The sequence below is a fragment of the Lissotriton helveticus genome, chromosome 2_2, assembly GCF_964261635.1.
Source record: "Lissotriton helveticus chromosome 2_2, aLisHel1.1, whole genome shotgun sequence".
NCBI classification, from domain to species: domain Eukaryota; kingdom Metazoa; phylum Chordata; class Amphibia; order Caudata; family Salamandridae; genus Lissotriton; species Lissotriton helveticus.
In genome coordinates, this window is record NC_136060.1 from 23,466,654 (window position 1) to 23,538,742 (window position 72,089).

The window sequence follows — 72,089 nt, forward strand, 5'->3', positions numbered from 1 at the left end:
GACACACTACCTTCCAACTAGAATAGGCTGTAGAGTTCCCCCCCCCCCTTCTTTAGAAACAGCTACCTTTCATTGTGTTAATATTTATTCTTGGGAGCATTGGTGCTGGACCATGTCTCTTTCTTGATAACCGCTACTCGTACCTCCATCTTGATATTGTGCGCCCTTGTACTACCCCACAACAACCCCATGTGTATGTTTCTATAAACAAAAGGAATGGCTACCTGTTTGATTCTTCTTTTTGACTGAACTTAAATTGTAACTCTCACTGGAATGTGGGTGCAACCTATAAATATGAATCATAGATGAAATAGTGTAATCCTGTTTTAGCAGAGAGCCATAGGTTTTATAAACACAGGTATGCATACAAACACTCATCTTCTGTTATGAATTAGCAGTGAGTAGAACTAGACCAAATGATCATATATAAAATATCTTAACCAAAGATTGGAGAACGAGACTGACCAAGGTATATGAACAAAAAAAAAAACTAAATGCAAAACTAAACAAAAAATTTGCAGGCTATATTTGTTTTCCTTAACTACAGGAAATACACTTAATATGCTGTTGCTATTTTATAGCTTATTAGACAATGCAAAAAGAAGAAGCAAATCTCTAAAGTCACTGGGACAGATCAGTACTATTCATAAATGAGAGAATCAAACCATTACAACAACACTTTACTGCTCATGCAATGCACTGATTCTTTAAAGTTGTTTTGATTTCTTTGTTTTTCTAAATGGAGGAGACCAAATTGCAGAAGACTGAAACCCCGACGTGGAGGACAAAAATCCAAAGCACAAGAAAGCCACCGCACCAGCCCGTCACAGGAACGCCGAAGCCAGCGTGCACCTGGCCCCAAGAGTACAAGGTAAGTGACACGTGTTGCATGGTGCGAGTTGCACAATGCAAACGGGCAATATTTCTAGTGTTGCTACGGCATAGAAGAAACCCGCCACACACACTGCCGTTGGTTTCATATGGAGGTCACGCCACAGAGTTCCTTTATTTATCACCTCCATCCCTACGTCATGGATCGTGGCAATCGGGACTCAATTCAAGAAGGGCTGCACATGAAACACCTCTGCCGAGGAAGTGGAAATGGGCTAAACCACTTCCTCCAACATAACATCCCTCCTTTACCAACATTAAAATCCATAACTGAGAGGATAAGAAAATGAAGCAACAAAACAAAAAAACAGAAAAGAATATGAGAGAGAGTGTGTGAGAGAGAGAGAGAGAAAGAGAGAGAGAGAGAGAGAGAGAGAGAGAGAGAGAGAGAGAGAGAGAGAGAGAGAGAGAGAGAGAGAGAAAACATAACCTACACCACCTGGGAGAATGTGGATCATTTTCCTTTTCTTCAGGACAATTCGAAATTTTTCAATCGAGAGGATCTCGCTGGATGGGGTTGGAGATGGTATCTTTCAGTCCCTTGACGTCTGACATAATTTCTCATCTGGTCCAAAGTATCAGACACTGGTGATGTGCTGGGATCAGAGGGGCCAGGTGAATGCCTCTCAGTGAGACAGCTTCTCTCACCCCAGAGAGCGAAGGTACCGCCCTTGGTGGCGTTGATAGAACAGGTCGAGCAGACAGCAGCATTTAGTCTTCTTTAGGCTCTTTAACTTCCGATAGCGCATCAGCATCGATCAAGGGATGATACACAGGAGTTTGGTACCGCTTGAAAAAAGAAACATTCCTAGTGATGGTCTATCCAGCTCATTGGTCTGTGATTATGGTTTCTTTCACGGTTTGCACTTTCCATGGACTGAGCTCAAAAGGAAGCACCATTTTTCCTCTGGAGTGTTTATTTTTTATAAAACCTGGTCACTGCACTTAATGGAACTCTGTTTGGCTCTGCAAGTTCGGAACATGTGCTCATTTCTTGATCAACGCTTCTGTAACTTGTCCGCGGTCTTTTCCTGCAATCCTGATGCACTTTTCATGTGAGGAATGACATCACCCATGGTGCAATTCATGCACAGAGAGCCCGGACTGACCTGAGTTGTGGAATAGAGAGTCAGCCGATACTCCCTCAAAAAGGCATAGAGAGCACAGTCCACATTCTGTCCATTGGCCAAAGCAATTCTGAGCACCTTATTAAGTGTGTGCATGAATCGCTCCGCCTCTCCATTGGCTTGAAGCCACCATGGTGTAATATTCCGGTGGTGAACACCTCAGGATTTTAGGTACTCTGTTACCTTGTGACTAGAGAAGGGAGGACCATTGTTGGTGCGCAGTTCCTTGAGGATTCCATGATGAGTGGCCATAATTCTTTCAAAACTAGGTATGGTCTGATTGGCGGTGGTAGATTCCATTATCTCAACCTCTGAAGATTTTAAAAAGTCATCAATGTCCACCAACATGTGTCGGACAACTGGGAGACTACCAAAATCTGCACTGGCTCTCTGCCAAGGGAACAGCGGGATGTCTTCAGTGATGATAGGTGCCGGCGGATCCGCTGGCCTATTAGCTTGACATAGGGAGCGCTGAGGAACCGCCTGCTCTACTAGGGTATACAGGCTGGGAACCATAACTTGCACCTCAATCAAGACTTTGTCTTGACAACCTCTTGAAGGGCAAGATCAACGACTCGCTGTTGCAACACCCCTGGAACCACCAGACGTGACTCTTTCTGGAGACAACCCTCAGGGGAGACAGCAAGTTCATACAAACATTTAGCAAGGAGGCTTATGTCAGCCTGGCGCCCTCTGTGTGATATGAGACTTTCTCAAGCAGGTTATGCCACTTCCCAGACTGTACAGCTGAGATGCCCAACTGGAGGCACTCATCCATGGCAGTTGCTTCGATGATCTCTTTGAGCAAGATAGGGAGTCGCCAGGAGCATTCAACAACTAACCAAACATATTCCTCTACTTCTTCTGCATCAAGCTTCTTGCTCTTTGTAGCAAGACAGGACTGTCTCAATAGATAGGCTGCATGATTTTGGGTCCCTGGACAGAAAACCACTGAAAAATTATATTACTGTAATTGGAGGATCCATTTTTTGATTTGAGGTGGAGGCTTGGATTATGACCCCAAAAATAGCGAGATGAGAGCTTTATGGTCCGTGTGGACCACGAATGGTTGATCGTAAAGATATAGATGAAAATGTCAGCACCACAATGCACCGCAATGGCTTCCTTTTCAATGTGGGAGTAACGTTGCTCCGTCTCTGTCAGTGAACGGTTGGCGTGTACCACTGGAGCTCCCTCCCCACTACACTGCTTCTGAGACAACATCGGCCAGTAGGGCGGGCATCAAGACAGTTTGGATTGCTACGCAGGATCGAAATAAATCAAAGTAGTGTCCGCCGACAATGCCAGTTTGGTGTCTCAGAAAGCTTTCTCCTGGTCAGGCCCCCAGTTTCAATTGGTGTTGGTTTTGGTTAACTCCTTGAGGGGGGCGATAAGGTCAGTGAGATTTTGAATGAAAAAATAAGTCACCATCCCAAGAAAGCTTCTCACTCTAGACTTGGGAAGCAGACGAGGTAAGAGGCAGGGTACATCTCATCCTTGTCGCCAGTTGTTGCCTGGTGCGGGTTGCACAACACAGACAGGCAATATTTCTAGTGTCACAACGCCATAGAAGAAACACGCCACACAAACTGCTGTTGATTTCATACTGAGGTCACGCCTCAGAGTTCCTTTATTTATCACCTCCGTCCCTACGTCACAAGTCGTGGCAATCCGGACTCAATTCAAGAAGGGTTGGACATGAAACACCCCTGCACAGGAAGTGGAAATGGGCTAAACTATTTACTCCAACATAACAACACGGACACAAAAGAGCTGCACGCAAACACTAGAACGCAAAGTGCTCCTATTTTCTACATGTTGCTCCGCTGTGACTATAACTTGCAGCAGAGATGGCCCAGAAGTGACAGGCATGCATGGTACAACAGTTTAGCTGTTGCACCATGCTTATTTATGTAGCATCTGCTGTTTCTTCTAGGGGGACTCTTATAAAGAGGTCATGTTATATTGTAGGTAGGCAGTTCTTGCAAATGCATGTGCATACAGCATTGCAAGCCTGTGTGAAACATTTTTTTCTTTAAAAAGTGATTGATAAACTGATATCTTTCTCATTGTATACTGTATTTGTTCTGTAGAGAAATGTAAACACTGGCTAATGAACAAAAAGGTTGAGATCAATGCATGGCAAACCATTTTATAGCAAATGTGCTTATTTTTTCATTCATATGTTAAGAATAGCCTGTAGGAAAATATGTTTAAGCCCTCTGAAGCAGGTAAATGAAAGAAATGGGAATTGCAATCATTATTAACAACAAATGCAAATTTTGTGTATAAAATTAAAACTGCTGATGCATGCAGTTCTTGAAGTAGAATCACTGTCACAATTGGAGTGCACAACAGGGATTCCCAACTTCTTTTAAGGTACTGCACAGCAAAATCTGTAGTAGTTCACTACATTTGAGCAACATCCAGTAAGTAGGAACACTTACTGTGTTTCTGTATTTGATTCCTGTACTCAAGTAACCTCTGCCCAGCAATTCTAAATGTGATAGTTAAAAACCAGGAAACAGACTGTTATGGATGTGCAATCCTATCAAACTGGAAATACAATTTCTAAATAACAGCCAAAATCAACACTGATTACCTATTGTAGAGCTAATGGGTGTGGCAGTCCTGAACTCCTTTCGTAAAGTGTTTTTTTCTTCAGTGGTATTTTAATGGGAAATTTGCATTTACATACATCATGCATTTGTTGTGGCCCAAAGGTGTGGCAGGGTATACTCAGACATGAGTCCCTTGCTCACTGCTCCATCAGGATTCAAGCAAGCCGGGCCGACGAGGCTGAAATGCCAGAAACCGGTCCCCGGTAGCTTGTCTCCTTTCTGGTGAAGAATTGGCTTGGTAGTTTGGTCTGCCCTGTTCCCATGATGCACTGGGCCAGGGACAGACTAATTTGCATATAGCCAGGTTCTGAGCTGGGATGGGGCAGTGAGCTAAATAACGGTGATGGATCAAGCCCTGATCTTTGGACTGGGTAAGAGTGGTCTGCTTAATTCAGACACTCTGTTCATCACCATCCCCTTTTCTGAATCGTTTTTGGCCACTATAGGTGTGGCAGGCTATACTCAGACATGAGTCCCTTGCTCACTGCTCCATCAGGATTCAAGCAAGCCGGGCCGACGAGGCTGAAATGCCAGAAACCGGTCCCCGGTAGCTTGTCTCCTTTCTGGTGAAGAATTGGCTTGGTAGTTTGGTCTGCCCTGTTCCCATGATGCACTGGGCCAGGGACAGACTAATTTGCATATAGCCAGGTTCTGAGCTGGGATGGGGCAGTGAGCTAAATAACGGTGATGGATCAAGCCCTGATCTTTGGACTGGGTAAGAGTGGTCTGCTTAATTCAGACACTCTGTTCATCACCACCCCCTTTTCTGAATAGTTTTTGGCCACTATAGGTGTGGCAGGGTATACTCAGACATGAGTCCCTTGCTCACTGCTCCATCAGGATTCAAGCAAGCCGGGCCGACGAGGCTGAAATGCCAGAAACCGGTCCCCGGTAGCTTGTCTCCTTTCTGGTGAAGAATTGGCTTGGTAGTTTGGTCTGCCCTGTTCCCATGATGCACTGGGCCAGGGACAGACTAATTTGCATATAGCCAGGTTCTGAGCTGGGATGGGGCAGTGAGCTAAATAACGGTGATGGATCAAGCCCTGATCTTTGGACTGGGTAAGAGTGGTCTGCTTAATTCAGACACTCTGTTCATCACCACCCCTTTTCTGAATCGTTTTTGGCCACTATAGGTGTGGCAGGGTATACTCAGACATGAGTCCCTTGCTCACTGCTCCATCAGGATTCAAGCAAGCCGGGCCGACGAGGCTGAAATGCCAGAAACCGGTCCCCGGTAGCTTGTCTCCTTTCTGGTGAAGAATTGGCTTGGTAGTTTGGTCTGCCCTGTTCCCATGATGCACTGGGCCAGGGACAGACTAATTTGCATATAGCCAGGTTCTGAGCTGGGATGGGGCAGTGAGCTAAATAACGGTGATGGATCAAGCCCTGATCTTTGGACTGGGTAAGAGTGGTCTGCTTAATTCAGACACTCTGTTCATCACCACCCCCTTTTCTGAATCGTGGCCCAAATGCCAGCCATCCTGTTATGCTATTCTAATAACAAGAATGAATCTGGGCCAGGATAACTTTAATGCATGGAAGTGGAAAACTATGGAAATAACATAAACATACAAGGCAAGATTCACATATGGTTTTTTGCTATTCACAAACTAAGTCCATATGTTTACGAGTAGTATCTTTATGGCACAGTCTCTACACTCAGTGTGAAGTCTCCACTCTCAAGGCGTGGCACTCTGCACAGATTAGATAGGACAGGCGGAGGTGAAAGACTTGGCCCTGATTCAGAAAGTACATTTTATAGAACAACAAAAAGTATTACGAAATATCAATCACAAATTATCTGCAGTCTTAAGCCTTCACCTGTCCTATAATTTTATGTGTGCAACTCAGTTAGGAAACTGCAGAGTGTGGCCACAAGTATACTTTGGAGTCCTACTAGGAATCAATGTTTTGCTTGTTGTGGTGCTGTGGTGGCGGGCTTCCTACATGTGCCCAGTTATTGTATCCTACTGGACGAGAAGACGGAGGATGCCCTGCTTTCCTGGGGGGCAATGATACAAGCATTGCTGGAGCCCCCTGAGGGCGATCAGCCTGAAACTGGTTGATCAAGTAAGACAGGATGGTAGAGCTGCTATGGGGGAAGGATGCATGTACACCTGAGAAAGAGTGACCACCCACGTCAAGAAATTGTAGCAGACGAACTGGAGACAGAATTGAGGCGAACCCTCACTGTGAGACCAGATAAGTGATTAGAAGCTGAGGGGGTAGGGAATGGAAGGGCGGATAAGTGTTGAATACACTGTTTCTACCAGCTCTGCTTATTTTGGTTGTTGATCATAATACTTTTAGGTTTTCTTGTGGAGCAAGCAACTCCAAGGGTAAATGAAGATGCATCCCTGGTTTGTGCGGCTCAACGATGACGCATCGCCTATGAATCCTGCAAAGTACACTCAGCTTTATGGGGGACCAGATAGCCAGCTGAGCAATGCAGCGCATGATCACATATGGAGGGTCACTGCAAGGTGCTGCAGTGCAGTGGGAATATACAACTGGCGCGGCATAATGTGCAGTAAAACCTGCAATGCTGGGCCTAAATAAAGGCCCAGGACATTATGGGTGTGACCTCCCAGCACCATAGATAGAGCCCCCACATGACCCCACTCTACCATAGGGTCCTACAAACTGCCTAGCCAATCCTCCATGCTTAGCAGGAAGAGTTTGATCAGCAGAGAGATGGTAAGTACATGTACTTTTTTATTTGTCATATATTTTGACGTTAGTGGTGAGAGAGATGTCCTGTCATGTGTTGCTTGTGACCTTTAACAAATCTGAGTCCTAGATGCAAACTTTATAAGGTCTATTTCAGTTTTCTAAACTTATTTTCAAGGAATTCTGGGACCTCTAGTTCTCATTTCACAAATGGTTATAATTGGATTACAAGTGCATATCTTAATTTAAAAAAACTGGGAGTGGCATAACTGGTGACACAAGGACCTTTGAAAAGTTATTGCTATGCTGAGTTATTGTCTTGAAAATGTGTGCTAGCGTGACAGTTTATGATGTTACTATATTCTAGCTAGCATGCATTTTGTTTGTATTGTTTCTTTTAACTACTATTTGTTGTTTGAAACATAGTCAAGGATGACATTGTGTAACTTTACCTTACTTCATATAATTAGTACATATCCAAAGTGTAGTAAATTCACACATTTTCAGAAGAATGTCATTTAAGTTATTGTTCAAAATATATATATAGCAGTACTAAATAAGAACCAGGGGCCTCATTTATGAGGCCTTGCGTCAGTTTTGCGCTTCCGATGCGTCACTTTTTGTGGCGCATCGGCGGCGGAAAACATGCCTCCTGTTGCGCACTATTTACAAAGTGACGCATCTAAGCAGATGCGTCACTTTGTAAACCCCTGCGCTACATTATACCTGCTCCTGGTATAATGTATGCAGGTTGGGCGTTCCCCCGCAAAAAGCCTCGTAATAGTGACGCAGTGAAATCTATGAGATGTCACTGCGGCACTTTTAGGACGCTGTTGCGTCAAAATCTTGCGCCTGCCTCACAGCAGGCGTAAGACTACCGCAAGCCCTTTCACATGGGGCTTTCCCCATGTGAAAGGAAACATTGCTGGAGTTGCGTCACTTTTGTGACACACTCCAGCAATGCGTCACTTTTGCGCCATACAGATACGTCAGAAATACTGACGTATCTGTAACTCATTGCGACATGATGCGTCATATTATAAATATGACGCATCAATCATGTCGCAAGGAGTGCGCACTGAGAAGTGACGCATCACTGCTTTCACGCAGCGATGCGTCATTTCTCATAAATGAGGCCCTAGGCTTTCCAGTGTGCTGCATAAACAAAGCTTTATTGTAAGGGAAACAGTGGCTTTACACGAGTAAAAACCTGAAATTCCATGGAGTCATTTCTTTTTTTCAATCTGCCCCTGATAGCCCACACCCCTCCTGTGAGCCTCAATCCGTTCCATCTGTGTCTGTTCTTGTGGCTGAACTCAAGGGGGTGATGACTGCCTTAGACGCGGCTAAAACAGTGATCTTTTTGGACATCCAGGACTTGATGGGAAAGGTCTGGATGCTCCGGCAGACGCTATCTGGCCAACTTGAAACTTTTACTGCTGCCATCACCACCTTGACTGCAGATATGCTGTCTATGTCGGCCCCCAAATCCACCCAACATACTGTTGTCCTTCTCCAAGTTTGTCTGACCTCACTGTTTTCTCTGCTACCCCTGGTATTGTCTCTTCCCATGGGGTGTCTGGTCCTGCACCGGCCAGACCAATTTTGTCCGCATTGGAGGAGGATGTGAACTTTTTAAGAAATCTGAGAGTAAAGGTTGCCAGTGACTTTGTCCCCCAAACCCAGACCTTGGTTACCAAACAACCTGCAGCTAGGGGGCTGATTTTATTTTTTCATTTGACTCTGTACCCTTATGTTTGGACTACGTTTTGACTTTGGACTATCAGACCCTTTATATATAGACTTGACACCTGATGCTTCCAGACTTGTATTTGATTAAGTTGTCCAACCACCGCCAACTTCTCTTTCCCATTCTGCCTAAAGACTTTGGGGCTGATTATGATGGCAGAGGGATCACCACCGCCAGCCGTGCGGTGGCGGTCCCGCCGCCATATGAATGCCCATTTCCCCCGCCACATCAGGATGGCAGGGAGAATCGTTCCTCAAGTTGGAGGGGCGCAAAGAGCGCCTGCCACGTTTCCGCCACAGGCAATCGTTGCAATTGGCTGGTGGAGCGGTTCAGCCTGGGGATATGGTGGCGGTGCCTAGTAGGCACCGCCCGCCCAATCAAAATGCTAGCGTCAGCCAGCCTTTCCATGGTGGTGGAACGGGCCGTTACGGGCCCCCTCTGAGGTGTGGGTCAGTTGTGCACTGGGAGGGTACCACAATTCCATGCACACGCTGGCAGGCACTGCACAACAGGGAAATGCACAACATGGCCATTTAACATTAACGGTGCAATGCTAAATTGCCAGATGCGACCGCCGCGGTGGCAGTCGCATTGTAATTAGGGATCCCGCTACAATGGCGGGTGGACTCAAGTCCACCCGCCATCGGAATCGGCCCCTAAATTTGAGTTTGTTGTAACTCTTTTTGATATAGAAATTATTTTTAATTATATCATACTACTTAAAAAATATAATTTTTGAAAAAAACTTCTGTTCTTTATTCTGCATAATGTTTTTTGCATTCAATGTGGTTACATGTAAAAGTGTTGGTAGTTAGCATATGCTTTCAATATAATGGCTTGTAATGCAAATTGTCTCACTGTACTAAATGTGGTACTCAAGAAAAATGATATTAAAAGATATGTACTACCCACCAGAGAAAAGATTACACAAACCACCCAAGTCAACACAGGTCAGAGGTCGTGAATAGTGCACATGCCTTCTATTTCTGCACAATGGTGAGTATCAAAACAGATTTGATAGGCCTCTCTTTTTATGTACCAAGTTCTTTGCCCCAAATTCCGAGTCTTCTCAGTCATAAACTTAGGGCCCTATTCTGTGTTTGGCGGTCCTTCAGCGGATGGTGAAATGCGCTATACACTGTAGGGCCATCAAACCTGTGTTGTGACTGCCCACCAGATCAGGCTGTCTTTCAGGCTCAGAGAAGAGCCTAACAGGCAAACTATTGCTCTCAGAGCACCACCTGCACTTTTCTGTAGGGTGTGGCATACATCCCACACCATGCAGGAACTGGAGGTGCGAATCGAGGTGGGCGTTACATGTGCCTAACATGCACTCCCAGGCCCAAACTCACAAGGGCCTATTAGGGCCCCCTTTGTTGCCTCTCGTCCACCCTTTTCATAGCAGTCTCACCACCATGAAAAAGGGCGTTGAGGCAAATCGTAAAATGCTCGTTGGTGCCAGCATATTTCAGCTTCAGACCGCTGCGAGACTCCTGCGGCATCCTTAATCTGCGGTGATCACAGCGGTCCTGTTGCAGTCCGACCACCTCACTTGTAATACTGTAGGCAGGCCCGCAGTGTGGCAGTGGTTGGACCGCGGGTTGGGCAGTCCTATGGACCGCAGAACTCATAAAAGGGCCCTTAATATTAACTCATAGTTTGTGATATCAAACAAAATAGAAACGTTCACAAAAGTGCAGACTTACCTTTGTGAATCAAGTCCATTTACAATATTTATGGGGAATGCCTACTACAACTTCGCAAATGTAGGAGTGAAGATCTTCTTTGTGAGTGTGTGCACATTCTGGGAGGTTGGCAATGTATGTGTGGCAGCTGCCTTTGCTAATGACTGCGCTGGTGGCGCTGATGCCTGTGCAGGTGGGGTTTCGGTGCCTGTACGGGGAAGGTGACAGTGTGTGTACAGGTAGGAGTGGCAGTGACTGTACAGGCAGGGGTGCTGGCGCCTGTTCAACTGGAGGTACCAGAGGCAGCACAGGTGGGGAATCTGGTGGCTGTACAAGTGGAGATGCAGGAGTCTGTACAGGTGGAGCAGGTACCCCTATACAGGTGGATCAGGAGACTGTGCAGGTGGGGCAGATGTCTGTACAAGATGGGGGTGCTGGTATCTCTACAGCTGGACCAGGTGCCTGTAGTGGTGGGGTGGTGCTGGTGGCTGTACAGGTGGTGTGCCAAAGGCTGTACAGCTAGGGGTGCCATTGCCTGTGCAGGTGAGGGTGCCAGAGGCTGCACAAGTAGGGGTGCAAGTGGCTGTGCAGATGGAGCAGGTGTCTATACAGTTAAAGGGTGTTTGCATAACATATTCAATCAAACATAACTTGATATAAAAATTTTCTATCAAGATTAAAGGGATCTCAAAAATATAATTGCAGGAATGTCGGAGGTAAGAATATTGTTTCAAGTGTTGTTTTTAAGATCGTTGTAAAAAATATTGAATTTGAAAATATTGTATATGATATCGTTTGAAAGTGTTCTTTTGTATATATTTTATCGTAGTGTTTGATTTTGAATGTTTAATAATTTTTTTATTTTTGTGTTTAGTAAGATAATTAGTTAATTTTAAAAAATTTTAAATGTATATTTTTATTGCTATCATGTGTAAAATAATGTATATATAAATTTTTTAGTAGCAGGATGTTTGGCTTTTTGGGGATAAGAGAGGGAGATTTTTTTAAAAAGTGAATATTTTAATGTGAAAGTAATGTTATTTATTTGAATGGTATGCAAAACCATTTTATAAAATGTGTAAATGTATTTTGTTATCTAAATAATTTTTAACTTAGAGATATTTTGTATGTATATATTATTGACATTAAATGCAAAAAAGTATCTTAATGTAAATATTAAAATAACTATTTAAATTATTTAAAAATAGGTAAAATATCTCCCAAAAAATGTAATAATGTAAAATAATTTATAAAGATGTTTTATTAATTTCAAATATTTTTAAGGATTTTTTAATTTTGGAAGTTATAATGCCATTGGAACTAATTTAGCTGGACAATGATTATTTTTATATTTACATTTATTACAAAAGTCTGTTGATTAATTAAATTATAAATATAGAATATGTATTATTTAAGTTCTAATAATTCATATGTTATAAGTTTATTTATGTAAACATTTTTAAACAAAATTTCAATAATGACATTATAATAGGTTTAATATTGGAATAAGTTATGTTTTTGGGAATATATGTTCTGATTTTTTTTTGTTTGAATATTTATTTGAAAATTAGTTTTATATATTTTTTATTTTATGATTTTTTGGGGAGAATTAATGGTTTTATGTTATGGTTCAAAGATTAGGACTATTGGAAAATATTAAAATATGTTAATTATTAATAGAGATAAACATATTTTTGTAAACTTTCATGTTTAATTATAAATGCATAGGGTTTTAGTTTTCGTTATTGTGTTTTTTAAAGTTTTTTTCGTACATCAAAAATCATGTGTGACTATGTTCTATTAATAGTGTATACAAAATTGTTAATTTGCAGCACCTTGCATAAAATGTTTTTGATTGTAGTGGAAATGGTAAATGTCACCCCTTTAGCATCCACCACCTTCCCCAAATTAATTTATTGAAATGTAGAACAATTTTTTATGAGGCAATTTAAGACATACATATATGGTCTGAACAACAGGGAGGAATGAGAAAGAATTCTAAGATAGAAATGGTACTTTAGCTGACTGCATAGCGTATATCCTTGCCATCACCTCTATCTAAGAGCTACATTTCAATAAATTCATTGGCACTCTGGGAGAGGGATGATCCCCACCAACCACGTAGTCCCCTTGCTTGAGGTGCACCGGAGCGGCATGTTGCCTGGCATCTGCGTTTACTATCATCTTCTCCTTTGCCTCTCCTGGTCCCTGACAGCAATGCTGCTGTGTTCTGGTGGCCTCTTTGCCTCTAACTGTGGTAGCCTCCTTCTGCTTGACCTTCCCAGCACTAATTCAGCTGGACATCATCCTGTGGAGCTGTGGGGGTGTTTCTACAGTCCCTGTAATTGACAGAGTGCCTGTCCTATGGAGATCTGTGCCAGCTTTGCTTGTTGGACCGCCTTCTTTATGTTGCCCATGAATCTCTCCACCATGCCATTCACTTTTGGCCACAGAGGCGTTATCTTCCTGTGATGAATGCCTAGGTAGGTCATGCATTTTTTTAACTCCTCCCCTGGAAATCGTGGACCTTTGTCTGTCTTTAGTGTCTTTGGTGATCCCCAGGCTGCAAATATGTCATCGAGTACTGGTAATGTTGCTGTTGCTGATGTCGAGGAGATGTGGCGTACTATGGGGAACCTCGAGTATTCATCAATGATCATGAGCAGGTAGGTGCCCATGTCAAGCGGCCCATAGAAGTCTGCTGCTAACGTTGTCCATACTGCCTTTGGAAGTACTGACATTTTTAATGGTTCCGGCTCTGCTGGCTGGCCTGTTGTTTGACAAATGTGGCAGCTCAGGATGGTGTCTTCCACCATTCTATCTAGGCCAGGGAATCATACCTTCTCCCGAAGCATCTTCTTTGTTGCGACCATGCTTCTGTGTGACTTATGTGCTAAGCTAACAGTCGGTCGCCTTAGCTCTCTTGGTATTACTTCCTTGTTCCTTGCATTAGTATACCATTTTCAGTCTCTGATAGTTTGTCATGTATCTTTTTGAATGCTATCATTTCCTCCTTGTTGACTCCGTCTCCCATTACATAGTTGTTGTTGATGTGTCTCCCTCTCTGCTGTACTGTTGTTGCTTTCACCGCTTGCATCGTGTCATCCTTTGCTGTCTCCTGTTATAGTTCAACCAGTGTTATTGCCACTGGTGTGTTCAAAGTTGAGATATTCTTCTGCCATTGAGGTCTTCTCTGGTGCCTGTGGTAAGGGGTGCCGAGACATGTAGTCAGCCTGGTTATAAGGTGTGCAGAGACATGTAGCGAGTCGGGTTGTGTTCTTTGCTCGGCTTGTGCACTATCTGGAAATTGTAGTCCATCAGTCTTATGCCCCAGCACTCAATGCGAGGTGGCATCTTTGCATTCAGATTGCCATATATTGTCACCAGGGCCTGATGGTCAGTTATGATTGTGAATGGTTTGCCATAAATGAACATGTAAAAGTGCTTGCACGCCCATACCACAGCTATGCTCTTTTTTTCAGGTTGGGAGTATGCTCTTTCAACGTCAGACAGACTTTTGCTTGCGTATGCAACAATTTGTCTGCTGGATGTTCTTGTACAATGTTCAGTTTCTCTGACATGTGATATGTCATGGCCAGGAGGCCCATTACCTGCGCATTGACATTGCTTAGCAGGCATGGTGCTGAGATGTCTCCCCGTAGCACATGTATCTCTTCTCTGCATGACCTGTCCTTGTACATCAGTGTTTCTGTGAACTTCCCCAGGTTTTCCACCGGCTTCTTTGAGCCCTAGGTGAAAACATCGCCGGTAGATGGTGATAGTGGCGGTCTTATCTTCAACTTCTCGTACTCCGATGTGCACATAATGTTGCACGTGGCCCCGCTATCAAGCATGAAACATATGCTGTGGCCTCCTACTTCAATCTCCACTGTTGCTGTTTTCTTGATCTAATGCTTCTCCACAGTGTTAATGTACTCAGGCCTTCGTTCCTCCGTTGGTGCATCTGACATCAAATACTGTCGTTCCGCTCTTTCTGACGCAACTGTTCCTTCGGATTCATCTGAGGAGCTGCGATTTTCCACCTCCATGTGCCTGGCATACCTGCTCGTTAGTGCTTGTGGTCTTGCCGGTCTCCCTCGCTCACTTTTGAACTGTCTACTCATGCAAGCACTCGCAAAGTGATTGTCCCTGTTGCACTTCCTGCATTTCTGGCCCATTGCAGGGCATGCACCGACGTGTGGGAAGTCAAGGCCGCACATGCACCGACGTTTTGGAAGACAAGGCCGCACCGGTAGCACATTCTTTCCTGTTTTTTTGTTGGCGGTGGCGGTGGCAGTGTGCTGTCTTTTTTGCTGTTGCTTCCCATTAGGTGGTTCGCTTGTTCCGCCCTTCTATCTTTACCAAGCTCTATCTGTTTGGCATGTGTTGTTGCTCTTGGTTCTGCTCGGGCCATTGTCAGTATCTTCGCCAGCGTGGTTGGTTCCTTCAAAATACGTGCACAGAACTCCACAGACTGGCAACCTACAAAGATGTGCAGTCGTAAGGCTTGTTCATTGTCAAACTTGTCAAACTCGCAATATGTTACTAGCTTTCGCAGACTTGTAGCGAAATCGTTAAGGGACTCCTCTGCTCATTGACATGCGGTGTTAAATGTGTACCTCTTGAAGTCGATTTTTCTTTGCGGGTCGAACTTCTCTGTGAGGCACTGTATCAGTCCATTGTACGTTGCTATTTTATCGCTGGGAAATGTTGTAAGCAGATCCTCTACTTCATCTCCTACGAAGTTTAAAAAGAGGTAAATGTGTTTTGCCTCTGCGATGTCCGTGGCTTGATCCATCACCGTTTTTTAGCTCACTGCACCATCCCAGCTCAGAACTTGGCTATATGCAAATTAGTCTGTTCCTGTCCCAGTGCATGATGGGAACAGGGCAAACTACCAAGCCAATTCTTATACTGGGAAGGAAACAAGCTTCCGGGGACCGGTTTCTGCCATTTCAGGCGTCGTCGGCCCGGCTTGCTTGAATCCTGATGGTGCAATGAGCAAGGGACTCACATCTGAGTATACCCTTCCACGCTTAAGGTGGACAAAATGATTCAGAAAAGGGGGTGGTGATGAACAGAGTGCCTGAATTAAGCAGACCACTCTTACCCAGTCCAAAGATCAGGGCTTGATCCATCACCGTTTTTTAGCTCACTGCACCATCCCAGCTCAGAACTTGGCTATATGCAAATTAGTCTGTTCCTGTCCCAGTGCATGATGGGAACAGGGCAAACCAAACTACCAAGCCAATTCTTATACTGGGAAGGAAACAAGCTTCCGGGGACCGGTTTCTGCCATTTCAGGCGTCGTCGGCCCGGCTTGCTTGAATCCTGATGGTGCAATGAGCATGGGACAAAAATGATTTTTTAAACATATAGTGTTCATGTTGTTTCTTAATGTATTACCTGGTTCAACAGTAGATTTGTCCGTAAAAGGCAGCCCATGTAGCGGCGGGGGCGCACCATGGAGAAGACATGCTTCATGAGTGAGGTAAAACAGAGACGGGATCCAGGTTGTCCACCAGGAAGAACTCTAACCACCTCTATCCTAATGAAGTTCTCCTTCATCCATCTTCTCTCATCCTGTCACTTTTTATTTGATATCACACACAATCCAGGTGTCCTCCCCCAATGCATTCATCCCATCAGCCAACTCCTGCCATAAGGCTGACTTCTGTGTGGCATTAAGAAAATAAGGGTGGCAACCCAAGGAGATTTTTGTTGTTAGCAACTACAAATGAGATAATCATCTTGGTCTCCTCCTCTGAAAAATGGCTCTTCTTCCTGAGAACAGGCAGCATTGTTGAAGTATGAAGGCAGAGAAGCATGCAGGTAGCAAGATGAAGTGTGACGAATCAGAGGCTTGGTTGTGCCCAGCTTGTATGTTGTTTGAATGTAATGATGTCAACTGTAATTAATTGATGCAAAAACAACAGTTGATGGACAGAATGCAGAACAATGTCATACATTGACTCCAGTACAGAGATCTGGGCCTAAATCCATCGTTTTTCTGCTCACCATGCCATTCTAGTCTGAACCTAGCCATATGCAAATCAGTCTTGACCCTGTGCCCCATGTGAACAGTCCAGCCTCACCTGCCAAGTCAGGTCCTCCCTGGACTCGAAACAAGCATCCTAGGACTGGTTTTGGGCGTTCAGCCCTCATCAGCCAGGATAGCTTATTTCCAGTGGCATTGAGAGCACGGGACTCACATCTGAGCATACCTGTCCGACTCGGGGTGACAAATGCAAAAACAACAGTTGATGGACAGAATGCAGAACAATGTCATACATTCACCCCAGTACAGAGATCTGGGCTTGCAATGTTCAACACTCCGTCCATCATCCACTTTGGATTTGATTTGTTTGCCCTAAGTTGGCAGGGTATGCCCAGATGTGGGTCCCTTGCTTACTTTGCCACTGGATTCAAGATAGCCTGGCTGATGACGGCTTATTAGCCAGAAACTGGTCCCAGGTTGCTTGTTTGCGGTCCATGTAAGACATTTGTTGGCCTTTCGGACTGTACTGTTCCCATGAGGCACAGGGTCAGACTGATTTGCATATGGCCATGTCTGACCTGGGGTGGCGGAGTGAGCTAAATAATGATGATGGATTTAACCCAGATCAGTTGACTGGGGGTGGGTCCTTGCAAAGTTCAACACTCCATCCATCAAACCCTTTGGATTTGCTTTGTTTTCCCTAAGTAGGCAGGGTATGCCCAGACGTGGATCCCTTTCTCACTTTGCCACTGGATTCAAGCTAGCCTGGCTCATGATGGCTGATTAGCCAGAAACTGGTCCCAGATGCTTGTTTCCGGTTCAGGGAAGACATGGTTTGGCAGTTCGGGCTGAACTGTTCCCATGAGGCACAGGGTCAGACTGATTTGTATATGGCCATGTCTGAACTGGGGTGGCGGAGTGAACTAAAGAATGATGATGGATTAAACCCAGATCAGTCAACTGGGGGTGAGTACTTGCAATGTTCAATACTCTGTCCATCATCCCCTTTGGATTTGCTTTGTTTGCCCAAAGTTGGCAGGGTATGCCCAGACGTGGGTCCCTTGCTCACTTTGCCGCTCGATTCAAGCTAGACTGGCTGGTGACAGCTGATTAGCCAGAAACTGGGCACAGGATGCTTGTTTACGGTCCAGGGAAGACATGGTTTGGCAGTTCGGGCTGGACTGTTCCCATGAGGCACAGGGTCAGACTGATTTGCATATGGCCATGTCTGAACTGTGGTGGTGGAGAGAGCTAAAGAATGAGGATGGATTAAACCCAGATCAATTGACTGGGGGTGAGTGCTTGCAATGTTTAACACTCCGTCCATCATCCCCTTTGGATTTGCTTAATTAATTGATTTCAGATGTATGCGCTTACTCATTAGTTGAAGGGGTGGGCAGAACTCGTGGAGTTTCACTCTGTGGAATTCTGCGTAGTCACATGAAAACTCTGTGAGATTCTGTGGAGCTCAGCGAACTGGCGCAATGAAGGGTGCAGCACTGCTCGCTCTGATATTTAGTGCTGTGAGCTCGTTCCGCACTGAAAAATCAGCATGAATGGTACCGTGCAGCATGTCAGAGGACGCTGCTTCTTGAGTTAATTTTGCTGCCCCTCGAGTAGATTTTTTTTTTGAGCTGTAGCTTTCTGACCACGAACGGTCGATACCGCCCGCCTTGGGGAAAACTCGCCGGGTGCCCTCCTAGCAACTGAAAATCATACGAGGGGACGCCAAATATCATTCACACTTGCCAACATACCCTGTGCAAGCCGTACACAAGAAAAAAATGTGCTTTCCGCAGGTTTGTCAGAATTTGGCAAGAACTCTGTATGCACCCAAAACTCCACCCACTGCACCAGTGGAGTGGAATTTATCCCCCACCCCTAGTAAGCTTACCATGTGTAGTTCTCTCTTTCTTTGCCATGCGGAGCTCTCTGCCCTGAATGCAGAGCCCATGCCCCCCAAGTGAGAAAACTCCGCCCGGAGTGCGAAGAGTCCATAGTCATAAAGATACTACTTTTAAAATTAGGAATTTAGGACCTGATTCACAAAGGGCCTCTGCACTCATGCAGAGGCCCCACAGTTGTGATGAAGTCTCCGCACTTGGGGCAGAATTTCTTCAATAAGAATTCTCATTGTGAAGATTCTGCCCAGAGTGCAAAGACTCCCCCATGGCTGCGGGGAGTCTGCCCACGAGTGCACATGCTCTTTCAGCCTGATTCATGTACGGGCCGTTTTGCGTGGCCCTAATAGCGAATCATAGCGACTCGCTATTGAGGACACGCAAAACGGTATTCATGTAGGAATTGCTAAATAAATAGCGATTCCTACATGTTCTCTATTTGCGAGTAGAAAATTGCTACTCGCAAAAAAAGGAATAACTCCCCATTCATTCCTATGGGCCAAAAGGCCCATAGGAATGAATGGGGAGTATCCCTTATTTGCGAGTAGCAATTTACTACTCGCAAATAAGATAGCGATTTTAAGGGTGCCAGGGGTGTCCAAAGGACACCCTGTAGCACCCCTAAAATGCACATTTGAACAGGTGTTGCGCACACACATGTCCAAAGGACATGTGTGTGTGCAACATGCAACTTAGAAAAATGCTTTTAAAAGCATTTTTCTAAGTTTTTGCTATTTACCGAGAGGTCTGACCTCTCGGTAAATAGCGGCCCAAATTTGCAAAATCGCAATTTTTGAAAGTGTCATGAATAGCATTTAAGGAATCTCTAATAGAGATTCCTTAAATGCTAATCCTCGCATATTAGCTAATTCTTCATTAGCGATTTTTGCATTTGGGATTGTGAATCCCAAATGCCAAAATTGCACTCGCAAAAGGCAAGATTCTGAGAATCTTGCCCTTTGCGAGTGCAATTTAGCTTCATGAATCAGGCTGTTTGTGACTTACAGCCTGATTCATGTACATGCCGTTTTGCGTGTCCCTAATAGCGAATCATAGCGATTCGCTATTGAGGACACGCAAAACGGCATTCATGTAGGAATTGCTACTTAAATAGCGATTCCTACATGTTCTTTATTTGCGAGTAGCAATTTGCTACTCGCAAATACTCCCCATTCATTCCTATGGGCCAAGAGGCCCATAGGAATGAATGGGGAGTATCCCTCATTTGCGAGTAGCAATTTGCTACTCGCAAATGAGATAGCGATTTTAAGGGTGCCAGGGGTGTCCAAGGGACGCCCTGTAGCACCCCTAAAATGCACATTTGAACAGGTGTTGCGCGCACACATGTCCAAAGGACATGTGTGTGTGCAACATGCAACTTAGAAAAATGCTTTTAAAAGCATTTTTCTGAGTTTTTGCTATTTACCGACAGGTCTGACCTCTCGGTAAATAGCGGCCCCAAAAGTCCAAAATCGCTATTTTGTTTTGTGTCATGAATAGCATTTGAGGAATCTCTATTAGAGATTCCTTAAATGCCATTCCACGCAAATATGCGAATTCTTACATAGCGATTTTTGCATTTGGTATCATGAATACCAAATGCAAAAATCGCACTCGCAAAGGGCCAGATTCTCAGAATCTGGCCCTTTGCGAGTGCAATTTACCTACATGAATCAGGCTGTTAGGCCCGAAGTTCATGAATAGCAAAAAAATGTTAACTTGCACAAAAGTGTACGTTTACTTTTTTTAATCAGGCCCTGAATGGAAAGAAATTAAATGAAATACCTGTACCCTAAGCATGTCCAAGACATTAAGGGATGCTGTTTCCAAATTTGTGATCAAATCAAATCATGTTAAACATGGTGTTAGAAATTGGGTTTCTGGTTGGCAGTGGGATGCACCCTTTCCAAGCAGGAACCCTAATCTCGGTCAGATTAAGTCAAGCACACACCCTATTTCAGCGGTTCCCAATCTGCGCGCCGTTGCACCCCGGGCGCCATCAAAACTAGCCAGGGGCACCAGGAACTAAACACACAGTTTAGGAACCACTGGCTGACCCTATTCTAATGAAGCCCCCAGTGGATAGCGTTAGGCACAGGAACAGCTGACACTCTCACTGCTCCAACTGCCAGGGCACACTCTGTTCTCGAGGTGGCACAGCACGTCACATGTGCCACCCTCGCGGAGCGTGCACCTTACTCCACGCTCGTCTTCGCGAATGGAGCAGGCAGCACTTGGACCACCCTTGACATCGCAGACCATCACACACACAGTCCTTGTTAAGGTGCGTTGTTGTGAGAGCAGCAGCTCTGTCCGCGCACACAGCAACACTCAAAGACAGCGGCACACAGGTGCTAGCGCTGTTACACTAAAGGGGTTGCTGGGGGGTCAATAAGCCCTTGTGATGCACTGTACAGGCTGGGCGGCTCTTGGTGGTGGAAAGCTCTCTGTCATGGAGCCCTGGAGTCTCCTAGATGCCTCAGGTCTGGACGCCAGCTCACTCAGAGGCAGCACAGACATAGTCCTCCAGTGAATTGCTGGGGAACCTGTCAATGGACCAAAGGTGGGGTGTGCTGCGGGGAAGGGCCAACCAGAGCGACCTCTATCAATAAAGAGTAACCTGCGGCCGCCAACAAGCCGCTCTGCAGTGGTCGGTTATCCCGAGATTTATTTTCATCGCTCCACAAGGAGCCTGTGTATTGTACATTCCATGTCCTTTTGCATTTGAATTGGCAGGCGTGAAGCAGTCTTTGGCTGGTGACTCGCGCCCAGCTGCAGGTGCACAACACAGTTTCCTTAGTGTTACGCTGCCCGCAAGGAGGGTGGAAGGGAATTAAACAGGTGAATGAAGGGCTTCGGTGAATGAAGGGCTTCGGTGAGTGGATGCATTTTATCATAAAGTGAATATTGTCATTTTGTTAAATGCATTGTGTCTGTTGCTAAAAGTGATGCCATGCTGTACCCTGGATTGCATCAGGCCATTTGAAAGATTCATAGTAAAGATCTGTCATTTGTGTCACACAGATGAAGGGTTTTTTCTTGAACCATTGCTAGTCCTCATTTAGTTAGTGCAGCCAGACCTATATACTATTTTTGTTTTTGGCAAATACGAATCTTGGCACACTTCAAAAACCAATTCCCTCACCCCTATAAAATAACATTCCCATGCCACCTTGCACCAAGCCTTGGCGTAGTTAATATGTGCTTGAAGGAACTAAACACAAATTGGTTTAGATTATTGTAAACATCATTTTGTTTTGAACTCGCATTGTGGAAACCTTGCTCATCTATTCGTAAGGTAGTGATATCCAAAGATGGGTGTTATGTTTGCATACGCAACTCTGATTATAAAATCTTCATTAGCTTCATTCCATTTATTCTCAGGGAGAAAAGTGGAAGTACTCCCAAGGCAGGGCTTACATCCCCAACCCACCAAAAAAAGTTACATAATGGGGAGCTGTGACCAATGGCTAATAGGTCAAGGGTGCCGTGGGTCAACAAGGTGTGGCAACCAGTGCCCTAAATTACCATGAGCTCACCTTCTGGTAGCTTGGAACAGAGCAGTCAGACTTAACTTAAGAGGCAATGTGTAAAGTATTTGTGCAACACTTAAAAAAGGAAAACAGTAAACATCCTATAAGTAGAACTGGAGTTATTCATTTTTAAAGAATATCTTTAAATATGGTGCTCAAAAGCATAAAGCGCCAACCGGGCTCTCTGGTCGCGCTAGTCTCGGGTAAAACCCAAAAGTGCAGGCTGATCTCAGTGGAGTGCAGTCGGATACAGGGACCAACCTTGTACCACTGTAAAGCACCTTGTTATGCTGCCTACTGAGAACTGATGCTTCGAGCAGAGGAGGCGATGCGTCGTCGTCAATCCCTTCGGATGTAGGCAATGCGTTGTCATCAAGGCACGCAGCAGGCGATGCGATGTCTTCAATCCTGATAGCAGGGGCGATGTGTTGGTGTCGAAGTAGATGCGCCGGTTCAGAGCTGCGCAACAACAGCAATACATGGATTTTGGTTATTACAGCACTTCATACCCACTCTCTAGGGCCCAGGACTGTAATGGCACCACTTGGCAGGGTCAGACTCTAGTTCTGGGTTGTAGAGATGCATATTCAGACCTTCTCACTCCCAGGCAGGAAGGGCAGCAGGCAGAAGGTCAGCACTGCAGAGCAGAAGTCCAGCAGAGTCTGGCAAAGTGATGGTCCTTTCAGCAGTACAGCAGTCCTTCCTGGAAGAATATCCTCAGGTTCAGAAGTGTACTGAGTTGGTGGTGCCAGGGGTCCAGTACTTATACCCAGTTAAGCCTTAGAAGTGGGGAAGACTTCACAGAGAGACCTTTGAAGTGCATGGAGTTACTACCCTTCCACCCCTGTCTCAAGGCTCACTAAAAAGGGGTTATGCAGCCCTTTGCTTGGGGACAGGGCACAGCCTATTCAGATGTGTCAGCTACACCTTTCCATCCTGCCCAGGATGGCCCATCAGGATGTGGCTGGCTCATAAGACACACCTAAGCTTCCTTTGTGTGTGGCTTTCTAGTTGGAATGCATTAAGCCCAGCTTTCACCAACCCCCGATATGCATTCAGATACAGGCAGATGGCACCAAATGGCTAGAGTAAGAAAATGCCAACTTTCTAACAGTGGTAATTTCAGAATGTCAAACTTCACCATAAGTTAGGATTTTAAATTGTGATTCCAGAGACACCAAACTTGAGAGACCCCTCTCTTCCAAATTGGAAATTGCACTTCTAAACTGTAATAAGGTAATCCCAATGTTAACCTAGGGGAGAGATAGGATTTGCAGTAGAGAAAACGAGTTTCTCTAACTACCTGGACTAATACTAAACTAATAAACATTGTAGAGAGCGATAATGCCACAAAATCCCTACTGCATTACAATAATAATCACGCCACACAGTGAGCATGCAACAATATACTACTAAACAATTACAGCTATTGAATAGAAGGACAGTAATGGGCATGGAATGACATTAGTAGACAATTGTGCTAAATAAATAATATTCAAAATAATAAAATAATAGCAATAAGTAACCGCAAAGAGCCAAACAACTCACAATACAGGGTATGGATGACCACATAGTATTCCAGACCTCCAGATCATTACAGCCACACCCCGTCATAGTACTCAAATAACGTCTTACGAGAATGTGACTAAAAAACATCACAAAATCATTGTGACTACATTACAGTTTAAGAATACCAATACCACATTACCGAGTGACTATCAATATGCCAAATGATAGAATAATGATAACCTTCCACAAACCTTAGTAATTGTGACAATGCTACATTACACAGCAGTATCATTCACATTTTAATCCTCAACCACTTGTCAATCTTTTATAAAGAGGGAATCTTCAAGGTACTCGTGACGCACATCTATGAGAGGGATGAACATTCAGGTGCCTTTGATTGACAGTGCTTAATTTGTTGAAGAATACATGCTGGTGCCCAGCCCTTTGCTCAGAAGCCATAGGTCGGCACCGGCACACCAAATACCAAGTCTGAATAGTCTGGAATCCACCTCAGGCTCCTTTAATCACCTTCCAGACACTCCCTGACCGTTTTCTCACTCCTGCAGTTTCCACCTTTTCCCTTTTGTAGCGTTTTTGCGCCTCTCTCTTTCTCATTTTTTCTCCCTTGTGCTTTCCCCTCTCTTAGCTCTCTGAAAATATTGAATAAGGAAAGATTAGTGCCAGTCCACAAAAATCAGTGCCCTTCGCACCCACTGACCCTAAAACCACAGGCTCAAATTAAGCACTGCCCTTGCATCATGACTGGTGTACAACAACCACCTCAGGTATTCCCCAATCTTACACATAGCAACAAAAAAGCAGTAAGGGGCTATTCCACAATCGCATTAGAATAAATAAACACATTCATTTCCTAAATTAGAGCGCTCAACTGTTTACAACCCCACCGCCCAGGAACCGTCATACAAGGAAGTTTTTTTACAAGCAATTAAGCCAGGAGCGTATCAATCACATCACAATCATATATCATTCCTGTCTGTATGAAATCTCGCAAAACTACCTTTCAAGCAGTATCTTTTCATCAATTCCTTATCAAAAAGGGTAACAATTATAACACATGGAGTTACGTGGTCCAGTTGCAAATTCTTGATTATTGGTATTCATAATATACATGATTTAGTCAGCCCATCTAAGTTATTTTTTGCCTGATCTTCAACGCCACTTTCAACCTCTTGTTTCAGATACATGGCACACTGACTCCTGAGGAAGCTTTACGTGTAGAATCTGTGGCATCTGTGGAAAAGCTGTTGTAAATTGCAGCGTTTTTTAGGTTGAGCTTAGGCAGCTCATGTGCTGCTCTGTGAGGCATGCTGTGTTTGAGTATGTACTTGAAGCCTTGCCCACTGTCATTGTCCTTCATAAATGATGACTTCTGATTCATTAATAGACTTGTTTGTCCCTCCTTAGTACTGCCTTGTATTCATTTGTAACCTCCCATTAGGACTGGCCCTTTTACTTCTGTTGTTACAATGTAGGTCTTATTTAGTCTGTAAGCACTATTTTCTTTAATGAGTTTCTCCTACTGCAGACACAACATACTTTCCTGCAACATTCAGCGCTCCATGCACGCTTTCATTTTCCAAGCAGCCCTGGACAATGGCAGCCACTTCTTCGAAATGAAATAGGGCTCGCATTTACAAGAGTTTGAGGTATTGGCATTGTAACTGACAATGCCTTTTATTTATGTTAATTATCAAAACAGTTAAATAAAAAGCATTGTCATTTACAATGCCAATAGCTTAAACTCTCGCAAATGCGACACCTATTGCATTGCAAATGCGTGTGTTACCCGAGTCTGTGATGGATGAGGTGAGCGGTTCGTTTTCATGGCACTCTGAAGTGTTCAAGCATGGCTAGGTGGCTCAAATCGCATCCTTTTTATTCACCAGTGTGAGTTTCTAGAGCAAAAAAGTGTATGCGGTTTCAGGGATGCTGAATATGCTGATGTCGGTGACACACGGGTATTTAGAAGTTCGGTGCATAGTCTGAAGTTGCAGATGTCTGTCGTCGCTAGGTTTAGCCGTCTAGAGATTAGTAAGGAAAGCGTGATATGGGTCAGTGAGCATCATTTTATGAAAAAGAAAACAATATCTCCCTCCACCTTTTGACCCATGCCCCTGCTATTTCTGAATACATGTGCAGATGGCAGTAAGGGATGCACAAAAGATGTGATTGTCCATGAGGGCCCCTGGCTGGTGTGAGTCACTCAATGGCCGAATTCAAGATGGAATCCCCAGCTAAAGGTATGCAATGCATATGAAAGGGGCAGCCTGTTTCTTTAAGTCTTCAAAGCTGTAAGTAGTGAAGCGCTAAGCGAAGGGGTGGGAGGGCTGAGTGCAGTATTACTCACCTCTGATCTGCCCCATGAGAGGACAGATCAGGACGTGTAGTAGCAGACCCCCGTTCAAAGAAAAAATATGTATTTTCAGGTAGACAATTCGACATTTTCCACAACAGAAACGCGAATGTTTTAAACTTTATGTATGGCTAGAGCTTTACAAATAGATCCACTTGCATATGGAGTGACATCAGCCTTTGTTGGAGGTTTAGCTTTTTAAGTGTTCATTACAAAGCTTGCTGTGCGAATTTCTAATGAAACTGCACAAGTCAATTCACCAAAAACCTTTTTCTTGTGAAGCATACCCAGGCCAGGGGGACCCTAACTGCTGTTAGAAACGTAAATATGTGCATCTGGACAAGAATTAATGAGTGTTACAAAGGGAAACACCAATATCACTTTTCCCATCTTCTACTACGAGGTAATACAATATTAGCCCCATTGTCCATCTATAATAAAAAAAAATAGATAGCAACACTTGCTGTAAACAAAGCTAGACTGTATTAACACATTCTTAATTGAAACCTATGCAAATAGTTTGGAACTTACAGCTTAAAATGCAGTTGGTTTGATGCAATTTCTGAAAAACATTTAATTCTAAATTATTGTCTATGGGTTTTTCATTTAGTTTGAGATTATTAATGGCCGTATTCATGAAACAAGTAAAAATACACACAGCTTTAAGTCTCCGCCTGCAAATACTTTTACACTTTTATTCTATTCGCAAACATTGCCAGAAGTACGCCTGGAAATCTGCACCACGTACAAGTTTACAGACATATACTGGGAATGTCATGTGACATGACATCCCTCAGTTTTCCTATTCCCCTTTGTGGAGTTCTGGATAATACAGAGTTATACATGGGAGTTGGGGACGAAGCCGCCTCTGTAAATGCACGTGTTTCTGTTGTTGAGAGGAAATAATTCTTCCCTATAGAGAAAGGCCTTCTTCTACACCCATAACAAATCTGAGTCAGAAACATTCTCCTTCCATACGTGGAAAGGTAGTGACTCTACAACCATTTCCTGGGTGAGGAAGTCTTAGATCAGAACGTGGAAATGCCCACAAACAAAAATGTTAGTGGGCATTTCTAAACGTATAAAGGCATACTACGCCTTAAATCACCCCTTTGATTGGAACTTACAACTCTGGACGTATCTTCACTGATGGCAGAGAAATCTGAAAAGTAAATTAATTTATGTCTGCCGGGAATCCTTTTGCAATTTTGCAGAAATTGACGTCGTTTTGGTCATAAACGTTTATATCCAAAAATAAATTTGCAATTATGACCATAGTTTGAAAAAGTTCGACAAAAAAGATTTAAAAACTGCTTTTTTCACTGTCATGAAGTGGCCGAAACTCTGTGCTTTGTCATTAACTTGCGTAACTATTTAATTGGTAGATTTCTAAATACTTGATCTGGGTCCTGTTTTGTTTCCATAATAGACCAATAAAAGTACCAAAAATATTACACAAAATGAAAAAGTAAGCAAAATTAAACCTCAAGTGGCAGTCAGCAGACAAAATTAAATATAGGGGATATAGCTATTTCCACATAAACCTTATATAAACATATCACAAAAGGGTACATTGGTGTTTTACCAATACAGTGGAAGTGGTGTTGCACTTGCAGAGCAACCTAAACAAAAAAGTAAAAGGCAGGATGTAGTGAAAAAGAAGGAGACAGTGGATAATACATTCGTAATAGCCACCATGAACGACTATTCTCAATGCGCATGGGTTATGATCACAACTGATGGCTGATAGAAAATGAAACCTATATCACCCGTCAGTTGGTCAACATGTAGTTGCATGAGTGAATTGCATTGGCTGATATGAAATCTGATAAAGAGTCATCGCCTCTGGGTGAAATCCCAAATCCTGATTAATAAAATTAGGCTCTGCTGACATCAATGGCCGCAGATGGAACTTAATACTGACATCAATGGCCACAGGTGGAACTTGATACCACAGAAAATTGTCCAGTTCACAGTGTTTCAACTTATTTTATGCTCCCTAAGCTTCCAAATGTGTTTTTTACACCCCCACTTTCACAGAGAATTACTCCAAAATAAAGGTTGACATAAGTGTGCAATGGAGTAGAAAAGTCCAACAAACACCCCCTACAGTTCTGCAGGGCACGGGAAAAGGTGTCTTTTCTGGCATGAATGTTTTCTGAAATAAAGTAAAATAGATAAGTATTCAACTAATATTTTCACTAGTCTCACATTTGTGACTAATCCGCAATCTGCAAGAACACGTTCAGTGGCAGGATACTAAGCAAAACCCACTAATGGAGCAATTTCCACGAGTAGTAAGGATTTTTTGAATCCCAAGAATAGTTGGAGAATTGGACCCTAAAACAGCTCTGCTGATATCATTCCACACCAGGTGTGGAAATACTAACTGGTGCTGCTCAACGACCTCCATTTCTAAACCCATCTCTCACATGTTTGCTTAAGTAACTCCTCTTTAAAGAAGTTTTTAAAGATAAATCAATATCTCCGCTCCATTAGTCCCCAAGTCAATGCACTTTTTGCCACCCCCAGACAATTTTCATGACATAAAGGACACTATTTGATAGTCTCCCCTTGCCAGCAGTGCCCCTCTGCCATGGATTCATGCTCGGGGATCGCTGAAGGGAGCACGCTCCTCGAACAGGAATTCTTGTGGGCTCCAGGGAACTTTATGTTTTTGGGGAGAGAGAGTCAACCACACTGGGCATGGGTCTACCCCTACCCCGACAGGGCAGGAGTTGAGCCATCTTGCTTGGTGTTATTGCACACCCCAGGAAAGGAAAATTAGGTGCCCATTTCCTTTCATGTTGAGGCTGCACTGTGTGTTTCTGTCAACCTGCAAACCTCAGGCAGCTCAATAAAAATAAAACTAGTGAAGGGGGCTTACCCATTGCCCTACAATGTACGCTGTAGTGGGTGGAAGCAAAATGACAATGACACGACAATTGATCAGTGGGTAAAGAGGGCTAACACTAGTCTTTGCATCACAACATGAAGATAGATAATTTTATTGACCCATGTGCAAAATTGAGTTACTGGTTAACTGGAGTGTGAGTCCTGATCAAGCAACAGCCACAATCACAGGCAGGGTAAACCACAAAAATTCACTAAATTAACCTGTGCATAACCCTGGGTAGCTTGGCACAAAAATCAGTAGAACCAGAGTTATGAATTTTTAAAGAGTTAAGTGGAAAAAGCACCACTCGTGGCTATGTGGTTCGGCAAGACTGGGCGAAAGTCACAAGTTAAGTACTACCACAGTGGAGGGATATAGGGACCACGTTAGACCTGCTGAAAACGTTCCCTTCACAGTCCAGCAGCAAGCGTCCCGTTTGCAGTGGAAGGGGCCTTGAGGAGCAGGGAGAGCATTGTGGATGGCAGTCAAAGTAGCATGAAGAACAGGCTGGGTGTCGTAGACTGTCGTCGCTGTAGTACAAAGAACCTGTCAGGCAACGTGGATGGTCGGGGCTCAAGCTTCGAATTGGAAGCGGTTGATGCTGTATTGTGAAGAGTTGGCTCACCAGAACTTTACGTTGCCAGTTGGCGCTGAAGGTAAGGTTTTGCCGCCATTGGGCCTGTTCACATTCATAAAGAGTACAAAAACTTCAGGCGAGTTCAACTGAGGCCACACCAAGGGTTCAGGACCCAAAAGACACCAGTTGGGGTTCAGGAATTCACTTCAACTGAGTCCAGGTACTGGGTCAAGATGTTTGAAGCTTCTTATGTCCCTGTGGCTCTGAACAGGAGGCCAAAGGACTAGCCCTTGGAGTAACTGTGGTAGCCCTGGGTTCACATGACGAAGCATGGTTCAAACATCAGGGCTGGCACTGGGAGGCAGGCTTCTAGGTGCAGCAAAGCAGTCTTGTGGAGTACACAGCAGGCCACAGCGGCAGGCAGTCCCATGAGAGTCATTTCTTAGGTTCAGAAACTGAACTGAATCATGGGTCTGAGGCCCTATTTTTATACCTTGTCCCTTTTAAAAAGTTGGAAGAAGTTTCTAGAGGTTTCTCTTTGAAGGGGTTAGAATTTACTGACTCCCCTGTCCTAGCTCCATACTGGCTGCATAGACAATGTGGAGGTGACAAGCCCTTTATGTGAAGGCAGAGCACAGCCTATTCAATTGCAAGTGGGGTTGTAGCCAGCTCCGCCCCCCCATCCTGTATTGTGTGATTGTCTGGGAGGAATTCACAAAGTCCCAACTGCCAACTACACCCAGTCATGTGTCCCAGGGAAGGCTGCTGGCACCAAATAGCTAATGGCAGTAAAATGGCAACTTTCTATAAAATGACATTTTCAAAATTGTAATTTAAAATCTGACTTTACCATTAAAGAGGATTTGTTCATTACAAGAAAAGCTTATCTGTCCCCAATCAAAAGGTAATACTTCTGCAAACGTGAAAAGGTAATCTAATATTATCCTGTGGGACAGGTAGGCCTCACAGTAGTGAAAAATACATTTGAGAGTTTTTCAGTACCAGGACATGTAAAATTTAAACGTACCTGCACAGCCTTATAATTACAATTAATTACAATGCACCCTGCCCTATGGTCTCCCTATGGCCTATCTTAGGGGTGACTTATATTTAATAAAAGGGGAGTTTAAAGGCTTGGTAAGAGGGCTATATTGCCAAGTCGAATTGATAGTTTAAAACTGCATTCAGGGTGCAATGGTAGGCCTGGGACATGTAAAAAGGGGCTACTTAAGAGGGTACAATAAGTGCTGCAGGCTTACTAGTAGCAATTAATGTACAGGTCCTGGGTACATGGTATGGAACTCTACAAGGGACTTATAACTAAGTTAAATATGGCAATAATTTTTAAACCAATTTAACCATATTTAGTTGAGTGAGCACAAGCACCTTAGCATTGGTTAGCAGTGATAAAGTTAAAAGAGTTCAAAGGCCCCAAAACGAATTTAGCAACAAAATTGAAGGTAAAGGGAAAATGATTGGGGATGACCCTGCAGATTGGGCCAGGTACAACAACCACTAGTCAATATTGCACTCACTTGCACAGCATTGCATTCTCAATTTCAGCTAATTTTACACACATGCAGAGCACTTCTATGAGTATATCTGCAATCTATCTAGGACATACTATTTCAGGACAAAGGCGTTTGACAGCTAACAGAGCAGTGGATGAGTGCTGGACAGGCCTTAACACAAATAATGTTAGAGAGCTCAGAGGGAGGATTTGATACCACAGCAGCAATCTTCACATACTGCACCTCTACTTACACTTCATTAAGCGTCTTATTTTAAAAGACCTCCAGCAAAGAGCCACCTTGAAGGGCCTGTTGGGCATTGCAGCGCCAGCCCAACGAAGAGCTGCCCGATTATTAAGTATGACACCCATTTGGGGTGTGTGAGGGCTATTGATTCTGAGCAATCAAAACCCCCCGATCTGCTGGCTCAGACCCCTGCCGACCTACTGCCTTTTCTGTCTCTCTTTCTGATTCTTTTAGGAACCGCTTACTCTACTTGTATGCAGAAATCCAAAAGCCCAGCTGTATACTTGATTACAACCAGTACATGGGTATAGTGGATATAAATTACCAGGTACTTCACTTCAATAGTTGTATGTGAGTCATAGAACTGGAAGATGGTTTAAGAAGCTTGCTACCCACCTGATCCAGTTGACAGCATACAATGTTTAGGTGTATATCGGTAGTCTGGATGTATGACGTTACAACGCATGCTTTTACCACGCATGCTGTTACTACGCAAGTATTACAACGAAAACCTTTACAACGCATTACACTTGGGGGTGCTGGATAGTGAATAGTTTAATTTACTATTCCAACTCCAGTCCCCGTGGACACTAGGGAAGGTGTTGGATAGAAAATTAAAACTATTCCCTATCCTAGATCGCCCCCCAGTGTAATGCGTTGTAAAGGTTTTCGTTGTAATACTTGCATTGTAACAGCACTGCGTGGTAAAAGTTTCGTTGTAAAGGATGTTTCCCCGGTAGTCTACCATAAAGTCTGATGTTGCTACTTGACTTGAAACTCTTACTGCAGTAGAAGCAGTTGTGTCTACTTCATCAGTTGTGGAGGGCTTTGCAAGGTTGTAGGATCAACAATATGCCATCCCTGTTCCTGCAATAGGGTTGCCGATGTCTCAGATGCAGAGATTGCTCTCAGCAAGAAAAGAGGCAGGAGACTCAGCATTACTGTCTCTGGTGCCCATCATAGCCAGGCATGTGTTCCAACTTGTTTTACTTTGTAGCACACAAAAGTAAAGTTCTGGGAAACTGACTGAAGTGGAGAAGCCAGATTAATCATTAGTATGTGACGTTAAATGGCTGTGCATGGATACATCCCTTCCATGGCATATACTTGACAGTTCCATTTAATTTTGAGAGAAGTACAATAATACAAGATGTTTCCTAACTATATGAGATTTCAGCCACCAAGTCTTTACTGACTCCAGTAAATAGGTACACATTATTCTTGCTTGTGGCCTGCTTGCCTCCTTCATCGTCCATCAAAATGTGGTGGCTTTTCCATCTGCCATATTACAAAGCCATTACAGTCAGTGCACTGCACAGAACGGTGGACAGGAAATGTGCCACATATTATATAGGAGTGCCCAGTGACCAAACCCAAAGGTCCTTAATCTTCCTGGAAATGTTCTTTAGGGAACATAGGAGAGTGTGCCCCAGCATATTTACCCAGTATTCAAATGTAGCTTTGTCATGTAGTTTCCCACTTTCCAAGGAATGGGTGAGAAAATGCATTCTCAGACATCCCCAACTTACTTTCACACACTGGAAGGAGTTGGACTTGGTGCATTGAGTTCTCTAAAAGTGCATGAAAGACAAGTGTTCTAGCTGTAAGCACCACACCATGGGCAGGTGTTAATAAAGGATCGTAGAAAAGAGGAGTTTTCCCTTGGCACTAACTGAAATGGGGATTTTCTTTGTACCCCAACCTGAACTGCTAGGTTCTTCACATTAGAGTGTATCCACAGGAGATGGTAATTTTTAGTAAAAAATACAGATTTTATTTTTAAAAAAACAGACAGTGTAAGTCTTAGTACATGTACAAATATTTAAACCAGCGACACTACATGTGTCCACAATAAAAAACCTATTACACATTTCTAGACATCATCATCATATTTAAATCAAGAACAAAATTGGTTAAAATACAATCTATAATTACAAAAATATCAATTCAGTTTGGAACAATTTTTACAAAAAAGGGGGAGAGACAAACACAGACATTTACTATTGGTCATTTGTGTGTGCACATCTCGGAACCTGGGTTTATACAGAATCAAAACCTGGACTTCTTATTTCTTGTTTAGTCTACAGGATAGATTTTTGGTCTTTCGATTGTGCAAGTAGTTGCGTCAACGCGTTTCGATGACTTTTATAAATATGCCGCCATCTTTATCAAGAGAAATTTATTGGTCTCTCCAGTATTCTTGGCACTGGTTGGTTGCCGTTGTGATTATCCTTTCCTGCAGATAAACATATTATTGTAAGTGTTTTTAGAAACTACTTCACATTACATCAACCTGATGCTGTTTGTACGGGCCTGGCATGGTTATATATTTATCAGTGGGAGTCATCCCCTTCCACCCTGAACCCATCCTGTCTCCATGGGCGAGTAGGTGTCACTTTATGGCCCATCAAATTGTTGATTTACTCCAGGGCTGAACATATTTTGTAGTCCAAAGGGAAAGACAACTGGCTCCTGCGTTGTTATACTTTATTTAGGTTGGTGTGTGTTGATAATTGTATCCCTAAATCATAGGACTGTACCTTATTGCATGGCAGTTCTCATCTCTGTGTGGATCTGTTTATTTGATCAGTTTTCCGGTGATTTCTGCACCATGTTCGCCTTTAAAGAATAAGTGGGCAGTTTGGTCATTTAGCTTATATTCACTTGACTCACTATGTCATTTTACACTTTTTTGTTGTAGATTACCTTTCAGAGACATTTAAGTCTCTTCGAGTGCGCCCTTCTCCTTGTTCTTCTGTTTGTCTTTTTACTAGGCTTAATGCGATATAGTCTAAAAGGGGGAGATATAGATTGAATGTATGACATATTAGTAATTCGTTCATATTGAGAGTATTTCTTGACCTGCCTTGCTATTGTTTGAAGAATCTCATTTTGGATGTTACCTGTTTTGGTTTCTTTCACTGGCCTTGGAACTTCTGAGCGTACTCTACTCGGGTCTCTCTTGTCTACTTCCTGATAGCCTAAAGGATACCATGAGATTTGGATATTTAGTCTTTATATTTTCAGTGATTTTGACTATGGGTATCATATAAATTAACACGTCTTACCGCGTTATCCAAGTCCGGATCCCAATGCGGGGTGGGTAACCATGAGGTCCCTGGGGCTGTTAGAATCTGTTTATAAAGAAACAGAGACAGTGTCACCCACCGGTTTTTTAATCTTTAGAGCTTTAACCGGGTTCACAACGGGGCAGTCTCCTTACGGGGCAGTATCCTTACCTTAGCAGATGATTGCGCCTGACTCTCCACTCCCGTTTCCAGCCAGTATCCGCTCGCAGTTTCTCCGTCATACACCAGATCCGAAAAGATTCGTTTCTGGGTTGTCCCGCTATTTTTAAGTCAGCAGCGTGCCGTTGTGATTGGTTCGCTGTACCTATACACACCTGAGTTCACTTTGTGTGTTGGCCGGCACTGAGCGTGTTTTCTGTTTCCACGCCTCGATCTCGCCCGCAGCGGAAATAGGTGCCAAGCCTCACTTTCAGCTGCGGTCATATTTGCATGGATATTTCCGAGTCTCAAGCCTCGATTGTTTCAGAGTCTCAAGCCTCGGTTTGGTTCTGTCACCATTGTACCTATCACATTCAGACCGAGTCCGCACCTACTTTGTGTACGATGTATCAGTCTAACTCTATCTCATTTTATAAATATTGGGGCCACTAATTCAATGTCTACACATGATTGTCTAGATTGTCATCGATTTTCATATATATTCTCAATCTAGTTTATACAAGCCAGGGGTTGCTTGAATGTACATTCTAATAGCGGTTGTATGTTATATTAAAGTCCATCAATATTTTTGAACATTGTTCTACTTAGTTTTTACTGGCTGCATTTATCCATATCCGTCCCTGAATCGGCTCCTAATAAAGGATCAACTGACACACATACATGGTATTAGAATGGACTCACAATGAGAGACACGTGACATGAACAGGTAGTCAAAGATTACACTAGGCTTGTTTTCATAAGAATCATATGTAGGTAGAAGGCAGATGGTCAAGATAAGAGTGACACAGGCCCAACTCAATACCATTCTTTGGATACCATTTTTGGGGTCACCAAAACAAATCATCTTTTACATGTTTTATTGAACCTTGAAACCTTATGTAATGAAACAGACACATGACCTTAGCGATGCTAGGACTCAAATCCTTAACCTTCAGACAGAGAGTCTTACACCTTAACCTGTAGGTCACAAGTGGCCATCATACTTTTGGTGAAAAAGGTAACTATTTTAGAATCTGATACAGGGGCAGCTGTGGAATTAGATTGCTGAATAAGAGAAGGATCAAACATATGGATAACATTGGCATGTAGACTCTGACACTAGTTCTGGTATACTATCTTTATGGAAATGAGCAATGGGACATCTGTTGTCTTTTTGATGGGCCAGGACCAAAGCAGAAAGTACTGGAATCATTGCATTTTCATTGTCTGAATCAGTAATGTTCTAATTAGGGCTCCTGGTTTATGCTACTTATTTTTATGACTTTCCATCAGTATTCATCCATATTTATTTTTTGCTCATTTTATCTGTATTTGTTCATATTTAGGTTGTGCTTAGTGTAAAATATTAGGCTGCAATGAGTATATTTACACATTTGTTTAGTTGACGAATGTTTACTCATGTTCAAATGTCTAATGGTGTTTAGCCATTTACCGTACAATACGGTCATTTGAAACCATTTCCATTGTATAACTTCTTAAACAGCTGCTCAGCTCCTGGGTCTCCCTGGCTCAGCTGAATGAGGAAAACCAGTTTAGCCTAGCCCAGGGAGAACCAAGGAATGACTTCAGACTTCGGCTCGAGGCCCATATGTGTAAATTTTGCGAGTTCCCTGTGCCCATATGTCCGGTGGAGGAGTGTGGCGCAATGGTTAGAACAGCAGACCCTGATGCAGTGTTCTGACCAGGGTTCAATTCCCACCTTAGGGGTCTTGGGCTCAATTTCCTCGGACCAGACAATTCTCGCCTCGGTGCCTATTCTAATTATGGGCCCCATGCTGCAACTCTGGGCAATAGCTTGCTTAACCTCCACACCAGCCCCAACAGCGCTAGGATGCTTGGCTTCACCCTGGGGGTGCCCAGGAGTGGACACTTCACAGGGAAAGCCAGGAAGGGTTCCACAGCGGTATGAGTAATAGCGCCAGGAAACCGCCTGGTGACAGTGCGCTCTACAAATACCTTGACATTTACATTTACATTTTGAGATTGGAGTGGGCCTTTAATGGCCGATATTGACGCTACAGCGGACTACAAGGCTATATTAGGAAATATTTAACTATTTTGTAATTCCCCTACCAGTCAATCAACACAGCTATTGATCTAACACTCGTGATTGACATTAGTAAGAAAGGTCCAAAAGATAACCATTTTCCATATTTAAAAATAAATACAGAGAGGGAAATAGATGATTTTCTGCCTGTGTTTACCTGTAAATATCATGAAAAACAGAAAACTGATCTGTGAGGGTAATTGGTCCGGAGTACAAAAGCGGCTTTTTTCCTCGTGTCCTAAGTTAGCTAGTGGGGGCATTCTCACCAGAGCCATCTACCTGCTTGTCAAAAGGAAGCACTGTGACAAAGTAGAAATATTCTGTGGGGTATCCTCTGCTAAGACAGAGGAGCATCGCCCGACTGCTCGTGAAGCAGTGCAAAATAAAAATAAAATGATAATTACAAGAAGTTATTAACATTTTCTGTTTCTTTGAAGAACTCCAGCCAAGTCGGCGGGCTGGGCTCGCCACCATCATAGGGAGCAGGAGTCGTTTGCACTTCCTCCCAAAGAGCACATGAGGGCTTTGCCGGCCAAACAGTCATGAGTACTTGGCATGTTCTCCACTGGGATGTGTTGCACAGCCCAGTGGAGAACATGCCCTGCCTCCCAGGTACGGCCACTCAGACCAATCCTGCAGCATCATGATTGGCTGGGAGAGTACGGGATCCTGGGCGCTTCCGGTGCTCTGCAAGGACAGAGGAGAGATGTGTGGCGGCGGCGGGGAAGGTACGTTTATTTTTTATTTCATGCTTTCATTAATCAAAAATCTGCTAAACTTGACAATTGAACACTTTCCTTTATTTTATAATTCGAAACTTTTTCTAGGTTTTCACTTTTTCCTTACCGTTTAATCTTCCCAGTGTCCTCTTAATCCCCTCCTTTTGTAAATATTCTTGTTATTAAAAAGCACAATGCATACATAGTTTCAAAACTCATGTATGTAAACTGCACACGCCAGATGACATTTATTTATTTATTTATTTTTTATTTATTTTTTTCAGTTTCAAGTAAAAGTTTATTGAAATGAACATATATTGGCATTACAAAAAACGAAGTGAATATAGCATCAATAATATGGATAAGAAGTTAGGGCATCATAAAAAAAAAATATATCATAAAATAAAGCAGGGGGAAAGAGAGAAGAAAAAAGGAAAATAAAACGGAGATGAGGCTAAAAAGTTAAAAATTACAATCAATGAGGCTAGAATACATAAGAAGCAATGCGCAAGTATGCAGAAAATGAAATACTAGAGAAAAAAAAGGAACAAAAGGTTAATCAAGGGGGTTTCGAAACTTCCTGCTGTAACGGGGGTAAATGAAAGGACCGTTTGGCACAAACATCCAGGTAAAGGGTAACTGGGAGCCATAACGCAAGTCTTTTCGGGGCTAGGGTAATGGGATAAACAAAAGCAGTATCCAATCTATGGTTATGACATACATTGAACCACCAGGCTTTAAAAGTAATGCCCTTGGAATTTTTCCAGTTAACAGTAATTTGCTGGAATGCAACGGCTAATAACAAATCAATAATATGAACATTTGCATCAACACCAATCCAGGAAGGGGAAAGTGATCCAAGGAAAATATCAGTGATAGAAAAGGGGGTAGAGGTGTGGAAGATAGAGTTAATTTGATTCCAGACTTTAGTCCAGAATGCGAGTGTGAGAGGACAGATGAAAAGCATATGGAAAAGTGTGGCGTGAGGAGCGGAGCAGGACCAGCAGAGATCTGAAGTCAAAGGGAATCGTTTGTGAAGGAGAGATGGCGTGTAAAGAAGTCGATTATAAAGGAAAAAAAGTGTTTGTGTGAGAGAGGCAGCCCTAGAGGATTTGCGAAGCTTAGTCCCTATTCTATCCCACAGGGATGTGGGCCAGGATACAGCGAGATCAGATTCCCATTGCTCTTCAACTGTGGTTTTAGGCCTAGGTGATGGAGGTTTGTGAAAGGAATGATAAATGGAGGACGCTGATGGGGTGGAGCGTAATTGGGCGTGAAGAGAAGAAAAGGGAGTATTAGAAATCGCAGGTGAGTCAGAATGAGAAAGGGAGTCATATGCAGACATAACTGCATTCTTGAGTAAGATGTATTTGTGGATAAAGGAGGAAGGAAGAGAGAAGATTCGACTAAGAACTGGAAAAGGTGTGAAGACAGAACCCGTGAAAAGTTGAGAAATCCAAATGAGACCTCTTTGCCTCCAAGTTTTCCAATAAAAGGGTTTCAATTTGATAAGAATGCTGTTATTGTACCAAATCGTGGAGGCAAGAAGTTCTGTAATAGAGGAGGGAGGGGGAGGAGCAGAGGCTAAAAGTAGTTTTGCAGTATATTTGTGAATTGGAGTGGAGATAAATTGGGGTTTGCGAGAAAAGGAGAGATACTCAGCAAAGGAAAAGGGAGAAAGAGAAAGGCGTTCGAGTTCAGCCCAAAGAGGAAGAGGGTCAAGAGGATTTTTAAGCCAAATGGCAGCTTGTTTCAGGAGAAAAGCTTTGTTATATGCGGGAAAATTTGTGAAATTAACTCCGCCTTCAGTTTTGGGGAGGCGTAGGCGTGATAAGGACATGCTCGATTTCTTTCCAGACCAAAGAAATGAGGATAAGGTGGAATTAATTTTTGCAAAAAATTTTGCAGGGATGGAAACCGGTATATTAGAAATGGTATAAAGGACTATTGGGGATAGCATCATCTTAATGGTGTCGAGACGACCCCACCAGGAAAGATAAAGAGGATGCCATCGAGAGGTGAGGTCAGCCAACTTCTGAGTGCATTTAGTAAGGCATAACGAGATAGTGTCTGAAACAGAAGGATTAATATACAGGCCGAGGTATTTTATGTGGGATGGACTCCATTTGAAAGTAGATGCAGCAAAGTCAGGTTTAAAGGTGAATTTGGTGAGAGGTAGGATTTCGCATTTATCGCTGTTTAGTTTATAACCAGAGAGAAGGGAATATGTTTGAACTTCGGCAAGGAAAGCTGGGATGGATGTGGACGGATTCGAAATGAAAAGAAAGATATCATCTGCGTAGGCAGCTAATTTAATTTGCGATTGAGCAAGAGGGAAGCCATGAATGTTTGGGTTTTGGCGTAACTTAGATAAAAAAGGTTCTAGGGCAAGATTAAAGAGAAAAGGGGAAAGAGGACAACCTTGTCGAACGCCTCTACCAAGGCGAAAAAATGAGGAAATGAGACCATTGGCACAAACCGCTGCTCTAGGATTCGCATAAAGAAAGGAGATGAGGGAAATAAAATTAGGGCCAAACCCAAACCATTTTAAAGCGGAGAAGAGGAATGGCCACTCTACCCTATCGAATGCCTTCTCGGCATCTAAGGCGATGGGGGCTAGGGAGCCATTAAAACGTGATGACTTAGATAAGACATTAAAGAGGAGTCTGGTATTATCGGAAATGAAGCGGCCTTTAACAAATCCTGATTGTTCAGGGCCAAGGAGATCAGGGAGGAAAGGGTCTAATCTGATGGCTAAAGATTTAGCATATATTTTATAGTCAATGTTGACAAGTGAGATCGGTCTGTAATTCTTGCAATGTTGGGGATCCTTGCCTTCCTTTGGGATAACACAGATATAAGCGTCTGAAAAAGTGCCCAAGGAAGCACCATTGGTCTTGAAGGAATCAAGAAGGCGGAATAGTTTGGGCAATAAAAGAGTGGCGAAGTGTTGATAAAATTCGACGGTAAAGCCATCTGGTCTGGGAGCCTTGTCTTTCTTAAGTGAGTGAAGTGCAGTATGTAGTTCGCGGATGGTAAGGGGAGTTTCAAGGGAGGCTAGGTCAACAGGAAAGTTGGGAGGAGGGTGTATGCTTGAGAAGAAAGTGGAAATAGAGTGGTCAGAAGGTTGAGTACCGGAGGAGTAAAGAGTAGAATAGAATCGAGAAAACACTTCCAGGATATCGGCATCTTTATGTTGCAACAGTGAATTAACATCAAAAACAGAATCAATATTGGATTTGTTTTGTTTAACTTTCAAATAATTAGCAAGTACTTTCCCCGCCTTATTTTTCCCACCATAAAATTTCGAACTGGATTTCAAGAGGTACAGTGAAGCATCATCAGTAGACTGTTTGTTATAGTTCATTTTCGCATTAACAAGAGCTGTCAAACTTTCCTGGGTATGAGAGGTATAAAAGGAATGCTCTAGGGCCTTGATCTGAGATAAGAGATCATTGGTACGCTGACGAGCAAGTTTACGCTTTGCTGCAACATGTCTGAGGATAAAGTCTCTGGCTGCCGCTTTGTAAGCATCCCAAACAGTGTGAGTTGGTAGGGAAGGATTGTCGTTAATAACAAAAAATTCAGTAGTAAACTCAATAAAGGTGGTAGTAAATTTGGGATCAAGAAGGAGGGTGTTGTTAAATCGCCATCGTTTAGGACCAGTGGATTTGGGTAAAAAGTCAATGTTAACTAGGACTGGGGCGTGATCAGAGAATACAATGGGGCCAATCTCAGCTTGGGTAAGGGACTGGGAAAGATGATGGGAGAGAAAAATATAATCAATACGGGATTGAGAATGATGAACCGGGGAGTAGAACGTAAATTCTTTGTCGGTTGGGTGACATAATCGCCAGGCATCAATTAGTTTATGTTGGGAGATGGCATGTGTAAAGAGCTTGTGGGATTTGTTAGGAACAAAGAGAGATTTGGAATGTCTATCCAAAAAGGGGTCTAATGGTAGGTTACAATCGCCTGCTAAAATGAAATTATCAGCAATACAATCAGTAATACGAGAGGCAAACGCACTCCAGAAAGTGGGACTCCCACCTGCAGGGGCATAGACATTGAGTAGAGAAAAAGGGACACCTTTAGAGGAAAGTTTGACAAATAACCATCTGCCATCAGGATCAGAGTCAGAGTGTAACACTGAGTGAGTAAAAGATTTCCGAATTAACAAAACAACACCATTCCTTTTGCCATCACCCGGAGCTGAATAAACCTTTCCCACCCAGCCTCTTTGGAGCTTAGCAGCCTCATCGTCAGATAAATGGGTTTCTTGTAAAAAGGCAATATCTACGTTGAATTTAGCTAGATGGGAAAGTATCTTTTGCCTCTTTATGGGTGAATGTAAACCTTTAACGTTCCAAGAAGCAATGCGCACTGACATCAAGAGTGATTAAAAAGGGATAATGTAGACAGGAAATAGAAGAAAGCCTCATAAACTTCGAGAAGGGAGAAACTAGAAAAGAAAGAGAAAGAAGAAGGTACGAAAAAGAAAATAGCCAGAAGATCACTAATAGGGAGTGGCATGAAGAAGAAAGACTGTGTGAAAAGAGAAAAAAATCGTGATAGGAAAGTAACATGAAAGTGGGTGAGAGAGAAAGCAGTGGAGAAAGAAATCGATATAAGGGGAGTGAAAGATATTGTGAGGAAATAACAGGAAAAGGGATGCACAGGAAATAGAACAGGTACCTGAAACAAAATGCTAAGAGAAGACAGAAGAAAAGTGTGAGGGGTAAGAAAATAACAGAGAAACGGAGATGCCAAGAAGATGAAAAATAGGAAACAGGTAATAGAGAGAGGCAGTAGAGAAGAAAAGCATGGAGTTAAGAAGAAGAGGGCTGGGACATAACAAGTTAAGGAAGAAGGGAAAAGGGAAGAAGTAGAAGAAAAATGCAGATAAGATCCGAAAAGAGAGATAAACAGGTGTTTAACAATGGGAGATACTGGTAGTAAGGATAAAGAACAGATCAAAAACGATTCAAGAAAGAATATTCTCATGAAAACCAATAAAAACAAGGAAACAATCAAGACGAAAACATGCAGAACAATAGGGATCATGGCAGCAATAAAGAAGGAGAACGTAGGGTAATACTTACAAAAAATGATGGGGGATGGGTATGTTCAGAGGGCAGGAAACCAAAGGGGAGGAATGGAGACGAGAGGAGGGAGGAAAGGCCAACCAACGGAGGACAAGCAGACGGGGCCACGGGACGTCGCACCGGAGAGATATGACGGAACATAGGGAAATAATCTGTGAGAAAAAAGAAAAACAATGAGATTAGACACATGTAAACGACTGAATAACAGGGGAAAACGTACGATTAAATGTGTGAAGAACCAACAATAAACCAGCATGGGTAAATTACGGGTAAGTTATGCAAAAGATAAGGAACCTGTGGGAAAAAAAAGAACACAGAGTCACGGAAACAACGGAGAACCGTGAATATCAGGATAATCAAAAAAGATTAGTAACAGAGTCAAGGTGGAAATGAAGAGGAGGGCCCAGAGAATTCCATGTCAGCTGGACCACAGGAATTCAGGAAACTGCGGAGCCGAAGAGGATCTTCAAAAGTCATGGTCTTGTTGTTATGAGTGACTTTGAATAAACAAGGATGAAAAAGTCCATATCTGGCCCCAATGGAGCGTAATTCTGCTCGCATATCAAGAAATGCTTTGCGACGGGAAGCAGTAGCTTTGGCGTAATCCTGGGCGAAAAACAAGGTGGAATCCAGCCATTTAAGATGAGGTATAGCTTTTGCCGCAAAAAGAACCTTCAACAGATCTGTATATTCGAGAAAGTACATTATGACACCTCTAGGTTTCGTCTCGGAGGAAGTAATGGAAGGAGCTCGGCCAAGCCTGTGTGCACGTTGTATGTTAAGAGAGGTGCCTTCAGGAAGATGCAGGAGCTTGGGTAAGAAGGACTTAAAAAAGGTAATGGCATCATTCCCCTCGCAACCTTCCTTCAGGCCGTAAAGACGTAGGTTGTTGCGTCTATTTCTATTTTCAAGGTCCTCCACCTGCTTCTGAAGGGTTGAGATTCGCGTGTCCATGTGGACTGTCTTGGTAGCGGCTTCCTGAAGAGATGACACAGTCTTTTCCACCATGGAGACCCTAGTATCCATTAATGACCAGTTGTCAGTTAGAGTTTGCAGCTTTGAGTTTGTCTCCTCCATAAAGGGACGCAGAGCTCGTATTTCTTCAAGGAGAAGCTCCATGGAAATAGCTGATGGTGACTTTGGGGGCGACGGAGGGTTATGTTTCAATCTCTTAGGAGTAGTTTTCGCCCCTGGTTGAGGAAGAGCATCCATGGTGGGAGATTGGTCGCAACTAGAGGAGCCTGCAGAGGCTTCCAATTGAGCCAACGCAGTAAATAGTTTCGAATTCTTGACAAAGTTGCGTTTAGAGGTTTTGCCAGGACCCTCCGCCATGGAAGCAGCAAGTAAAGGTAGTGCCCAGTAATGTGTAAAGCAAATGGGCACAACAGGTGCAAGGGAAAAACCCGCAGAATGACTAGTAGTAGGAGGTAGTATGAAATCCAAGATGAGTCAGACAAAATAGGGAAGCAGGCGTGTGAAGACTGAGCAAAACCACGTTGAAATTAAAGGCAGTGCACAGGCTGATCTAGTAGAAAGCCTAAAATGGCCGCCAAAGCTGAGGAGAGAGGTATAATGCAGATAAAAAGGAAAAAGACGATTCCAATAGGAAAATAAAGTCACCTGTGGCAATTGTTAAGGTTCGCCTCCATTTCCTGCCGGTTTATATCATTTTCGGAAATGCGCCCACTGCAGGAGGCAAAATTCGTAGCAGACGTGCTCCTCAGGCGAGCGCCGTCTGAAGAGTCAAAATGGCGGTCGCGGCTATATCAGAGCCGCGACCAGAGCAGAAGTGGAGCTGCAGGGCGAGAACGAGGAGTGCGACATTAGCAGTTGCTTCTGTGGACGTCCGGAGTGTTCCGCCGTCGTTCGCTATGAGGCATGTCGGAAGACGAGGGCTGGAACCGCCAGAAATCTCCGGTGAAGACGGAGCCTCACCCCGTTGCGTCCATCCGCATCGGGCGCTAAGCCACGCCCCCCAGATGACATTTATAAAATTGCAAAAGATGGAATGTCAGTTAACTTTTACCTGATAAAATCACAGTGCTGTTAACACGGTTCGATGTTTTTATTTGCTTTTATAGTGGATTATTGTTTCAGCACATAAATAGATCAACAGAAATCTTTGTGAAAACGAGCACACACTGCAAAGTCTAATTGCTTCTAAGCACAGAAGCAATAAGATGGAATACAAAGCTACATGGCAGCGGATACACAGTCATGTCTGCTTCTATAGGACAAGTTAGGTATGATATTGGTTACACAGCGCAAGGCTGTATTACACTGTTTATTTTAACGAATATATGGGATACATGGTTAGATGGCATAGTTTCATATGTTTGTAGCAGGGCCGGCTTTTGCGTTGGAAGCGCAATCTTTGTTGGGGCCCCCCAAAAAGAAAACTTTTCCATGAATTCCATCAGTACCATGCTAAACCAGTGCCCCTCATCTCTTCATAGCACCTTTCTCACATGCATGGATTTTTTTTTTACAGCGCTACTGCCAGAGGAGGCTCCTCCGTGAGAACAGAGGAGCGTCGCCTCCACTGCCAAAAATGCCCCCCAGGAAATCCCCAGAGATGAAAAATAGAATGCCAATAAGGTCAGTGTATTACCATTTTATTTTTCATCCACCCGTCCTGAACTGAGTGTCAGGGGCGTGGCGGGCCTATGATGCACTGCTGCTGAGTGATAGCAGTGAGCTGTGCACTGCAGTTTAAAGTGTGCATATCTTTTTGGCTATCCTCCGATAAGACAGAGGGGCGTTGCCCCACTGCTCGTTAAGCAGTGCAAAATAAAATGATAATAACAAGAAGTTATTAACATTTTCTGTTTCTTTGCAGAACTCCAGTCGGGCGGGCTGGGCTCGCCGCCATCATAGGGAGCAGGAGTGGTTTGCACTCCCTCCCCAAGAGTGATACAAGTGAGCCAAGCACTCTGTATACAATTGTATAAGTAACCTCTGCTTTTACATCAAACTTTACTATCCTCCATCTCCTCTCTGATCAAATGTAGTAGCACAGGGGCTAGAGTTTGCCTGAGACCTTGTACACATACATTTACTCTGTTCAGAGATATCAGTAGACAGCTTGCTGTATATAAAGCCATCAAAACATACACAACCTATTATTGTTGCTAAATCCCCGTTACAGACTAGCGCCAATTCTAGGTGTTAAGATGCCCTGATTACTATATTTCTTCTATGCCCTGAAGTAAAGTTCTTAAACGTAAAATTATGAAGAGTCATTTTCTTCAGCGTTATTTCGTCGTCAGATGCCAACAGTCCAATATATACACATAAATGTGTGCCCGTTCAGTTTCTAACGCAGTACCTGAACCGCAAACATTGTGCGCTAGCCCATTCCGAATCCCAACATTCCATGAATTCCATTTTGATGGGAAAAAAGTGTTCCCTTTTTTGGGGATATTGAAAAGTATGCATTTTTTTTTTACTTGGGTGTGGAAAGAGATTCATCAATATAATTGTCAAGCATAATGGAATTGCAATTATGTATATAGTATTTGTGTGGATCATAACTGATTTGTATATTATTTTTTCCTTTTTGCAGCCCTGATGCCGTCCTAGAATTGGATGAAACGTGTAGTCTGAGGCTGATTGAATTGTTAAGTTTATTGGATGAATTTTAAGTTTATATGGTTGCAATAAAATATGGAATTGACAAGGAAGTTTTCATGTGGACTGGATCTTTAACAAACACAATATTTCATTGAATACATCAAGTATTAATTCAGCGCTCCTTCTCAAGAATAGTATTTTGTTTTAAGAAGGTGGTACAATACCGGTGGACCACTGGAAGTGGAGCGTGGTTTGATGATTGAACAAATTTGAATTGATTTGAAATACTCACCAGTGCACACACGTGCTAAGCCCTCACTGTTTTTTCTTGAAGGAATTCATCTGCAACTTATTATATTGAAGACAGCCATCAATAAAAGGGAGCCTCTTTCGTCCCTAATCTTTACATTATAGTTACAAGAGTTTTACTTAATGCCACAGGGATCTTCATCTCTCAGACAAAGAGCCCACCAGGGCTCAAGCAGTGAACTTTAAATGGTGCTCCAGACCTGGCTGCTTTGGGCTTTGATAGCTCAGGATGTTCAGAGCCCTGGGCTTGGGCTTTGTCGTGATCGGTCCAGAACATACTCTGTCTAAGTACAGCACTCACAGCATGAGTTCCTGTCAAGCTCACTCCTAAGAGGTCACGCAAGCACACAGAAATTTAGATGACAATCACAGCTGGAGCAGCACCATGGGCATTGCACCCCAAGCATAAGAGTGTGCCTCGTCCTGCTAGCTTGTTATCAAGCCCATCACTAGAAGTTCATGGAAGAGGATAAGGCCATTAAAAACAGTACTAGCAGTATGTACTGCTAGGTGGTATTTACCCGTAGCAAGTTCACCGTTAGGGCTGGGAGAAGCAAGGCCGGAGAGAGCAGAAGGGTCAGTTCTAAGAATGTATTCCAGGTGCTCCATAAAATATTTTGATTGGTCTTGCCTTAACAACATGCACACAATTACCAACTACCAAAACTGAACTTGCCTTGTTGCAGTATTGTATACAAATAGAATTAAAGAATAAATTAATATTTAAAACTAATCTCTAAATATAACCAATGCCAAACATTGCGGCCCATATGTGTAAATTTTGAGAGTTCCCTGTGCCCATATATCCGAAATTGTGATTTCCAACTAGCAAATCCATAGAAAATGATGTTTGGGAATCGCCAAACGGAATGTGTGTAACCTGTGATTTTCTAATAGCGATTCCTATGGATTCACATTTGCTATTAGGAAATTGCAAATTAAGAAATCTCTAAATGGCGATTTCCTAATAGGAAATCACAATTTCGGAAACGGGTCATTCTAGAAGCAGAATGATGATGTACCCAGGCTATTTGACAGCAGACTTGTGCCTGCCTTTTCACAGAGCCTAATTTGCATGTAAATGATGACCTGAGTCTTTCTTGCAGATCAAAGTTCTGAAATATCATTTTCAAAGGCTCTCAAAGCAGTTGATAAATAGATGTTGGCACCTGGAAGATCCATGACTAACCAGTGATTGCTTTGATGGCACATACTGTGAATCTGTGATGTCATGTCCACCCCGTAAGTCTTTGCAGGCCCTCAATTCTGTTGAGTTAGTCGAGGTATGTATACAGGTGACTCATTATCCGAAACACACTGGTCACTTTGCCGATCTTAGCTAGTTTTGCAAATTAGTTCCATGTGTATCGAATTGATACAGTACCATGATTTTTGCAATGATCTCAGCAAACACCAGCCTGTGGCTGTCAACTGTAAGAGTGTCCTTTATTTCACATAAAATTTCTTTTTTTGATAACACTGCTGTAAAGAATGGGCACCTCTGATACTATTGGTGTCCATTAATGTATGTTTTAAATGTATTAATACCATATAAACTAAGGGTGTTACTGATTTGTTATCAGCTGTCATTGATGATGTATGCAATTTTTAAGCCATCAGCAATTATTCCATGATTTGAGTAAATCAGATGTGTATTGATTGATTGGCCAAAGACAGGTTGGCTTAAGGATTGCACATGCTATCAGCTGTGTGAGTGTGTACATCCGTTAGACCAATGACTTAATTACAAGGTTCCTGGTAATCCAGATCCAAACAATAACATAGGTTACAGTTTTACAAGACCCTTTGCAACTGTGAGGGTTAGTGACATTTCACCCTGTGACTGCACTTGCTGACAGCCCTGCTGAAAGGAGGTCGAGTGTGGTGTTTCTGTGTCAGATACCTAGGAAAATATAAAATTACAAGTGGAAGTGGCACCAGAATTACTGATCTCCCCAGTGATTCCTCATTTCCAACGAAACACTCAGTGACTCTGCCCACGGAGTATAGCATCAAAGATTGAAAAAACTTGATCTCATGCGAGGGCTAAATTAGCTTAGTTGATGCTGTGTGCATATTGTCTGCTTTTGCTCAGTGTCCAAAACATGTAGGCTTTTCTGACATATATTTTGCCAAGTGATATGTAACCGGAGTTTCACTTTCCCTATTCAATCAGCTAAGCATAGAAACATTTCCTGAAAGAACAGGGCACCCTGACATGGACAAGCACATACATCATTGATAAGGACAAAAGCTTCTGTTAAGAATTTTGAAACACAAAACTGGTTCCACATGGCAAGAGAATGCTTGTCAGAATGCCTTAGTCATGAATGGACACCGAACATCTGCTCCACATGGAAAATAGCCACAACAGCGCTTGGATCCAACCAGGGTGAAGACATCGAAATCTACCCATTAGATCAACAAGAATAATTGCAAAATGATTTGTTATAAAAGGCTGTCATCTTTGACCTTTGGGAGACTTCAAAGCAGAGTAGCACATAATGTGGCATGTGGCCCAAGCACTGTCCATTTCTTAGCCATGTACTGGTTGTACAAGCCAGTGAGAAGTTTCGGGCATTGCCTTCACAGGGATGTAAGTTGTCTTGTCTGCACCTTCATGTTATTGACTGTATTCATGTGGAGATCACCTATGCTTCAAAAAAGAAGAAAGAAGAATTACCTTCAAGCTCCTCATCCACGCATACAAGGCCCTGCCAAGCACCGGACCAACACACCTGAACAACCGCCTCTACTTCAACACACACAAAAGACACCTCCAATCAGCCGACCTCTCTCTAGCCACCGTCCCACTCATCTACAGGACCAGATAGAAGGAAAGTCCGTCTCCTACCTGGCAGCTAAGACCTGGAATGCCCCCCCTCCACCAAGCCCCCAGACTGTCCCAGTTCAGGACGGACCTCAAGACCTTGCTCTTCTGATGACCCCAACGCTCAACGGAGCCACCTCCAGCCCTCAGCACCGAAGGGAGAAAGAAAGTAACATGTGCATTCTCTCAATATATTAAACCCCAAAATCATAGTTAGCAAACTTTGTGAACCATGGGTTAAGACACAGGAGTCCCCTTCTGGTGAATCTAACATCATTTTTTCAACTGTGGATTACAGGCAGGCGGAGGAACCCCACTTCAGGTGGATGTGGCAATGTGCACTGTCAGTCATTCTGGCAGCATTTTGGGTGCCTTTTTATGTCAAGTTTTGAAGACCTCTTGTATGTACTTTAGCATATACTTGTTTGTGGCCTACTGCTTTTCATTGGTTTGTTACAGTGTCCTTTAAAAATCCTTGCTTGCTAGTGGTCAATCTTTCCTATTTGTTCCTCCTTTTCATATCACGGAGCAGGGCCAAAGTACTTGTGCCCTTCCACTTGTACCACTGTAGCATCTGTTTAGGGATTACTTTTACTTTTCTCTAAGAGCATTTGACAAGAACGCTCAATGTTTTCAGTTGCTATGAGCTGATACTTCTGTTTATTTAAACAGGGCTGTAATTCTTATCACCTCGCATCTGCTGCTTCCTTGTCCCGCATGTGCCTGCAAAGGTACTTATCTCCCTGTGCGATACACTTCTCCCCCAACCCTGCTTTTCCCATTTTCTTAGTAAGCACGGGTGTTTCCGGTCTCACCAGCTCACCAAACTCCAGTTGTGTCCTCCCGGCCCGCTCTTCCAATTGGCCGGTGCCTGCGCCTTTAAATCCTGACTTCAGTGCTCCTGTCCTGTGACTTGACTTCCTCTTTCACAACAACATCCTGCTGTCAGAGCGAGGCACAGGTCAGATGTACTTTTTATTATGTAAACTCATTCTGCTACTGTAGTGAAGGTCACGCAAGAACCACACTCCAGGTTGTTACTTGAAGCGTAAAAGGCCATTTTATTAGGACAAGGTTGCACTCCTTTAGGCTTTATTACAGAGTACAAAAATGCAATAAATATACTTTTCCCCACCCCATACCGACTCATTCTCCATTCCTCCTTCTCAAAACCATCTCACCTGTTTGACTCTTCCCCATTCACTCAGTGACCTCCTTGTTATGTTAATGTTATGTTAATGACTCTTTTATCGCGCTTGACTCACCCAGGGGCATCTCAGAGCTCACCAGGAAAGGTGGGAGATCCTGTGGTCAGAAAGGTTCAGAACAACCAAGTTTTAAATTTTTTCCTAAAGGTCAGGTAAGTTGGGGATTTTCGCAGCGTCACTGGGAGGGAGGTCCAGTATTTCGGTGCTACAAATGAAAATGCTCTACCGCCTGTGCGAGTTAGCCGTATCCGAGGAATGTTCAGGAGGGCAAGAGCATTTGATCTTAGGCTGCACTCGCTTGCGTGCTTGAAAAGTTTGTCCCTAAGATAAGCTGGACCTTCACCTCTTAGAGCCTTGAAAGACAGGCAACAGATCTTGAACATGGCGAGTTTTTGGATTGGCAGCCAGTGCAGTTGTCTGAGCAAGGGGAGGGAAGGGGTTCCAGGGGTGCAATTCAGGACTATTCTGGCTGCGGTGTTCTGTATTACTTGCAGCTTTGATAGGGTGGTGATTCCTACCTCTGCCAACAGGGCGTTACCATAATCCATCCTGCTACCTATCATTGCCTGCACTACAGTTCTGCAGTGCACCAGAGGTAGATAGGGAATAATTCTGCACAGTAGGCGTAGATTGTTATAGCATGATTCTGCAATGTTTTTCACATTTTCCTTCATATCCAGTTTGACATCCAGTTGGATTCCCAGGCTTTTTACTGAGATAGAAGGTGTTGGTGCTGAGCCCAGTTGGGGGGGCCACCAGTCTGGAGTCCAAAGGACTGCGGACTTCCCTAACAGCATTAGCTCTGTTTTCCCCGCGTTGAGTTGTAGGCATCGCTCCCTCATCCAATTTGCGATCGCCAGCATACTACCCACAAAACGTTGTTTCTCTTCAGTGATGTTTTTACCGATTGGGAATAGTAGCTGCGTATCGTCGGCGTAAGAGATAATCTCAAAGCCAAAGGATTGAATCGACTTGTCCTTCCTCTCCCCATTCTCACCTTCACTTGCCCTCCGAGCATCCTCTGTAGAATTTCCTTCATTGCCTCCCGCGCCCCGCTATCCGTCACCCGTGTACCGTTCTCCCCCTTGAGGGGTTGATCGCCCGTATGTGACTCACCACCCCTCCAAAGTACCGCCACGCCTCTGCCCTGCAACCTGCCCTAAACTGGCACACTCAGCCCAAAAAACCACCCCAGGCCCCCTGCTTAAAACCTGTAGGGTGGGTGGGTAGACAAAGTTTTCTTATGTCCCCCCGGTGGTGCTTAGGTGTTCAGAAGAGGCTGTTTCTCCTCTCCTGACACCTTTATAGCTCTCCCAGATACCGCCCCTTGCCCCTCTAATCCCACCCCACACCTTGTCCTTCCGGTCTATGCGTGAATACCCCAGAGGAAGACTGGTCTGCGACCTTTGCTTCCCCTGGGGCCCGATTCGCGCAAGAACCACACTCCACGCTGTTACTTGAAGCGTAAAAGTCCATTTTATTAGGACAAGATTGCACTCCTTTAGGCTTTATTACATAGTACAAAAATGCAATAAATATACTTTTCCCCACCCCATACCGACTCATTCTCCATTCCTCCTTCTCAAAACCATCTCACCTGTTTGACTCTTCCCCATTCACTCGGTGACCTCCTTCCTCTCCCCATTCTCACCTTCACTTGCCCTCCGAGCATCCTCTGTTGAATTTCCTTCGTTGCCTCCCGCGCCCCGCTATCAGTCACCTGTGTACCGTTCTCCCCCTTGAGGGGTGGATCGCCCGTATGTGACTCACCAACCCTCCAAAGTACCGCCAACCAGGGAACCCCCGTAGGGCGGTTTACTTCCCCCCCCCCGCTCCCCGGCACCTTTCGCCTCCTGTCCGCCGAACCCCGCCAGCCGGTGGACGACCAATCCACCACCCAAACTTACGGTCTATATAAGTCACCGTTGATGGGACAACTGTCAGCCGCGAAAGGTGCCAATGTGCCCAGCACCACTTGAAACCCAAAGGTCCTGTGCAGTGACTGCATCCGCCACCCTGTGGCACCCAGTGGCATAACAGCCACCCCTTCCCATTCATCCTGCGCAAACAAATAACATACCCCAGGTAATCCCATGTCTGGGAAAAAGCGCCCCCTTCTCAGTGAAAGACCATGACCACTTTGCTTGTAACCTGCGTAACCAAACCTTTGTCGGCCAAACTGTGTCAATGACAGCAGGACCCCCTTTTTTCTTGGTGAACGACCATCCACCACCCGTGCCTGTACTCAACTCTACAGAGCACATTGCGCACCATGGCCGAGACATCGCCCCCCATTGCATGGAACGACCCCCCCACTGCCTAAACAAACCACCTATTGCAAGCCACTCCTCGTCTGTGCAATACGCCCCCCCCCCCCCGTGGTGACCGACCAATCCACCGCCTCTGCCTGCATCACAAGCACACAGAGAAAGGCCAATTTCGGGCCAAAGCCTCGCTTTCAACAAGAGCCTCCTGGAATTGGTGAACGACCATCCACCCGTTAGCCAGCGTCCAGCATATACATAGGGTTCCCGGGCCAAAACCTCGTTAGTGCTAAGCATCCCCTTTCCAGTGAACGACCATACACCTTTTTCGCCCACCACCACTGCGAACCAATAGGATTCAATGTGACCGCAAACTTTATTTATGACAGGTGCCCCCTCCGCGGTGAACGACCATCCACCCTTTGCCTGTATTCAGTAGAACAGAAGAGTTTGCGGTACTAAATCTGCTTGCGACAAGTACCCACTCCTTGGTGAACAACCATCCACCCTTTTTCCGGCCTCCAGCCTAGACACAGGGTTCCCAGGCCAAAACCTCGTTAGTGCCAAATATCCCCATTCCGGTGAATGACCATCCACATTTTAGTCCACCTCCACTGCGAACCCATAGGATTCAATGTGACCGAAACTGCATTTGTGACAGGTGCTCCCTTTGCGGTGAACGACCATCCACCTGTCGCCGGCATTCAGCAGAACAGAAGCTTTACCGGGACCAAATTTGCTTGCGACAAGCACCCCCTCCTTGGCGAATGACCACCCACCCTCTTGGTCGCATCCTGTGTGAACAGACAGGCTTCCTGGGCCCCATTCCCTCCTGCGCCAAGCACCCTCTTCCCGGTGAACGACCATCCACCTTTTTACATGGCACCAGTATACAGAAAAATTCTGGGCCCAAACCCTGCTTTCTGACGAGCGCCCCGTCATCGGTGAACGACCATCCACCCATTCGCTGGTCTTCGATGGAGATAGATAGGATGCCGGGGCCCAACACCGTATTAGTGCCAAGTACCCCCTTGCATGATGGACGACCATCCACCCTCTTGCTCGCCGCCACTGTCGTCAGAGAAGATTTGAAGGGCCTGAAATTGTTTGTCTGTGGCACTTGCCCCCTTCGCCTTGAACGCCCATTCCACCGTCCAACTTCATCCCGTGTAAACTTATCAGAAACATTTGGACCAGAAATGTGCTTATGACAAGAGCCTCACATACGGTGAACGACCATCCACCACCAGTGCCTGCACCCAAGGCACCAGTAACTATTACGGACGGGCCGACCCTGACCCTGCAGGTGGCCCCCTTCCCAGCGCAGTCCCCACTCCCCTCACCTGTACCTCCGTCAGTCAATAGCTCCCCCCTTCGACTCATTCTGCTGAAAGGCCCCAACCCATCACAGCAGCCCAACTGCCACCATCATCTGTGTCCTTGCACCATGTCTCCCTCCATGCATCATTGCAAAACCATACCCATGATACCCCGTCATACGTTTGTCCCCCACCTGAAACCTCGGAATGGGGCGACTCCTTATGTCAGATAACTCAATGTCAAACATCCAGACCAAAAACCCCCCAAATACATCTCCCAGATTCCTACAACATTGGACAGCCCTTGCACAGCTGGCTAGTTCGCCTCTTCTGACGGTCCATGCCCAGGAGAAATAAAAAGGGGTGTTGGTCACCCCCGCCAGGCGACCGCCTGGGGTCCTGCTCCACTCCCACTCCTGTAGTAGAAAAGAATAGTTAGTCCTTCATGAAGTGTCCCCTTCTTCCCATATCCCCCCGCAACAAGTGTCCAGCGCCACGTCAACACAGAAACACTGCCGGACGCCCGCAGCCCTGAACCTACAGCCGCTCCCCCCCCCCAGGGCCCTCCATCTGTCAATGCTGCAACAGCCCCCATAACACCAAGTGTGCGCCACCATAGGCAACCCCCCGTGCATATGAAGCCCAGAAGACGCTGCTGACCGAACTCCCACGTTCCTCCTTTGGAAAAACAAAAACCCCCAGTCCTATGCCTTCAATCTTAAGCCATTAATCTCAGTGCCCGTGAAGACTCCCCCCCCCCCCCAACCGTAACCACTAATCCCTATCCATTCCAGGCACTCAGACCAACCATCCGCACAAAGCGCCTCAACGCACTATCACCCTGCTTGCGAATCAAACTAATGCACTTCCAGTTCCCTGTTAACTCATGAGAAGAGCACAGTGCCAGAGTCCTCTAGCCACCACCTCGCGCGCAGGCAGCATAATCATCAAAAATCGTCACACTTATAGCGCAAACCTCAAGCCCTACCACTCCTATGCCGGTCCTCAGTACCCACAGCATTTGTGACAGCCAACCATGTTTACGCCCCCCCCAGGTGGGGCCCCCATCGCAGCCACCTAAACCTGCTCCAGCGTCCCTGTGCAACCCCCCCCTTCTCAAAGCAAAGCCTGTATCTGCGCCGGACTTCCGGCTTTCCTCCTACAATTCTTGAAACGCCATGACCCCATGGCCTCGAACAGAGATGGACTTCCTAGACCCTGCGAATTCCCCACTCATCAGTGGCTTGCCCACTTCCCTACTGTGCACGGCAAACCCAGCCTGATGGCACCCCATATCCGCCTGCCCTTAAAAGTGCTCCCACGCCCCCATGCCTCCTAAACCACCTAGTACTTCCTGTGTGGCAGTCATCCCCTCTGGCCCCCAAAGGCTCCTCTCACTCCGAGAATGCCCCAGGAACCCCAGCAAGGAATTTCCACCACGCCAAATAACAAACACTGTCACCGAACATACCTGATCCAGCAACCGGTGTGCTCCATCGGTCCCCTGTCCAGACCCCTGCCTACCCGTCACATGGCCCCAAACAGTATACCAGCAGCCTGCCGCAGCAGCGCCTGCCCCCTTTGCATCCCCCATCCCCCAAATGCACCCCGGCCAACCAGCCGCAGACCCCGTCCGTGCAGCTCCCTTGTTCCCCCAATCAGAACCCGTACCTTAGAGTCCGTCCGGGACCTCCTTCTCCTGCTCAGCCGCTAGCGTTCCTCGCCATCGTCGCCCCCGCATCCGCCTGTAACTGTACTTGTCTCTTGAAGCCACACAAAACAACCAAATTACCTAGAACTCCCCCTCCCCAGGGCAACCGCCACTCAACCGTCCCCCCATTAGTACTGCATCAATCCAGCAACCCATTCCCTATCCGCACGGCAGCCCACCACATCCATGTCCACACCACCCGTCACTCATCCAGAAACCTCCATACCGCATGCCAACTGTCACACACTGTGGTCGTAACTGCTGAAAAATTCCATAATGCTGCAATGCGTGCTGCGCGATCCCACGATGGAGGGGCAGGCCGCCGCAGACCCCCCTACAGCTTCTGGCCCGCGCCTAGAGGCCGTTGTGAGCCCCGCTGGCATTCCGCTCACTGCCGGCACAATACCGGTCCAGGTTCCCCCCACCAGGTCGCTCCAACCTGGTGAGCCCTGAGCACCACCGGACCTCGCGCCGTGCAGGTGGTCCCTCACCCCTACTTTCGGTGCCCCCAAAAACCCCACCTACGTGCCTGATCACCCCGGCACACAGCAACCCCCAAATCAAGACCTATGATGTAAAATTACTGCGGCACTTCCACGGAGTCCATTACATAAACCAGCCGAATAAATCAAATCACTACTGCACCCTGCGAACGGAGTCAAAAGGGTCATAAAAGGGGTCACCAGTACAGCCCCCCACAGGCCCCCCGCGCCGCCACCCGTCACAAACCCCCCCTCAGAGGAACGAGTCCACAGTAGGGAAGCCCCCAGCAGTCCACAAACTTGCAGCCCCGCCCCCCAGCCAACCAATTACGCGACCGAGCTCGCCTTCCCTGCAACCCCCCAACCGCCGAGGCGGCCAGCTCCCCCGCAGTACCGGGCAGAGCCGCGCCAGGACCCGCTGAAAGCCGCCGCCATCCACCCCCACAGCCACGGCCTGATGGGTCACCCCGCCCGAATAAGGGCTCCTCCCGCTCCGCACCGGCCCAAGTGCCATATGGCCACCCCCCCACCCCCCGACAGAGACAAAGACCGCGTGTAATGCTGAGCGGACAACAAAAACCCAACCAAAACCTGCCGCTGCACACACTGCCGCCGAATGCCAAAAACCGGGTGCCCCGCCCACGAACTCCAGGGGGGGGGGCCTGACCGCAGGCCCCAACCGTCAGGGGAACCCAACGCTGAGACCCGCGCCTGACCTCGGATGGCCCGACACCCGCACTCAGGGCCCATCGACCGCAGCGCCCACCCACCGGCCCGCACTGCGACACCACTCACAGGTAACTTCTCACTCATAAAAATTACAGGCTTGCGCGGAACTCCGCACCCTCTGGAAACCGCGCCAATGAAAAGCAGAAACACTTAAGAGAAATAATTTTTTTTTTTTAAACCGCAGACCGCAGCCCTGGAGAATATCCTGTACACCCCCTACAACAGCCATTGCGAAATCAAAAAGCGCCCCCGCCGATCGCAAAAACCGGTCCTGCCCCAACCACCCACCTACCGACGACAAAGTTTTCTTATGTCCCCCGGTGATGCTTAGGTGTTCACAAGAGGCTGTTTCTCCTCTCCTGACACCTTTATAGCTCTCCCAGATCCCGCCCCTTGCCCCTCTAATCCCACCCCACACCTTGTCCTTCCGGTCTATGCGCGAATACCCCAGGGGAAGACTGGTCTGCGACCTTTGCTTCCCCTGGGGCCCGCATTTTGCTAAAAGCGAAGGGCTTGAGGCAAAGAGCGCGGTTTTCCCTCACCTTGTGGTGGCCCTAGAACTTGACTGGTAAAATAACATAGTTTTTCTTTGTCCTGTAGTACATATGCAACAGTAAACAGGTAGATACAGCAATTTCACATTTAAATACCAGAGGCAAACATCTGGTTCTTCTTTCTTTCATGTAGTTAAAAATCTGCATGCCAAAATATCAAGAAAATGTAAACTTAGATCAAATATAGGAATTGGACTCATTAGCAAGCAATTTGTGAGTAAATGAAAGGGAAGTTTAGACAATCCTCCATTTCCTCTTTAAAAGAGCAGTGTGCATTAGCCAGGACACGGGTTGCTGCAGCTGAAGCTAATGCGCTGCAGACAGGAGTGATCGGAAGGGGTGCTGAGCGGGGGTTTTATTGAGAATAAATTGCATGTAAAAATCACATCCTTTTCATAAACCACATGTAGACCTAATCTGTGTAATTTCAAAGTGTCTATTATGTTACCTATCGGCAGGGACAGCAGAGAGAGCACAGGGCTTTCTGAAGTGCAGGTGAAAATGTTACTCAATGTTTAGTCAGGGATAATAATACAAGAAGAACTGTGTACGACACGGAGCGAAGGTACAAGCGCACGTACTCACCGAAACCTGCACTATTAGGAACTATGCTTGCCATTTCCTGCATTTAACACTAACAGTGTTTGCTTTTATGGGCTTTCAGAAAATGCGAGCAGATACAGCAAACCACTCCCTGCAGACAATTAGCCATAGAGTAGACTAAACAGTTCACATGAACTTTAAATATTTTCTTTGGCATTATGGGTTACTGTGCAGTTATTCTTATGAATCAGTTACTGATAACTCTTTGCTATATTGCTGCAAACAAATAATATGCATGTTATATGCATGAGGTAATGTTAATTAGTATATATTTTTTAGTTTGTTTGCATTTTATTTTTCAGCTGAAAATCATCCATTGACAACTCCCATTCCCTTGCTTGACATGAACATTTTCGAGTGCAGGACTCACTAGCTCAGAGTACCTGTCTGCTAGCGAGGAGTTTTGGTCCTCTTCCACTAAACTGGTGCACCCCTCCAGAGAAGTGCTGGTTCACTCCTTTTCATATTAATGGCGTGCTGGTACTCAGTACCTGGCAGTACCACAACATTTAAATGACGTCCTTTTTTTTACGATCACGGCTCGGTTGGCTTGAATGCAGTCCTCTGGGACTAGTACTCTAATTTTATACCTTGATAAAACTCAAAACAACCCTGAGCATCCTGGATAGCATGGGAAAGATTATTGCAAACTGAAAAAGTTACCGTGTAGGCCCTCATTATGAGAGCGCCAGACTTACTGCTGTGATACCGGGAGTACCAAAATCTCCAGACCGGCCTGGTATCCACACGCCAAATTCTGGCAATTACATCGTTTACCAGTTTACCAGTTTACCAGAATGGGGATTAACTTCAGGGACTGGTAACATTAGGTCCTTTTCCGTGAATTGTATGCAGGTTCTAGTGAGAAAACTAGTGACATCCAGGCAGCAAGTGTTTTACATTTCTTACTTTTTATGGCATCCTTCTCACAGTCACTGTGCTTTATTTATTATTGTTGCATGTTGGTCAGTTGTATTTAGGTTGACCAAAGGATTCATAATTTTTCCAAAAAGCCTAATCCAGGATATTTTGTTTACTGAGTGGCTTCTTTTGAAGAAAGGTAATATTTTTATTTTATGGGAATAACCAGTAGATGCAACCTTTTTAACTTTTTTGCAATGTGTCCTAGAGGCTTTCAGGTACATATGCTGGGAGTGGTGCCCTAGGGCTGAAGAGGCTGCTAAAAGGTTTTACGTTATTAGGGAGTAATACATCATGAGTAGTGGCACTGGCTATTTAATTTAAAATTACCAGGCTCAATACATGTCTATAAACTTCAAAAAGCTAGCTAACAGACTGACCTGTCATAGCAGCCCATCTGGCAGTGCCTACGCACCACAAATGTCCACATCAAACCACAATCTTTAACAGCACACCACACATTCAACTCCACAACATGCCATTCCACAACACACAATCCCATTCCACATAATTAACTGCATAGCACACAATCTCATCTACATAATTTCACTACACTTAATACAATTTAATTGCAATCCACATAATACCAAAGCACAACATTCCACATATTTCCACTACCACACAATCCCACAACAAACAATTCCAGGACAGACCATCTCTACCTCGCACTTCCATCAACACTGTAATCTCTCCCCCACATACCCACTGCCCCTCTCATCTCTCCCTCACACTCCCACTACCCCCTCTCACGTGGCCAATCCACTGCCCCCTCTGATCCCTCATCACATTCACTGTCTCCTCTATACTGCATGCTCACACATGCTACCTTCCTTGTCCTGTGAACTGTTCAACCTCTTGCCATCCCCCGGGTGCCCCTCCAACTGGTGCCTCTCTCTCACTCTCTCTCACACCTCTCTCTCACTCTCTCACAGACTCTTCCACCTCTCTCATATTGTTTTAATTCAGGTTTTCAAGCACAGTTTCTTTCCCATGCCTTTTAAAAATTTCTGTACCTGAAACCCATGCTCTCTTCGTCTTCATGGGGTGTCTTCTGCATACACAGGCGCTCCATCTTTGTGCATCTCTAGCACCCTTCTTTCTCTCTTTCTCACACACTCTTTCTGCTCCTCTGTCTGGAGTTCATTCACCCCTCCATCTCCGTTTCTATATATTCTGTGCAGCTCTCACCCCATATATTCACCATGCTACATAATTCCACTACACAAATGCACTACACACCACACAATTTCACCCCTCACAATTCCACACCTAACAATTCAAATGCAACCAACATAATTCAACTCCAAACCACATACATCCACACCACACCAAAACACATGTGTAAAAGACATTGTCATTAACAACGCAAATAGCTCTAGCTCTCGCAAATTGCAGACCTTTTGCATTGCAAATGCTTGTTAATGTTTAAACTGGTAACCATCACATTCAATTAGATGGGAATTACAGTTGTTAAAAGGCTATTTTGCTTCTAGTCACAATTAGGAAATCTGCTGTACATGCGGATACCGGATAGCACATAGGAAATCCCTGGTTGCAATTTCCTAGTTTACAAATCCTAAAATGCAATTTCTTCTGAGTAGAAATTGCATTTTGCAATGCCGCTTTTGCCTTTTGGATATACTGAAAGGCAGTTTAGCATTTTTTAACAGCCCGAAATAGTGATGTGGACCATTAAAAAATGCAAAAATGGTTTATACATATGGGCCTATGTTCATATAAAAAGAAGCATTTAGTCTTCATTTAGTAGCCCCTCTCTCATCAAACACAACCATACAGAATATGTGCCCTGTTAAACCATAACAATAAAAGGCATAGACTTTTCATGGAACCTTCTACACACATCCTTTATACTCTTCGGAAGTGTCAGTAGGCAAATAGCTGTTTGTGAACTTAACCACAAACCCTCTTCAGTCTGCTATAATGTGTCAGTAAAGAGACTCTAGTTACTAAACTGAACTATGCAAGAAATTGATTTTTTAATAATAACTTTGTGAGAAATACAAATGAATATCATATGTCAATCAAAGAGCAGAAAAACAAGAAGAGAAAACAAAGCTACTACAAACAAGTCTCCAAACATGGAACACATCCATTGGAAGGAAATAATGGTAAAAAAGATTGAATTCAAGTAAGAGCACCCAGTGTTTTCTAAAAAAAAAAAAGGAATAACAACATGTAAACTTTCTTCTGCAGTTGAAACTAGTATTGAATATATGTCAACATGTAAGCAAATTCATATTGTTTTTCAAAAAAAGATGATGCCAGAAAAAAGAAAAAGAAGAGACCAAGCAATCAGGTTTAAGAAGATGAAATTCAAAGAACGTTGTCAGAAGTTCTTCCTTAGAAGAGTAAGGTCAATTATTATGACAAGCATGAAGACAGTGAAAAGCATTTACAAAGTGGCAGGCACCGTGTGGTGCCTGACGCTTTGTAAATGCAAATGCTGAAATGCATTTTTAGCATTGTGGCGGGCGGTGCAGAGAGCACCGTCCGCCACAATGCCCAATGCTAAAAATACAGGATGTGCCCGCCACTGTGGCGGGCACATCCTAATACCCCCCACGGGACCCCCGCCCTTATGGTGGGTGGTCCCGAATACCGACAGGATGGCGGGCAGACAAAGTCCGCCCGTCATCCTAATGACCCCCTTGGACTCTTCTTAAACAAATACAGCAAAGGAAATGTAAAACAAAAAATTAAACAACTGCAATACATTTATCCTTGTCGAGTATACTGCTGTTACCATTATTTTTCATCATGTGTATTCAATCTACTCTGGCCACTACACAGTCCACATTAAGAATTCATGTAGCTGTACTGACTGTAATGACACATGTCTTACAGCAAATCATAGGTTACCCTGGAAACCTCTGAATTCCTATCTTTCATTTCTAGGGCTAAAGGTCTAGAGGAAACAATGTTTGCAAACATCTATGTAGGTATAAATAGACAAAAAGCATTAAAGTAAAATGTCATTGTTGTTATGTGGCTTACCAAGGATAATGACTATATAATAATTGAACTCTGTTTAATCATAAAATAAATCACTGACTATCAATGTTTATTTTACAGACTCATTCTAAAAAGCTAGTTTCATGCAAATCAAACATGTGGGAATTTTGTATAAATCTAAATGATTTATTTTTCTCCACAGTTCCATGATGGATTTAATTAATTAATCCTACTATGCACACTGTTAGTATTCAAGAGTATATGAATTGTGTACATGTATATATATATATATATATATATATATATATATATATGTTTGAGCAAAAGCCCTTGAGCTTTAGAAGCGCACACTCGCTGTCTCTGCCCTCCAGCTTGTCGAGCCTCGCTGTAGCCTGCTTGCTGAATACCTTCTCAATTAAAAGCCAAATCCGACGCGTTTCGAGACTGGAACGCCTCGTAATCATGGAAGGCTCCACCAGGGATTGAAGAAACACAGCGCTTTATTAGCATATTATATATTGAATAGTCCCGCCCTAAGTGGGTGCGGCATATTCTGGACTCGCATTGCATGCTGGTTATTGATGTCCCAATAGCGCTGCGTTTGAATTTCAACCTTGAGTAGGCTCTGACCCCGTCGGGTTCATAATGCTGCAATTAATTCCTTGAGTAGGCAAAGGAGACAGGTCTGCAGGCTGTATTTCAACCAAGAGACAGCGTACCTCCCGGAGAGGAATCGTTCCTTTCCGAGGTCGTTTACCACTCAACTGTTGAGGTCTTCCTGGAATCTTGTGCCACTTCTCACGGCCAGGGCAGCCGTGTAGGATATGTTTGAGCAAAAGCACTTGAGCTTTAGAAGCACACACTCGCTGTCTCTGCCCTCCAGCTTGTCGAGCCTCGCTGTAGCCTGCTTACTGAATACCTTCTCACTTAAAAGCCAAATCCGACGCGTTTCGAGGCTGGAAGGCCTCGTAATCATGGAAGGCTCCACCGGGGATTGAAGAAACACAGCGCTTGATTAGCATATTATATATTGAATAGTCCCGCCCTAAGTGGGTGCTCGACAAGCTGGAGGGCAGAGACAGCGAGTGTGCGCTTCTAAATCTCAAGGGCTTTTGCTCAAATATATATATATATATATATATATATATATATATATACATACATTCGAAAATCCTGAAAAAGTCTAGCATACACGCCTTACTCGCGCATTCACCAGCAAGACAGGACACGGACCCGAATTCCTTCTTTAAGTTCTTTTAATCGCCCAAAGTCAAAGACGCGTTTCGCGGCTCCCGCCGCTTGTTCACTCGACAATGAATGACCAATGGAAGGCATATTTAAAGTGATAAGTGCACAATTCTAAAACCCTCACGTGACATACACCACAAAGGAAATAGACAACATACTATGGTTTGATCTTATCGCCAACGTTTGCATATTATGCCTTTTATACATTATTGTATGTTTGTTCCAATACGCTAAAGTGCATGTGCATGTCGAAGTCGAACATAATGTAATGTCACAAAAATATATCTCGGTCAAATACCATCTATGACATTTAGAATATATCAAAGTTTCTCATCCCAGTACAAAAGATTTGACATTTTCTAGTTCAAAAAAGGGAAATGTATTTTCCATTATCACTGGGAAAATTACATTTGTTATGTCCCTAAAGTTATTTGTACCGTGGAGTTTCATATCCTGACTGTGCAAATATACGCCTAAGGGATAAGACAATATTAAAATGCAGGTAAAATACTCTATTATTGTCCAGCTAGACTTCAACAATATGTGCAAATTTGGCAATATTCACTGAAAAAACCATAGGTTTCACACCAGTTATAGTTAGGAATTAGCATTTTAAAAACCTATTAAATTCACTGAAAAAACCATAGGTTTCACACCAGTTATAGTTAGCTGGAAATTTTACTCGCATTTATTTTTCAGAAAGACACACATTCACTGGATGGTGTCATCAGTGATGTCATGAGTGATGTCACTGACCATGTCATGAGTGATGTAATATGTGACGTCATCAGCAGTGCATTGCACACGCAAGTTATAGTGAGTCCAACTAACTATAACGTGGGAATTTCATTGGTTTTATGCGAGTAAAATTTCCAGCTAACTATAACTGGTGTGAAACCTATGGTTTTTTCAGTGAATTTAATAGGTTTTTTAAATGCTAATTCCTAACTATAACTGGTGTGAAACCTATGGTTTTTTCAGTGAATTTCATAGGTTTTTTAATAGCAAATTTCTATTGCTATCAAATATTAAAAACATTTAATGAATCCTATATTGTATATTTATGTAATACTATTTTTTATATGTATATTCTTCTTTTTTTTTTTTTTTGCCCTCCCGGGGCGCGTACCTGGGAGCGCCCCGGTCAGTGCAATTTTGAGGCGCGTACCGGGGAGCGTCCCGTTAGCGCTATTGCCGCGAACGAAAACATCATCGTGACATATCGCGTAGCTGCGTCCCCGTGATACGCACGGCGTAAGTGCGCCCGGAAGCACCCACGCGCACACGAATGCTCTACGTGAGCGCCCCGGGGCGCACCCCGGGTCCCGTAGCGTAAGCGCGTCGGGTCATGTGACCTGAAATTAACACTTTTTATTGGTTCAGAACAGTTTTGGTTTCCAAATGATGAAGGCCCGAGTCATGTGACCTGAAAATAACACTTTTCATTGGTTCAGGATAGTTTTGTTTTCCAAATGATGAAAGCCCCCACCTTTTTTCCTTCTTCTCACATTGTCCTTTGATTGAGGAAGGCCTGTTTGGAGAGCTATTCCCAATTTGTACTTTAAAATGGCTTCAGTAGCAGCAGCAGCCGGAGCATCTCAGCCACCACCACCACCACCACCACCAAGAGGACCTCCACAACACCACAGTGGTGGAGATGAAGAAGAGGAGGAGGAGGAGGAGGGGAGGAGGAGCTTCCTGCCAGAAGATAATACCCCATATAGGCCGAAGCAGCACATTATTTGGGAGTTTTTTTCTATCCCAAAGGACCAGAAGAAAGTAAATGCGCCAAGGGTTACTTGCCTAATCTGTGGCACTGAACTTTCAAGGGGGAACCCTAACAAAAAATATTCGTTTGGCAATAACACCATGGTTCGCCACATGCAACGCCGGCACCCTAGCAACTATGCTAGAGCAGAGGTCCGAGAAATGGCCAGGAACCCTCCCCAATCTTCTCCGAGCACCTCCCAAAGTAAACAACCCACTCCATCGGGTCCAGATGCAAGGGAGATGGTCCAAAACATACAACCCGGGTTTGCACAATTCAAATTTGTTTGTATTTTTTGTGGGCAAACAATTACTTATGGTGAGCAAAGCATTAAGCTCATCAACCGTGCTGGTGACAACCACGTGTGCCCCAAGAAACCTTAATTTTTTCCTGTTTTTTTTTGCTCCAATTGAGCCATTTACAATTCCCTGTTTTTTGTTTGTCCCCATAAAAATAACAAAAAAAATATAAAATTGTTTATAAAAGCCAAAAAAAGTACAAAATGTTCCAAAAAACAATAAAAAATATATAAAACAACAAAAACAATAAAAAAACTGTTCTTTTTAGAACTACCTCCAATTTATAAAAAAAATGCTTTTTTTGTAAAAAAATCTGTCATTCTTTTTTCCCCCTGGTACGCTCCCCGGTACGCTCCCCGGTGTGCGTACCGGGCGCTCCCCCCGTGAAAATCGAAAACAACATTTTTGGGCCTGCGGGGCCCTTTTATGGCCCCCACATCAAACCTAGAGGGTCAGGGGGGTCTACCCTGCCCCCTTTTGGTCTTTTCCCCCTTTGTTTTTGCCACCTCTTGTGTCTCGATCCAACCAAGACACAAGATGGCGGCCGCTCCGGACTGTTTGGAATGTTGACAGACACCCAAGAGCCAATCAGCTTTCCCCTCGCGTAGCGCACCGGTACGCGCCCCGGTCCGTGTACCGGGGCGCGCTTATAGATATATATTTTTTTTTGAACCTAAATTACTCAAAATCCACTGGAGCACATATCTTGAGACATAGCAAAGGCACATCGGGCTACCAGTCCCTACAATTTTGCCAAGTTTGGTGGAAATCCATTCAGCCGTTCGGGCTAAAAGTGAGTCCAACTGCCCTATGGAAATTAACATGGGGAAAACACGTTTTGGGACCCCCCTTTTATCTCGGCCCCCGCTTGACGAACCCCCCCGAAACTTTCAGGGAATGGATTTTCATCAAATTTGGCAAAATTGTAGGGACTGGTAGCCCGATGTGCCTTTGCTATGTCTCAAGATATGTGCTCCAGTGGATTTTGAGTAATTTAGGTTAAAAAAAATATATATATCTATAGCCGCGCCCCGGTACGCGCACCGGGGACGCTCCGGGCGTGCCACGCGACTTGCGCACGGAAAGCTGATTGACTCTCGGGTGTCTGTAAACATTCCAAACAGTCCGGAGCGGCCGCCATCTTGTGTCTCGGTAGGATCGAGACACAAGAGGTGGCAAAAACAAAGGGGGAAATAACCAAAAGGGGGCAGGGTAGACCCCCCTGACTCCCTAGGTTTGATGTGGGGGCCATAAAAGGGTCACGCGGGTGAAATTTTTTTTTAATTTTTTTTGATTTTCGCGGGGGGAGCGTCCAGTACCGGGGAGCGTACTTTGGGGAAAAATATAGTAGTGTAAAAAAATCATTTTGAGTGATTAGAGGTAGGGAGCTCTGAAAAGAGCTTTTGGGTTCTGTGTCTGTTTTAGGTACCTACAAGTACGTCCCATACACACCCACACGCACACAACCCCACACCCCCACAGCCACACACTCCCCACACATACCTCAAACACGCACACCTCCACCTACACCCAAACACCCCACACCCCCACACCAACACCTTACACATCCACACCCACACCCACACACCCCACACACCCACACACACACCTCACCCCCAACACACACACACACACGCACACACAGATACCTCACAGACACACCCCACACATCCCACGCACACACCTCCCTCCCCCCCCCACACACACACACACACACACCTCACAGACACACCCACACATCCCACACATACACACACATCCTACACACATACCCCCCACACCCACACACCTCCCACACACACCTCACACACCCAAACCTCCACCTACACTCAAACACCCCACACACCCACACCCACACACACACCTTACACACCCACACCCCCACCCACACCCACATACCCCACACACCTACACACACCTATACACCTCACCCCCCAAGACACACACACACACACACACCTCACAGACACACCCCACCATCCCCCACACACACCTCCCCCCACACATGGGTAAAACTCAGTGAAACAGTAAAATAATAATTTAAAGTGCTTAGAGGTAGGGTAGCTCTGAATAGAGTTGTTGTGTTGTGTGGATGATTTAAGTACATGTAGGTACCAATGCAGAGTCTTAAATTCAATGTACACCTTTTTTCTGTAGATATCTTGCATGTTGTTACAGAAGTTATTGTGGTATATGGAATCCATACCATAGTCTGTCAGGAAAGCAGAAACAGATCCTTTAAGTACTCCCTGAGAAGACCTAGGGGATCATGGGTAGTCTACCCTGCTCCCTTATGATGTTTTAAAATTGCACAGTATACTGTAAGTTTCACTTTATACTATAATATAAATATAAATCCTTTAAGTACTCCCTGAGAAGACCTATGGGATCATGGGTAGTCTACCCTGCTCCCTTATGATGTTTTAAAATTGCACAGTATACTGTAAGTTTCACTTTATACTATAATATAAACATAATCATTTTGGTAGTACTTCATGAATTAGATATAAAAATGAATAATGTCTCAAACAATTTTTAATTATTAAATTAAAATTTATTGGTTAGAATTTTCATAGTTCAACAAAACTTCCAGCATTAGATCATCTGGAATCTCCTCAAAAATGCATGTTTCTATATCTTGTAAACATTCAATAAATTGTTGATCCAAAGACTGATCCATAAAATCTTCTTCAACAAAATCTTCATTAAGAATCTCCTCATATGTAATCTCGAAGGATTTTTTTGCTGTAAATTGCATAAAAAATAACTATATCAGTAGAGTTAGGGCACTGTGGGGTTTAAGTTCAGACAGGTAGTTCTGATTTTTTAACAGTGAAGTTAACTTTGGGCAGTGTATGGTAACAGGCAGGAAGTAGAAATATAAAAAAGTGCCTGTGAAGAAGCGTAAGTAAATTCATAATTATAGCAGAGAAGCCTAAGTCAATCCATAAATATAACAGAGGAGCCTATCTCTATCTATAACTATAATAACTATCAGAAAACGTTTTTACAAATTAACTTAAAGTGCCCCTTACAAATTATCAACTTACTTTACAGAGAGGTGAAGAAGACCAAATGCGAAAATCCTTTCAAGATGTACCTCAGGTAGTTGTAGTCAAAATGGCCGTGTTTCCCTCTCATTTTTCATTTATATTCATGTACATAACCAATCAAATGTCAGGAAAAAAAAGTAGAAAATGAAAGTAACATTTTAATTGGTTGTAAATTCTAACACTTCAGATGTGTTTTTGTCATGTAATTTACCTCAGGATATTTAGACAATGCTACAGCTGAAATGGCTCAATGGAATTCCACTAAATTTGGGAAAATGGTAGGGATTGGTATATAGTAGGGCCTATTCTATATTTGGTGAAAGTGTCTCCAGTGGTTTTTATGTAAATTAACTCGTAAAAATTTTTGGGAGCGCTTCCCGGTGCGCGCCCCGGTACGCGTACCGGCAGCGCTACTGGAGTCCTCCATCTTGTGTTTCGGTAGATTTGAGACACAAGATGGAGGACAAACAACGTTGGGAATGGGTAAAAGGGGGCACGGTAGACACTCCCTGACCCCCTAGGTTTTCTGAGGGGGGCTTAGGAGGCCCATATAGGCCCAAATAAAAAAAATTATTTTGAAATTTTCGCGGGGGGAACGCCCGGTACGCGCACCGGGAAGCGTACCGGGGAGTGTACTTTGGTGAAAAACAGTGAAAAAAGTTAGAGTAAAATAATCATTTTGAGTGATCAGAGGTAGGGTAGCTCTGAAAAGAGCTTTTGGGTTCTGTGGCTGATTTAGGTACCTATAAGTAGGTTCCAATGCACAGTCTTATATTCAGGAGGAATATTCTATTCCCCTCATCTGAGAAGTGCACACCATCTCCTCTGTAGATATCTTGCATGTTGTAACGCAAGTTGTTGTTGTATATTGAACCCATTCCATAGTCTCTCATGTAAGCAGAAACAGATTTATTCACATGTTTCAGTGCTTTCTCAAATTGTGGACAAAATTGGTTGGACCACTTCCATTTCTGTCTTTGGCATATATTGGAATATACCAAGGCAGTTTGAGGAAAAAGTGCCATCAATTGCTCAAAGGTGTCCTTTAAAAGCATTTCCAGACCTACCCCAGTCAAAGTGCCTAAGTCATTTCCACCACAGTGCAGAATTATGAGGTTAGGGTGTGGCAGATGCAAAAAGGTTTTCACCAATGGTATCAAATGATGACATCTCAATCCTCTTTGGCCAATCCATTTTATGTCTACATTTGGTAAGCCAAGGTTGTGAAAATTTCTGGTAGCTGCATACCTTTGAGCCCAGTGGATGTAGCTATGTCCAATAATCCAGACAGAATACATGGTAAGAGGAGGTTCTGGTGCAGTCAGATGAAGTGTGGGAATGAAGTGGCAGTTGGAACAGTATGAGTTTGCAACAAAAAAAATGTGGAGTTTCAGTGCTCTTCAATCACAAGCAATGATTGGTGGATTCAGATAGTTGAAAACTGGAAGTTAGGTTGCATGGTTCTGTTCTGTGAAAGAAGCAATTTGAATGGTTTAGAAAAAGTCATTTAAAGAAAGATTGCAGCGGATAAGCTGATGTATTGAGAGGTCAAACATCCTTGCTTAGTTCATTTGCAACATTGTAGAATAAACTTTTAACCCTGAGAGCTCAGTGAGGAGGGAGTTGCTATGGTAACAGGTAGAAAAGGCTGAGGGGGGGAAGGGTGTTGGTTTGAAAATAGAGAGGGAAGAGTTTTGATTGGTTACCATGTGCAATATGTGTGTAGAATTAGAGGTTCTCTGTGCAATTCATGGTTGCAGTGCCTGGAGTACATACCTTTTGCTCTGCTAAAGAAATATTGGTGTGTGTGTCTGACACTGTTCTCAATCTCCTAAAGCATTTGTAAAGCTGGGTAATGATTCATTTAATATACATAGAGACTTGTATACTCTATGGAGAAGATTTGGAAGCAAATTGTGGTTTTTAATGTTGCTTTGTGTCATGCTTTTTGATAATGCTTGGTAAAAAGTTTTTACTGCATAGAGGAATTGTATTTTGTAAAATTGTGAAGTTTCAGTAGTGACATGGAATTCTTGTACATAGGACCTGTGCTGTGTTTCTTAAATGTGATGTCAAAAACGATTTTGGGGAAAATGAATGGCTTTTACATTTTTTAGAAGGAATAAATAAAAAATTAAAAATAATTCATTATGAACCGCTCGGGGGCGTCCCACAGTTAACATCAGATGAGGATGACGCCTGCCGGATTCCACCCCCAAATATCTACCCAGTAAAAAACTGGTCTCCCATGGCCATGCAGCTCACCGCATTGACGTATATATTCTCCCTTAGGGCCTGTAATGGCCGCTTTCCGGGGGATAGCCCAGGGAAGAGCACTTATAATGGAATGGGTCACTCATCAACAATAGATTATCTGTTGGTTAGCATGTCTGTATGGCACCTGATTCGTTGTTTCCACGTATCTGACCGCGTGGAAAGTGACCACAACCCCTTGGTAGCAGAACTGGACGTGCCAATCCACGACGGGGAGCATCAAGAGGTCGATATGGTCTCCAGTGCGATTAGTATCACACAGGGTGGCAAAAAAATTCGATGGTCTACTATCAAGTCGTCGCCAGATAACCTGGCATCACTGTATAAAAGCGTCATTCCCCAGCTTGAGCGTCTAAACACATTGTATGAAAACGCCTTTAATTCTGATAATGATGTTAAATGCTTAGCTATACATAAAGAATTAATGCTGACCTTAGCAGCTAGCTTTTCCAAACCGGTAAAACAAATCAACCGACAGGCACGTCCCACAAATCCCTGGTACAATCAGTCCTGTAGGCAGGCGAAGAGCACTCTAATTTCTGCCATCAAATCAGGCCATAGGGCTAACATTAGCGCTGCAAGGAACTTCTATAAGAACCTCCTTTCTCATGCAAAATCCGAATGGGAAACAGAGAAATGGAAGGCCATTAAACAAGCACTAATAACGAAAGACGCCCGAACTTTTTGGAACTTGGTCCATACTGGGAAGCCAGAAGGGAAGGTAAAGATTGATCCCAATATTGCCGAGGAAGCTTGGTGTGCATACTTTGGTGATCTTTATTCTAGCACCGCTTCCCCTCAAAATGCGTCACCCATAACGCCCTTGAGATTGGGCCTAGATTGCCCTTCCCCTCCCTTTACTAAGTTGGAAGTTACTCTTGCAGTCCAAGGGTTAAAATGTAATAAGGCCCCTGGGTTGGACAAGATCCCCGGTGATCTCTTCAGAGATGAGCCGAAGATCTGGGTCCCCTACTTGACCGTCATATTTAATGCCATTCTTGACGGTCAAGAGCCTCCAAGCACATGGCTGGGGGCCGAAATTATCCCGATTTATAAAAAGGGATCCCCGCTGGCCCCGTCAAATTATAGACCAATTAGTCTAATTGACGTTACCCAAAAAATTTACGCCAAACTGCTTTTGCAACGCTTGCAAGATTGGATTAGTGAGAATAACATCCTCTCCCACTTGCAAGCAGGGTTCCGTGCTAAAACATCGACCATCGACCAATTATTACGGCTCCAGGTCCTTTACTGGAAGCACGTGGTGATGGAAGGGGGGAGCCTCTACCTAACATTTGTGGACTTAAAATCCGCATTTGATATGGTGGACAGAAACCAACTTTGGAGCATATTAACAACAATGGGGATACCACCCTACTTATGTCTCCAATTCAAAAGACTCCATGAAGGAACTTATGCAAAGGTTCGCTATGGCAGAAATGGCCAGCTAACAAGAGATTTTCCCATTGAGAAGGGAGTTAGGCAGGGATGCGTATTGGCCCCTACGCTATTTTCCCTTTTTTTAAATGGCCTCGTTGATGACTTAACTACTGTACAAAACAG